This window comes from Globicephala melas, chromosome 3 (genome assembly GCF_963455315.2).
Source record: "Globicephala melas chromosome 3, mGloMel1.2, whole genome shotgun sequence".
In the NCBI taxonomy this organism is placed as follows: Eukaryota; Metazoa; Chordata; class Mammalia; order Artiodactyla; family Delphinidae; genus Globicephala; species Globicephala melas.
In genome coordinates this window covers 5,165,686-5,236,731 of record NC_083316.1, presented here as the reverse complement: position 1 = coordinate 5,236,731, position 71,046 = coordinate 5,165,686, and the positions used below count along the sequence as shown (strand labels likewise).

Genomic DNA, 71,046 nt, shown 5'->3' with positions numbered 1-71,046 from the left:
CAATCTAATATTCCATTCGTATTGTATTTGACAAAGGTGAGGATTTTATAAATGAAGGTGAACATTCTGAAATATTACCTTTGAGTTCCATTAGTCAGTGGCAATCTAAATATGATTTTCCAACCCCATTTTCTTCAGGGAAAAGTGGAGAATGTCATTTAAAAAAAACCTGCTTTCAGCAGTTTTTAAACTGGTTCGTAGTTGAATGATAGTGTTAATTAGATTCCATCATTCTGTGGACAAGGTCCTAGAAGTTCAGAAAGACTATTTTACTGACTTAGCAGTTCCATTTACTATCTTCTGACAAGTTGGGTTTTGAAATGACTTAAAGCAGGAAGGACATTTTGACCAAACCTGATGTTAGCACTGGGGTTAGAACAAGGCAGTTTTACAAAATGTTCTGGTTCTTTGTGAGGTTAAGAGGATGTCCTGATATGTGTATATTTGTCTTAGCTGCTCTGAAAAGTTTTCCATCCTCAGTCCATTGTGGTTTTCAAACAAAAAAGCAAACCATCATACTCTTTATAATTGTATTAGTTACCTATTGCTGCATAACAATTGTACCACAAACTTTAAGGTGTAAAACAACACACGTTTATGACCTCAGAGTTTCTGAGGGTTGGGACTCAGGGGCACAGCTTAGCAGGGTCCTCTGCACAGGGTCTCACCAAGCTGCAGTCAAGGTGTCAATTGGGTTGGGATCCCATCAGAGACTCTAATTGGAAAGAATCTGCTTCCTAGCTGGTGTGGTTGTTGACAGCCTTCAGTTCCTGTGGTTGTAGGACTGAGGGCTTCAGCATCTTGCTGTGAGTCATCTGGAGGCCATTTTTACCTCCTTGTCATGTGGACCTCTCCATGGGGCAGATTCCACCATGGCAGCTGGCTTCTTCAAAGCAGAGAGAGCATCTTACAAGATGGGTGTTACAGTCCTATATGTCATAATTACACATAAAAGAAATTGAATCAGTAATCAACACCTCACAAGAAACAAAAGCCCAGGGCTTCCCTAGTGGCGCAGTGGTTAAGAATCTGCCTGCCAGTGCAGGGGATGTGGGTTTGAGCCCTGGTCCGGGAAGATCCCACATGCCACAGAGCAACTAAACCCGTACGCCACAACTACTGAACCTGCACTCTAGAGCCCACGAGCCACAACTACTGAAGCCCACATGCCTAGAGTCTGTGCTCTGCAACAAGAGAAGCCACCACAATGAGAAGCCCGCACACCACAATGCACAGTAGCCCCCACCCGACACAACTAGAGAAAGCCCGCGCGCAGCAGTGAAGACCCTATGCAGCCAAAAATAAATAAAAATAAAATAAATAAATTTATAAGAAAAATAAAAAGTCCAGGACCAGACAACTTCACTGATGAATTCTACTAAACATTCAAAGAATTAATATTGATCCTTCCTAAACTCTTTAAAAAAACAGAAAAGGAAAGTAATCTTTCAAACTCATTTATGGGGCCAGAATTACTCTGATACCAAAACCAGGCAAAGCTGCCACAAGAAAAGAAAATTACAGGAAAATTTCCCTGATAAACACAGATGGAAAAATTCTCAACAAAATATTAAAAAACCAAATTCAACAATGCATTAAAAGGATCATACGTGGACTTCTCTGGTGGTGCAGTGGTTAAGAATCCGCCTGCCAATGCAGGGAGCACTGGTTCAAGCCCTGGTCTGGGAAGATTCCACATGCCACAGAGCAGCTAAGCCCATGCACCGCAACTACTGAGCCTGTATGCCACAACTACTGAAGCCCACGCACCTAGAGCCCATGCTCTGCAACAAGAGAAGCCACTGCAATGAGAAGACTGAGCACCGCAACAAAGAGTAGCCCTCGCTCACCGCAACTAGAGAAAAGCCAGCGCGCAACAATGAAGACCAAATGCAGCCGAAAATAAATAAATAAATTAAAAAATTTTAAAAAAAAAAGGATCATACACCATGAACAAGTGGGGTTTATTCCAGAGATGCAAAGATGGCTCAATATCTTCAAGTCAGTCAATGTGATATACCACATTAAACAAAATGAAGGATAAAAATCATACAATCATTTCAATAGATGCAGAGAAAGCATTTGACAAAAGTAAACATCCTTTATGGTAAAAACTTTCGACAAAGCAGGTATAGAGGGAACATACCTCAACATAATAAAAGCCGTATTTGACAAGCCTACAGCTAACATCATACTCAGTGGTGACAATCTTTTCCTCTAAGGTCAGGAACAAGACAAGAAATCCTACTCTCACCACTTTTATTCAACATATTATTGGAAGTCCTAGCCAGAGCAATTAGGCAAGAAAAAGAAATAAAAGGAATCCGAATTGGAAAGGAAGAAGTAAAACTGTCATTATTTGCAGATGACATAACATAAATATAGGAAACCGCTAAGACTCCACCAAAAAACTGTTGGAATTAATAAACAAATTCAGTAAAATTGCAGGATATAAAATCAATACACAAAAATCTGTTGTGTTTCTATACACTAATAACAAGCTATCAGGAAGAGAAATTTAGAAAATAATCCCATTTACAATTGCATCAAAAAGAATAAAAAACCTAGGAAGAAATTTAACCAAGGAGCTGAAAGCTCTGTATACTGAAAACTACAAAATATCAGTGAAAGAAATTGAGGAAGAACGCAAATAAATGGAAAGATATTTTGTGCTCATGGATTGGAAGAATCAATATTAAAATGTCCATACTACCCAAAGCAATCTACAAATAAATGCAATCCTTATGAAAATTTCAGTGGCATTTTCACAGAAATCGGACAAGTAATCTTAAAATTTGTATGGTACCCCAAATAGCCAAAGAAGCCTTGAGAAAGAGCAAAATTGGAGACATCATCCTCCCTGATTTTAAACTATATTACAAAGCTATAGGAATTATGGTATTGACATAAAACTATGGGTTCGACTCTAAATTTTGTGGAAGCTTGATTTGAATGAGGTTTTTAGAGCTGAAAGTCTTGTCTCCAACTCCCAGCAGTAACTGCAAATCTCAGAGTTTGTGTTGTAAGTATGTATTAGAAGTGGGCTTGATCTGCAGGCACTGTCCGCGATGCTGGGCTTACCAGGGGAAGGTGAGGTAGCCTGCTGGAGATGCCTTCTCCATGAGCTGACCCATTGGGTATCCATCCGCTTTGGCATTTCTCTTCTCACTGAGATGTAATATCAAGAGGGTCCTACCCCATAAGACAGAGGTTTCTAGAAATGGAATCAGTGGGCAGAGTGATTCAAACTGCTGTGCTGTGGAGCCCGGGACAGACATTCCCTCCTGGATCCAGCAGAAATGGAAGTCACAGGAGGAAGCCTGGCCCTGGAGAAGCAACCTCTGAGGAGGGCAGGTATAGTAAGCTCTCTGCCTTGTTGGATTTCAGATTTAGCCGAGACAGCCAGTGGATTGTTTTCCCATAAATAGCAGCAGACTGAGTGGGTAGCAGAGAGCAGATGACTGACGCCTTGCACAGTCATGGGAGGGAGGAGCCTGGGACTCAGGTGGTTTGGATGAGAAGCAGGTAAAAGGTAGAGAGAGAAGTCCCTGCCAGGCAGAGTGCCAACTGCTGCCAGGTCAAGTGAGGAGAAGCTTGGCACTGAGCCCTGGGGGTTGCTGGAGGGATTCTGAGTCAGTGAAGGAAAGGGACCGTCTGTTGGGGCTGAGGGAAAAATCACTTGGGGTTAAAACAAATAAGGCAGCTGGCAATTGTAAAAGATGACAGCTTCTGCAATACCGCTTGACTTCAGCCCCTTCATGCTAAACAAGTCCCGCATTCTGTCCTCCACCTTGTGCAGCAGCAAGGCTTAACCACAAAGTTGAAGGGCAGAAAGAAAGCCCAGTTAGGCAAGTGAGGACAGCGTGGGAAGCCTGCCTCTTCCAGACCTGGGCACAGTGAGGGGAGGAAGGAGGGGCTCTTTGAAACTGCCCCCGGCTTGGGCCCCTGCTCCAGCCCCAGGGCTGCCACAGCAGAGTGATTTTGGCAGAGGGAGGCCAGATATGGGAAAGCACGCTGCTTATAGGAGACTGCAGATGCTGAGAGGCAGCTCAGAAGGCAGCAGGTCTGTGGGCAGGGCGGCCAGCTCCTCTCCATGCTGAATGAAGAGCTGTGGGTTGGACCCCTGGATGCACCTGGTTCCCCAGGGATTCTGAACGATGAGGGAAGACTGCCCTGGCCACTAGAGAGAGGCTGGGACGCTGGTCCCCGAGGAGAGGCTATAGCCTCAGCAGTAGCAGGGCAGTTTCCCTGCAGACCAGCCTCCTGCCTGGGATGGGCGGACAGCACCGGAGTCCCACGTTGAATCTCAGCTAAGAGTTGGTCCCAGTGGGGGAGGGAGACACATGTTCCGATGGGCAAAACAAAGACAGCGGATTCTCCCCAGGGGCGTAGCGGAAGTCTGGAGGAACCGGGGCCCCTGAATCACGCTGGAGCTACAGGCTGTTAAGTCGCGACTTATTTGGCAATCTTGGACTTCATCATAGCGCAAGGATACCCCAAATCTCATCCTTAGTGATGCTAGTCAAGGCTGAGTCTGCGCTTTGAGAACAAGATCCAGGTAACAGAGCAAAGAGGCAGACGTAAGGGCCCCAAGCTGGCCCAGAGTGGGGTCTTAGCTTCTGGAAGTTGCTTCTGTGCAAGAGGGGTCACCAGGGGACACCCCCAAGAGCCATCAATCATGTGTACCCACTCACTCGCTTCCAAGCATACAGGATTCCAAGACGATTATGGGTCTAAAAACACACAGGCCAGCTGTGCTCGGCAATACACTTGAATGACCTCCAGCCAGAGGCAGCGACAGGCACACTTGTCCAGACTGTCTGTGTGAAAGCCACCAATTCCCCACAGGACACTTATTTCAGGATCCAGACCCTCGGCCCACGTTGGCCCGTCCTAGAGCATGGAGCTTTTCTACCTTGGTTTTCTTGTTGAGTGAGAAGCAGTGTGGGAGTCATTGTTTCATTTAACAAGTGTGTTTTGATCCCTGACTATGCCCCAGGTTCCCTACCAGGTCTTCAAGTGGACCTCGACGGACGGGCCCTGGGATAGTGCTGTCCAGGGCGGATAAAACGTAAGCGGCGGAGGCCACGCTGTGCTCATATCTAATCCTTGGAACCCAGCCTCCTGGGCACTGATCAGCCTGGGTGAATGGAACACTTGAGGTTGACGTCTCTGTGTATGATGGCTGCTAGCCTGCTGTCCAGACAATCACTTGGGAAAATGCCAGAGATCTCTATCATAGGAAGGCATAAAATGTCTATCAGAGGAGGATTTGCCTGCAGAAAGTGGGAAGAACAGCTAACCCTCTGCACATTAAAAGAAGTAGTCTCCTGGCAGCCGCTACCTATTTTTTATGCTGGTGAATCCATGTTCTATGTAAATAATTAGCATATAACCAACCATTTGATGTCTGAATAATTTTAACAGGTTAACAATCAGCATACTGGTTTCGTTGCCTACGTATCCAACAGGCTCATACACTGTCATCCCCATAACTCATTCTGCAAATGCTCTTCTGGTGTGTCCGAGAGTGATTTCGTGAGGAATTCTGAGGCATGTGGTAGAAAATGAAATAGAAAATGACTTACGTCTCTTTCACTGTGGTTTGGAAGAGATGCATCTTTACAGGAAAAGGCCATTTTTGGACTAGCTTTTTAAATTAAATTTTCAAAAAGAGGGTTAAAATGTTGTCAATAAAGATTATATTCTTAGGAAGGTTTGCTTTTCTCTGGTCAAACAAATTTGCATTGTACTTGGAGAACCTCCACTTTGAACAGACCTAGTTTTTAAATGATTTGAAGTAAATGTAACAGTATTTAATGGGGGGAAGTAAATAAGTTATGACTTATGAATCTTACTGAGGAAAATGTTCATTCTTATTCACTACTTGACCAGCTTCAAGTCTCTATAAAGAGCAGAGGGACACTGTGAAGTAAGGATTCTTACTGTGCACACCATCCTTTGTGGTGCCAAGGCTTTGAAAATGAAGTTATTTTTATTTATCCAAATTGAAAATTTATTTTCTTTTTAAATACAGCATTTTAAGTCTAAATTATATTTTGCCTGCCAACTTGAACTGGAGTCTCTTATGGTACTATGGTCTTTACTTCGTATGTGATAAACAGTTTCCAAATCCTCTAATGGCACATTTCCAGTTCAGTATGCCATGAAATCAATACTTCTGAGCTTTGATAATGAAGGAAAGCTTTCAGTAATTTTAAGTCCAGGCAAGATAAATATTAGGAATGTAACTCCTAAAGCTTCCAGCGGTGTGCTTATTAAATTCACACTGTCAATGGTCTTCAAAGAACAAGCAATACATTTAAAAAATTCAATCACTTTTACAGTTAACATTTCCTAAAATTCAATAGAAATTCAGCTTAACCTTCAAACTCAGAATTAAGAGCCTAAGAATATGTTACGGTGTTTTTGTATATAGATAGATGGTATGTTGTAGACCAACAATGTTCTACATTCATGATCAAATAGTGATAAAATGTAAGTGATAAAATGTAATAGTGATAAAAATGTAAGACCATTGGGTCTTTAATTAGCATTAAATATTTGACAATTCAAAACAAAATAAGGAAAAAAGGAAGGGAGAGAGAGAGAAAGAACGTAAGAATGAAAAGAAGAAAACAAGGAAGAAACGAAGAAAAGACAGGGAGGGAGAGAGAGAGAGAGAAAGAGAAAAAAAAGAGAGGAAGGAAATTTCTGGTTTTCCAAATCGGTCTTGCTATTTTCCATTCCCCCCAGCCAGGTGGGTGAGACTTTGAGTTGCTTCACATCCTCTCCAACACTTAGTATGCTCAGGCTTTTCATTTGAGCCATTCTATCACATGTGTGGTAGTATGTTTGTGGTATCAATTTGCATTTTCCTAATGACTAAAAATGTTGAACATCTTTTCATGTGCTTATTTGCCACAGGTGTATTTTCCTTAGTGAAGTTCAGATCTTTGGCTCATTTAAAACTACAGCCTTTCATGGGACTTCCCTGGTAGTCCAGTGGTTAGGACTCAGTGCTTCCACTACAGGGGGTCAGGGTTCGATCCCTGGTCGGGGAACTAAGATCCCACAGGCTGTGCGGTGAGGGAAAAAAAAAAAAAAAAAAAAAAATTAAAAAGAAATACAGACTTTCAACTTCTACTCCTCGGTATTTATCATGCCCACCCCTCCCCCAACACCTGTCTGTGCAGGTCTACCCCTCCCCCAACACCTGTCTGTGCAGGTCCACACCTGCTCTTCTCCTGACTCCTCACCCATCTCCCTGTCCTGCCTACTCCTCTGCATCACGCTCATGGCTACCAGAGAAACCTCCGGAGCCTCCAGGTCTGATGTCATAGCCCCTCTCAGGCATGCCTGTGGGCTCTGAACGACGGGACTTTCTGTCCTTTGCCGGCCACATGGTGTCTTCCTCACACGTGCCTCACCTGTTTTATCTTAGCCCCTCCAATTCCCCCTTTCTCACTTATTTTCACCAACATTGGACTAAATTCGGTCCCAGAAGCCTCCTGGCCTTCCACTCCTCTGGCCTCTACAGATATGGCCTCTGCCCAGACTGTTTTCCCCAAATTGTAAACATACAATAGCCACTGAGCAGACTGAGGGCCCTCTGTCCTTTTCATTTCCCATAATGCAGCATCCCATTGTATTTTCCTTCTACACTAGACCCCAGATCTACTGGGGACACAACTATATTGTGCCTTTTAGCCCCCTTGTCTAATTCCGTGACTGGCCACGGTGGACCACAGGTTTCTCCAGAAACGTACTGAGTAATCTAACCCTGCATTTCTCTTTTGGGATACAGGGATACAGTATCTGTCATCTGTTAAACTTCCTCATTCAGTGTGTAGGAACTGTCGTCAAATCTCAGTGGTGTTCACGAACTCCTTGTGCTGCTTCTGACGCCCCCAACAACAACAACGATAGCAAAGGAAGGTGTGAGACCCTCTGCCCTAAGAACAGGATGGCTGCCTGTGTGGAGCTCTCCAGAGTCCTGTGAGTTTCCATGTGTACGGCTGCTCCAACTCAAGGCACGCCTTGCTTACAGCCCGTTTTCTCCTTTCCTATTTACAGCATCCTGGCTTCACTTTCCTCACCATCCAGACTCCACTGTCCACTTCCGTATTCTTTTCTTTTTTTAATTAAAAAATAAAAACACATAGAACTGCAAAGTATAACATAGCCACCCAGCATAAATATTATTTGAAACATAGATTTGATATATTTGCTTTAGATCTTTAGAACAAACATGCCTGGAAGCCTGAAGTAGCCCAGATTCTCCTCCCCATTTCCAGTCTCCTCTCCTTGCTGCCGAAATGTTGGCTTCCCTGTGCACTTAGGCTGAACAGAAATACGGAGATAGGGATTTTGGAGGAAGAGAGAGATGGCTTTATTTTTCTGCCAGGCAGAAGGGAAGATGCAGCAGGCTAGCACCTCCAGAGCTGTGTCCTCCCTCCTTGGGAATCAGGGAAGATTTTATATGTGGGGCTTGCAGTCCAGGGTATATGATAAGGATCAAAGTAGTGAAGGTCTTGCATTCTTCCTTTCCTTTGCATTATTTCAAAACAGTCATAGCTGGCGTCAGGCCGCCCCGTAATTGGGGTCCCGCTGTCTGGTAATTGCAACCGTTTGCCTCTGGTTTATTGCCCGGTGACCTTGTTTCTGAAATGCAAAACCTATAGTGGGTGATTTGTTACGAGGGGCGTACAGATTGTAAGTGCTGGACATAATAAGATTAGGGAGTGAGAGGCAGGGGATGTAACTCACACAGAGTTAGGGGTGATGGGTACCGAATGTAAATTACACAGTGTCAGGGAGTGAGGGAGTGAGGTTAGCTTTGTAAAGTACAAATCTAGTTACTCCAAATTAGTGACAGTTAAAGTAAACCAAGGCGTGATTAACTCTTTCAGGCCAGGTTATGTTTCTTCTCTAGCCTGTTCGCTGTCCCTTTGTTTTCCTTGCTCTCAGGGGAGGGAGGACTTCATTTCTATTTTTTTTGCTGAAACATCCTCCTCAAAGACAACCATGATCAAGGACTTCTGTGTATCCAATCCCTGTTTTTATGCTTTTACTACATGTGCACGCACATTCTCCACAGATACAGCGTTTTGTTTCCCTCTCAACTTGCAAACACTGTATCATTCTCCAGTGATTGTCGTGCCGCTTGCTTGCTTCCTTCACCGGAAGGCCAACCAGGGCTTCCTGTCTAGTTTGAGTCCACCTTGTTTCACAGGTCACCTTGAAGCAATCCTCAGATCAGCTTATGTGGACGGAGGTTCTTGAAATCATCCCAGTTAGGGAAGAATTGGGGAGAAGGCTTTTCTGTTATGCCCATGAGTCAAATGTGGGACCGTCTACGTGGTGCTGTGTTTCCTTGTTCTTGGTCGTTATATTTTCTAGGACAGCCTTGATTTTGCCTTCTACCTCTTCTATCAAATTCTCATTTTCTAAGTTCCTAGATTCATTGTTCTCAGATAAGTTCGTTTTCATAGCATTCTATTGTTTTGCAAGTGTAATAACATGATTTTTTTTAAAAGCTCGAGGTATAAGGGACATACAATGAACTGCATATATTTAAAGTGTATCATTGGATGCACACAGCTTCACATAACCAAGATAACAAACATCAACCCCAAAGGTTTCCTCATGCCCCCTCCCCCTCGCCCTCATTCCCAGGCAAACGCTTATCTCCACACAATGCAGCAGGTACTCTTTTTTATCTGGCTTCTTTCAGCCAGCATGATTTTGAGACACATTCATGTTGTTGCTGAGATCCATAGTTTATTCCTTTTTATGCAGGGTAGTATTCCATTGTGTGGATACACAACAACTGGTGGACAACTGGATTGTTTCCAGGTTTGGGCTACTATAAATAAAACTGCGATGAACATTCATGTAGAAGTTTTTGTATAGATACGTGCTTTTATTTCTCTTGGGTAAATACATAGGAGTGAAAATTTGGGGTCATATATTAAATGTATGTTTAAGTGTTTAAGAAACTGTTAACGCGTTTTCCAAAGTGGTTAGCTCATTCCCCATTTCCTCTAGCAGTATGTGAGGGTTCCAGGGTCTCCACATCCTTGGCAAACCTTGGTTGGTCATTCTTTTTAAGTTTAGATATTCAAAGAGATGGGCAGTGGTATCTCGTTGTGGTTTGATGGGTGTTTCCCTAGTGACTCAAGATGGTAAACACCTTTGCACGTGCTTACTTGCCATTCGAATGTATTCTTTGATGAGTGTCTGTTCAAATCTTCTGCCCATTAAAATATATTTAAAACATCTATTACTGAAGCTTGAGAGGTCTTGACATATTTGGATACAAGACCTCTACCAGATGTGGTTTGTAAACCTCTGTCAGCAGGCGGAGGAAGTCAAAGTATAAGTTCAGCTCATCATATTTAACTGGGAGCTTCTAAGTGAACTCCTAAAAACCTAAAATCATTCCTAAGGTGCTAAAAAATAAAGGGAATTTTAACAATATAACTAACATGTTTGAATTAACTATAGAACAAACAGCACCAACTTTAAAAATGGTGTTGTTATTTTATAAAAAAGGTTTGAGGCTACAAAGGAAAACTCAAAATCCACAAAGGAGAAATCTCACAGAAAATGGTCTCTACTATATCCACACATGTGAAAAGAACAAAAAATGTTTAAATAAAATCCCCCCAAATGGTTGAAAAGTAAAAAGCACCATTTCAAACAAAAAAACTAGTTTCCTAACAATATTTGGATCAAAGCAAATCTAAGAAGTATAGCTGGGACTCTTCAGGATCATAATCATAGGAACTTGGTTAAACTTAAGGAAATGTGGTCAATGTTACTTAGCAGAAACACAGAGCCTTAATAAAAGCCAAAAAATACACATGCTCAGAAGAAAATAAATGAAGCACTCCTTCTCAACAGCTAGGAACACAATGGAAAAATCTCCCCCAAATTAGAGGAGTGAAATTAGAATCGTGAAAATAAGATCAAAGTGAATGTTAACAAATTAGGCAATACAGAGGAAATTACCATAAAAAACATAGAGTAAAACAGAAAAAGATAAACTCCAAGAATATCTAATGAATAACCTACAAGACCAGAATGTCCAAGTGGGCCTGTTCTTAGTTTGCCATCTCCTCTACGCCTGCTGGCCAACCCTTGTCTTCATTCCTGATTTGTATGACGTGCATTTGAAATTCTCAATAAAAAGATAAACAAAAAAAGCAAAGACAAGATCCCAACGGCTGAAGCTTAAACAGAGCCATAACCACACAAGAAAATGAGTGCTCAAAATAATCATTTCACATTAGGCATTCCTGTCAAAATTATGCAAGAATCCTAGCAATCACCTCTATTATTTAATATTGCTTTTGAATTTCTCGTTAATATAAGCAGCAAACGACAATAGCAATAGCTTCAAATACTGCAAAATAAGAACTACTTATTGAGAATGGTATGACTGTAAAGCTAGAGAACCTAAGAATAACAGCAACAAAGGGTGGGAATTCATAAAATAATCTTAGTAGCATGGCTGGATGTGACAAATATACAAACCTCAATAGGTTTGATTTATCCTGGTTATAAAATGTATTTGGGGACATATTCTCATTCACATATATCTAAAAATAACCTTAAGCTGGGACGAAGTGAGAGAGTGGCATGGACATATATACACTACCAAAAGCTAGTGGGAAGCAGCCGCATGGCACAGGGAGATCAGCTCGGTGCTTTGTGACCACCTGAGGGGTGGGATAGGGAGGGTGGGAGGGAGGGAGACGCAAGAGGGAGGGGCTATGGGGATATATGTACACATATAGCTGATTCACTTTGCTATACAGCAGAAACTAACACAACATTGTAAAGCAATTATACTCCAATAAAGATGTTAAAAAAATGAAATAAATAAAAATATCCTTAGCAGAAATGCACAAGATTTATACGAAGAATGTCACACAGCTCTACTGAGAGATAGAAGAGAATATTTAGCACTATGAAATATTAATATGGGTGGGAAAGAGATTTCAGGGCTGTCTGAACTTCTAGCGTGAAGAATTGTCCACACAGAAGGGTAACAAAACAACCGAACTTTTACCAGTAATTTTATTAATCTCCTTAATTATCATAACTAACACAATAACAAACTGTCATAATCTGCTAGTTACAGTTTTTAGCAAAGGGAAGACAGGCAGACAACATAGAACAAGATTTCGTCCTGTCAATCATCCACCCAGCACATGACAGTGAAGTAGCAACCATTCATCAAATCCCCACTTAACCCAAACTTTTGGTCACTCAAATAAAAAAGAAGCACCAACAGAATTAAAAGTCACAGTGAGCATCTCTAGCTCTCAGACAAGCATCGTTCTGGCCAGGTACACCTTCCAGAGCCCAGGGGCCCAGATCCGTCAAGACTTGCTCAGATTTCTGAGTTTTCTGGAGGAGATCCTAAATATTTATTGTTTTATGGTTTCAAGTAATTATTCAGTCAGAAAAAGGGCCAACGTTTATTTGATCGTAACATTTCCCCACAAAAGCATTCCATTTTTAGTTAAAAATGAAGCACGGCCACATCAGGAAAAGCTTTCTGTGTCATTCTAAAACCCTAAGGGACTCTAAAAACCACTAACACCAAGAACACAGTTTCTACGTGAAACCTCATGGGGAGGGAGCCCCTGGTTGGGAAGGTGAGCCAGGAGAAGGGGGGAGGGAACTGATGGGGTGCCCAGGGGCCCCGGGGTGCCGGGGGCAGGAGGGCCTGCTCCCTGCCCAAAGGTGGCAGTCGGTCGGAGAACATACAGGATGCAACGTCAGGCATGTCCCGGAGGCCTCTGCCACCCAGCATCGTTAGAGATAGTTAAGTGAACACGGACTCTCTCCACTTAACACCTTGCTCGGTTCCCACCCCTGCAAATGCGGGAGCAATAGAGGTAGTGCTGTCCCAGGTGAGGAGGGGTCCGTACCATGTGTTCATTGGATTTTCACAGAGCGGGCAAGAGACTCAGTAGGTAGCCTTCCAGTGGGGAGATTTCTTTCACATATCTGGCAATAAGTAGTACATTTTATTACTGTCATTCATCTCCGTGGAGGTTTTGAGTGCATCTAAAATAAGAAATTCTGCTTCAAATTATAGTTTTGCAATATTGAGAGGTATTTAAAAAGAAAAAGTGCCTTTAAAAAATGTTAATTCTACCTAGAAGGAGGAAGAAAAATTATCCCAAGACAGAGACTCCTAATGGCTCATGGCGAGTGACCCGAGATGGGAAGGCTGCCCCGCAGCACCTTCGTGCTCCCAGCTGAGGGCCTCCAGGGAGTAAGTCCCTTTCGTGGGGGACACAGCAGCTTGCTCCTTAGGAATGCCCCCAGTGCCCTGTCCTGCCAGTGAAGCCACCTGGTGGTCCAGGCTGGAGCAGGTGCCAGAGGCCTTTTGCATCGGCCTCCGCTGGGCCTCTCCTCTCTACGCCCAGCTTCTCTGCCTGCCCAACACCCAACAGTGAGAGGCTGTGGTGGGTACTCTGTGGGGACCCGGGCCTCTCCGACCTAGGGGGATGAGAGGGACATGAAGACAGAACACACCTCCATAGGGGGAGGGGACAACATCACCTTTGACCTTAAACCCATTGCTGTAGGGAGTTGTGCAAGGGGTAGAGAATGTTTTGGTCCAAAGAGGCAGACAAATGAGAGGAGGGTCAAGCTGCAATTAGAGTTCCAGATCCGTGACCTGGTATGCAGCGTCATACTTCCAGCTGCCATTTCAGTTTGATTAGACTGTTATTAGGTAGCTTACACATTGGCTACTGTTATTAGCTAGTTTACTCATTTACACAATCCTAGAGCAAATCTTGAAAAAGGTGAAGTAGCAGAAACATTACACAGACACACATTCATTTATATCATCCTGAGAGAAACATGATCGAAAAGCTTCAAGTTGAAGGTAACCCTATTGACAACGAACTTAAAACAAAAATGGAATCATAATTTTTCTGAATTTGGGATAGTCTTCAAATTTCTCATGGTACCACCTGAAATAAGACAAAAAAATACATTAAAAATTAATTTTCTCACTGAAACATTTAACAGTTGCTAACAAAACGGACAATATTTCTCATCATAAAGGGATACTGAGCTTTTTAAAAGTAGTAATAAAAATTCTGGCATCTCAGACACATAGCTTGACTTTGTCTGTATCATGAATGAACATATCAGACGGTACAGCACGATTCACGAAGATGTGACTCATATAATTCACCTTTATATTGGCAGGGAAAACTACAGGCATGTGATAAACACGCAGATCAGGATACCGGGGCGCCATCTTTGCAGATCTTGGGAAGCAGGCTGACTGGGGGAGGGGAGAGGAACCGAGTAGCTGTATCCTGAGTATCTCTTAGTTACCCCAAGAGTTTTCTCCAGTTCCCATAAGAGAACTACTGCTCCAGACCCAGGGTCTGTGGCAGGGGCACGCAGCTAAATGCCAGGTGACTCTCAAACAAACCTAGGAACACGTGACACGGGTCGTTCATAATTCGGCCCTGCACTCAAACAGGTATTTTCAGTTTTGATATAAATTAAATCAACAAAGGCACACTCATTCGTTGTGGGGTAATAGCCCGTTGGGAAGGGTGGCAGCTAAGTGGGTGGAGTAAAAGATTAAAAATAATTTGACAAAATGGAGAAATAGGCAGAAAAAGCCTTTCCATAAGTACAAAAGAGTGCTAAACAGACTAAAAACAACGATGAAAAATAATTAGCTATTGTAGAGAACAAACGTATGGACACCAAGGGGGGGGGGAAATGGCGGGGGCGTGGGGGTGGGATGAATTGGGAGGTTGGGATCGACATATACACACTAATATGTATAAAATGGATAACTAATAAGAACCTGCTGTATAAATAAATAAATAAAATTAAATTTTAAAAAAAATTAGCTAATTTGTTAAGACGGCAGAAACGTATGAAAACAACAACCTGAAAGTGAGTCAACAAAATCCTGTCGATTTTAGATCAACTAAACACTGTCATCCACAACTACAGAATTACAACATAGCAGATGCCATGGTGCTCTCATGCGCTGTTCTGTATTCCCCAAAAGACACAGGATGAGAAACACCCACAGAAGCTGGTCACTGGGCCTCAGATCAAGCAGCACCTCCCCTGACATGAGGCCACAGTAACAACGGACTTTTCCAGATCAGTGATGTGTGTGGAGACAAGCAGGGCTACGGGCAGCAGAGGTGCCAAGAATGTGTACAGTCCACATATTTACTCATGTCAGCCTGTGCTATGGTCTGAATGTGACCCCCGCAAAAGTCATGTGAAGGACCTAACGCCCGAGGCAATGATAGTATTAGGAGGTGAGGCCTTTGGGAGGCGAAGAGGTCATGAAGGTGGAGCCTCAAGGATGGAATTAGTGCCTTGATTAAAGAGGCCCCCCGGCTCTTTCTGTCCTTGAGGTTACAGCGAGAAAGCAACCCAGAAGAGGGCCTTTCCCGGAACTGCCTGTACTGGCACCCATATCTCCAATTTCCAACCTCCAGAACGCTGAGAAATAATCGTTTGTTGTTTTGTTTTTTTCTTTTTTCCACGCGGGCCTCTCACTGTTGTGGCCTCTCCCGTTGTGGAGCACAGGCTCCGGACGCACAGGCTCAGTGGCCATGGCTCACGGGCCCAGCCACTCCGCGGCATGTGGGATCTTCCCGGACCGGGGCACGAACCCGCGTCCCCTGCATTGGCAGGCGGACTCTCAAGCACTGCGCCACCAGGGAAGCCCTCGTTTGTTGTTTATAAGGCCCTGGGTTATGGCATGTTTGTGACAGCAGCCTGAACAGACTAAGACAGCCCGCTCGGGATCCAGGACACAGATCCGGCAGCCAGTTCCGAAGAGCCTCCCATGGGGCAGCAGTGTGGACAGCATGCTAGGAGAGCAGGAGGCAAGCCCCTGTCCTGAAACTGCCCGGGGACCTGGGACACTGGCCTCAGATGGGCAAGAGTGAAGGCGGTGGCCCAAAGACAGCAAGAACAGGACAGGCGCTCCCGCCCACGCCCTCGGGACGGCTCCAGGCGCTGTGCAGCCACCCAGGAAACTTCTCATTTGTTTGAACACTGAGACCACAAACCCACCTCAAGAAAACATACTTTAAAGGACTTCCCCGGTGGTCCAGTGGTTAGGACTCTGTGCTTCCACTGCAGGGGGCATGGGTTTGATCCCTGGTCAGGGAACTAATAAGATCCCACATGCCACGCAGCCAAAAAGAAAAAAGTACTTTAAGTATATGCGTATGTATAGATAATTTTAAAAGGACAAGCGGCATATTTCTATTACTTTTCTCATTCATTTTGCTACCCTTAGAACCAAAGTTTATGTGACACTGACCAGGGCTGGATACCAATTTTTTGTCTTGATTTTATTACTGTGGAGACTGAACTAACATCTCATTGCCTTTCTGTTGAATGCAAAATAATCCCTAACCGTTTGTGCGTTTCGGGCTCAGAAACAGCTTTGTGTTTGTGAACACAGGGACGGGCCACTGACAGCTGAGTAAACACTTTCCGAGCATTCACAAATCACGGTTATGCACCCACGTCTCATGAAACAGGCTGTGACAAGATGGCAGCATGTCATATTCACATGGGTCTTTTAAAAAAAAAAATAATTGTGTCATCAACGAGTGTCTTGAAGACTCATTGTGTTCATTTTTAAAAATGACATTAAAGTTAACAGATAAGCATGCAACAGAGTCTGCCCTCAAAGACTGTGCTTGAGGCCGGCCCCAACCTCCAGTGCCCGGGTGTGAATGAGCACACGTCTGAGCTCATTCTCACACAGCTGTGAAATCGTGTGCAGCCACACCCTGGCCCCATCCAACAAGCATGGCTGCTGGAGGCTGGCAGGGAAGAAAACGGTGAGAAAACGTGCCCCCCTTAACCATTCCTTGAAATGTGGCCCTCGAACCTGAATATCTGTTAGCTACTCGGAACAGGTGACCCTAAGTTTCTGATCTACAGATCTAATTATCAATATAACAATCATTTATGGATTTAAACACTTCACATCTAGCTGTTACAGAAAGAAGTTCATTGTAATAAAGTATGGCTTTAGGAACATTGTCAGTAAGTCAAATATAGTGCAAGGACTAGTCCCAGGGACTGTTTCCTTTGGAAGCAATTTATCTGATGGTTTCATTAGTTGGGTTGACTGGATTTAAAAAAAAAAAAAAAAAAAACAAAGATAGCCTTAATTTTGTCCTCAGCTTGTAAATCTAACATTTCTGAACATACTTCCCCTAAACCGAATTAAGTGTTCAGCAATTAAAATTGCTTTCACACTGACATCAATTTAAACAGCAAATGAACGAAAAAGAGCCCTTTCAACCCGTGAATCTGCAAAGAACACCTTTGGGTTTTCTTTACAGAGACTTTCATTTGGAAAATAGGATTATTTTCTATTTCTATCTGTGTCACACTGCAGCACTGAGAGGGATTTTCCTGTGCCCTGTTTTCATTTGAGAAAACATCTTTACAACTGACCTAGTGTGCTCTTGTTCAATCTTCCTCTGTTCCACTTTCTTAAAATGTCAGGATTATCTCTTTTGCTTTTATTATTAGAAACCAATCAATATTCACTTTTTAATATATAATATAACAAATGGACAGGAATAGCATCTCCCCCATGGCCATGAGAAGGTGGTCTTAGGCCCCTGCACTGGGCTGTGTGGGGTAGGTGCTGGTGCTGAGGTGGGGGAGGAGGGGGAGGGGAAGAGGGAGGGGAAGAAGGGGGAGGGAGAGAGGGAAGGGGGAGGGAAGGAGAGAGGAAGGGGAGAAGAAAGGGGGAGGGGAGGGAAGGGGGAGGGAAGGAAAGGGGAAGGGGAGAAGAAAGGGGGAGGGGGAGGGAAGGGGGAGGGGAGGAAAGGGGAAAGGGAGAAGAAGGGGAAGGGGAGGGAAGGAGAGGGGGAGGGGAGGAGGGAGGGGGAGGGGAGGGAAGGGGAGGGAAGAAAAGGGGAAGGGGAGAAGAAAGGGGGAGGGGGAGGGGAGGAAAGGGGAAGGGGAGAAGAAAGGGGGAGGAGGAGGGAAGGAGAGGGGAGGGGAGAAGAAAGGGGGAGGAGGAGGGAAGGAGAGGGGAGGGGAGAAGGGAGGGGGACACAAAGGGGAGGGGGAGGGGAAGGAAGAGGAGAAGGAGAGGAAGGTGGAGGAGGTGGAGGGGAAGGGATGCGGGGTGGGGGTGGGGAAGATAGTTTGCAGTTGTTGTCACTGCTGTTACATGAACCTAGTTTTGCTTTATTCATTTTCTAGGACGTTGTTAGATACTTTTATTCTAAAGTGATAATAACATATTATTTCAGCCAGGCCTGCTGAGAGTATGAATCTTTCTGGTTCTGAGAAAAGTGTTTCATAGGCATGAGATCTGGGGAAATCATCTAGCAGAGGAGAAAACTGAGGACCTCAGGCTCAATGCCTTTGCTTACAGCCCCATGGACTGTAAATCCTGGAAGGGCTGGTGTGCTGGTTTCTCAGGGCTGCTATAACGAAGAGCCACAAACCCGGGGCTTGAAACAACAGCATTTATGCCGGGCGGGCAGAAGCCTGCAGTCCGGGTGTGGTAGGGCCACTGCTCTCTCCCAGGCTCCAAGGGAGGGTCTTTCTGAAACAGGAGCGAAAGAGGCAGGGCACAACCTTTGAAAGAATGACACAGCCCGAGGACGTGACATAAACGGATTAGAACCAAATGGGTCCAAGATGGCGGACAAGTCGACTTTTTCCACTAGACCTTGAGCCTCGGTATCAGCAAGCTCACGTTAGCACGCTAAATGACACACCCGCAGGCGCCATGACAGTTCCAGGACAGGCCGTAACGATCAAAAAGTGGGCGGTGGCCCAAGTCCTGGAAATCCCCGCCCCTTCCTGAAACAACTGGAACACTCCTCCCCCTCATTAGCCTATGAAATTACCCGCTCCCATACCCTGGTGCCTCTCTCACCTTCTGAGATGGCCCACACTCTGTCTGTGGAGTGTGTTTCTCTCTACATAAATCCACTTCTTACCCATCACTTTGTCTCTCACTGAATTCTTTCTGCCATGAGACATCAAGAATCTGAGCTTCATTTAAGTCCTGAAACCTGGTGTGTGATCTCAGTTGGAAGACTGTGGGTTTTGGCCGGGTTCGAGTCCCGGCCGGCGTGGGTTTAAGTCCCAGTCTGAGGTGTACGGTTTCACTTCCAGCCTTTCCCAGCTTCCGGCAGCCTCTGGGGTTCCTCGGTTTGTGGCTGCATCACTGCCACACTCTTGGCCCTCAGCTTCCCTCTGTGTCTGTCTGCACGCAGCCGTCGCTTCTTTTGCGTGCATGTCTGTGTCCAAGCGTCTCCTCTTCGTAAGGACACCAGTCCTACTGGACTAGGGCCTGACTCCAGGGTGACCTCATCTGAACTAAGCCCGTCTACACGGACTCTGTTCCTGGGGTTAGGACTCAATCCAACCCTAGACGGCGAATCATTCCTGAACGTTTGTGTGTCTGAGCCACTTCTGACGCTGTAACCCCTTTCCTGAGCCCTCGCTGGTATGGGCTTCCTTCCCACCCCTGTCTTCACAGCAGCTCCGGGATACACACGGGACCTGGCTTTGTGGCCCTGCTCCCCTCACTGGCAGGAGGGAAGCTCAACAACTCACCAGCGCAGGGGGTACTTCAAAGAACAGAGGTGCTGCTCTCAGGATCTCAATAACTCTCACGCTTTTGCTGTAATGTCTTCAACTATTAGCTAAACAGATATTTTTAGCTCTTCCTTACTACCTCCGATAATAATCCTCTGTGTCTTCAAATACATGGTGAGCCTGGGAAATAAACCCAGGACTTCTGACTCTAAGAAGTCTGTGTTTCCCACTGCACCGAGATATCATCTATTCTTCTGCTGGCCTTCCAGCTCTGTCCTGTTCCCCAAAGAGATGGCAAAGTCCGTGAAGCAGGACAATGATATACATTTTTGGATGCCTCTGTGTCAGCAGCCCTGGAGGTCAGGATGGAATGTTTCCGAGTGCATGAAGCCAGGGAAGCAGAGCAGCGTCCCCTCGAGCTCAGAGGACACGAGCAGTCCATGTGGGCACTGGGGAACGAGCCGCGCCAAACTTCCAGCATTGCTGCGGCATCAAGGGACTGTCCCGGTGCTCAGATGGTCTGCGAGCTCTCCAGTCTCAGCGAGACGTGACTTCCACCCTGTCTGAGCCTGAGCCTCAGTTTCCCCACCTGTTAGATGGGGAAGATGCCCTCCAAGCTCACTTCAGCTTTAACATACTTTGTTTTCTATACTATTGGTCAAATGGATCACAGACCCTTTTGGGGATCTGATAAAGGCCTCACACTCTGGAAAACAATGTGACCTCGAGGTGTGGTATCCCAGGAGTCCATCAGGGACCCTGCACAGTGGGATGCCCTTGTGGGAAGGGGCTCTGCCAGGGCCAGACACTGATGCTTCCAACTGCAGCCGCCCGAGGGCCTGCTGCCCGGTCAGTGTCCCCTGTTATCATCGGCGAGTCCACGTCAGACCCTGAATCCCCCTGCCTGACATTCAACTTGACCACCGAGTCCAGCAGCAGACATTCAAAGAGGCTCAGAGCAGGGTGGAGCAAATGATGTGGCTGACGCGTACCTGACGATTACAGCTGGGCTATACTTCAGACATTGCGTGGTTCCATGCTCGTTTAGCTAAAGCCTGGTTTAAACTGGGATTTGGCAAATTGATACGAACATTTCAAAAATCTAACCTGCAAATTGCTCTACCAAGGTCGGAGGACAAATTAGAAATGCTAAAAGCATTTTCAAACGTACTGGTGATGCTGCTGAGCCCTGGTGAGCAGGACACAGAAGGTGAACACAGCAAAAGCCCAGCCTTGGATGGACCAGCTGGCGAGGGCGAAGCCACACCACTCGACGACCTCTCCGAAGTAGTTGGCCGCAGTGATGTATTCAAACAAGCCCCCTAGAAGAAAACAGAGACTCAGCAGTGCGTTTACTATGAAACAGTGCCTAATGAAATCCTGACTTAAGAGATACCAGTGGATACGTCCTCGGAGAACACACAAATCAACTCTGGGGAAATACAACCTTTACAGAATTTTCATCAATGAGACACATCTAACATGACCGGTTTTACTATTTCATATCACAACTTCTGGTAGGAAGTACATGCCTGTATCAATACCTATCTGTTTGTCTGACTATAAAATGCTACGGTTTTAACACACTTCAATATATCACCTCCCTGGTTAATGAATCACGCTGATAAAACTTAAACAAGGATGGGGAACACAGACTAACAGTAATGAACCAACTTGATAAAATGGACCTAAGGGACCCCTACACAAAGAGCTGGAGAAAATACAGATTTTCAAGGACAGACTCATTCATTCACTCCTCACATCTTCACAGATGCATCAAGTCTACATGACAGGCCAGACCTTTCTCGAAGCATGTGGGGTGCTGTGTGGACCAGACCCCTCCCCCAACATCTGGGCCATTACACCCCAGGGAGGGGGGGGCACCCAAGGGGCAGAGCAGGGCGCGGGGGCCTGGAAGTCATCGGGCCGGAGAGCAGAGCTGCACACTCCAAGGGGAACCCCAGGGCCACAGTTTAAGTCATTTGAGCTGTACAGGGTTTTTTGGTCATTTGTTCTGCTGTTGTTCCTGTATGGTTTCCAGGAAGATAGGCTGAAGGATTCCAAACTAAGTGCTGCTGTGTGCTTCTCACGTTCACTCTAGTTGTAGTCTTACCTACTGATATTTAAAGAAAATTTTCAGAAGCTCTGTTGGTTTCCAGCTTGTATCTATGTTGTCCTTTTAAGAGTATATTGCTCCTTTGCTCATAATTTCAATCCCTTTTTTATTTTTTATATATTTAAGTATTCACTTTACAACTTGTGTCTATGAACTCTAAGATCTGAGCTCGCTCACGTTCATGAAGCTCTTGTTCACGGTGCCCTTTTCCTCATGGGCTATGCAACTTTTGACTGCGGCCCTTATTCTGTGGCGTGTGGTCTGCTGGGCTCTCGGAGGCCTGAGTTGAAGGCAGGTTCCCTGGGGATCTGGGCTTGCGTTGGCCACAGGCATGAGCGCACCGCCCCCAGGAATACATGGATCCTAATTCACAGCTGGACGTTTTTCAGACCAGGCGAGTGGCACGAATTTGGGCCACAAAACCAGCATGAGGGTCAGCTAGTGGTTAAAACAAGCTGCACTCTGGACTCTAGCACTCACTTAGATTTTGCCTTCTGATGATTACTTGCTTTCTTGATACCACACTGAGGCATTTAAATTTTTCACCCAACATTTTAAATTGTTTTCGGAGGGAGGGTCAATCGAGCTATCGATTCTATTCTGTGGCTAGAAATGAAGTATCTGACACCCCTTGTAGACCACAAATTCCTACTAATCTCTCTTTCCAAACACAGATATAACTAGAGCTTCCTTTTTGCTTAATAAGCGTCCAGTTAGTCAGAATTGCTTCTTCATCATTTTAACAAAACAGTCATCAGTCACTGTTACGAACAATAATGGTGACTCACACTGAAAACCTGCAGCTAAAACATACTGCACTTTAGTTACGAGATCTGGCAAAACTAAAACAGCAAAGCATCATTCAGTAAGATTTTAGAATAAATTCCCCATCTTCGGTACATACCCCTTGGTATTTTATATCCAGTCTCCCCTGGTTTCCTGAGGTTCCTCAGGACATGGTCTGAATGGATGTTTATCAGCAGACCTAACAACCACAAGACAAAACCTAAAGAAAATGAGATATAAAGAAAATAAAATATTCAAGAGTATTACGGTTAATAAACTACACAGTTTACAAACCCAAGCCTGAATGAAGGGTATTATTGGTATAACACATTAGCCATGACGGATAGCAAAAGTCATTGTGTATAATAAATACTGTCCTTTATTTAGGAAGATGACTTAGAAGCACTGCTCTAGGCCTGCTAGATAGGGCTTTGCTTTTCTAATAATACTATTAAATTATCTAAACTATTTAAGATAGCTTGACCGGATGGCCACAATCTATGTTTGTAGGATGACTGGTATGATCAGAAATTTGACTTATGACTAAGGCACAAGGCTCTTTTCTAGGAAGAGGTATTACCATTGTCAGTGGGTCAGCCCACAACGTTTATTTGTCCTCTCAAACACTGTCTGAAGCACGATGCCCCCTCTGGCCCCTCTGTTTCGCAGAAGAGGAGACGGGAAATCCCAGCACGTGCCTTACCATGACTGGTTGCATTCAGGCCCCTTGAGGGGCGGTGCGGAGGAGCTAACCTCTGGTCCTCTTCTCTTCTTTCTCCATAACCTCATTTGAACAATTTAACGCACATCCACGGCCTCCCCCACCCGACTTCCTGCTTATTCATCAGTCGGTGTTCCTGGGTCTGTTCGTCCACCTCATCTCCCCCAACTAAATCTTCAACTGCCAGCCGCCCAGCTCTGCGTAGATATTCCACAGCATCTGAACATTTTCTCTCCAGTTCTCCAAAGCCTTCAGAGGTTTCTCATCACTTAAAGGAGACTTATCAGTATCATACCAATTAATTCCAACAAGAAAAGGCAAGATGTCAAAATAGTGCTTGATAAAAGGAATAACTTGATTTCATAAAAAGAGTTAATTTGATTATTCTGAGATACTTAAAACAATGTGAAAGGTAGATGGTGCTTAATGGTGGCATTCAATTCAATTTCAAGGGAACGTACACTTGGAGTAACATTATTAGTTACCCCCGTGGCATTAAATAGTTTTCCACAGTTAGAACAGGGACATGTGAATCATGTTCAGGTCTACAGTAAGACCTGCAAGATTTCTTCCTATTGATTTCACTAGACAGCTTCCTTTCTAAACAGTTTGTACCAAATTGTCTCATACGTTTTGTAAGTCACTTATTGGATCCATCAATTTATGGCTGACTCGCTACCTTGTTTGAATTTCAGTATGTCCCTTCTAGGTGATTTGGCCCCCAATGTGATGCTCCAGAAAGCATCACGTTCTCAAAATTCCATGCTTCCTTTATTTGTCTTCTAAGAGACAAGCTCCCTCTATTGCCTAGATTCGTAGGAAAACTAATATTTGTGCTTATCTGAACTAAACATTTAATTCCATGGTTAAGGATCTTAAAATCTCTGTATAAATTCTTTTAGCTTAACCACTCTTACTTCTCTGGGAAACTTTTTGTTAGGATTCTATTACTATTGATACTTGCTTAACCTTTTCATAATAACTATTGTAAGTATAATTAATTATGTGATTTCCAAAATTATTCATGTAATTACAAAATCTATAAACTTTATGAAATGAATATGAAAAAAGTAACCCAGTTTGTTTCTCAGTTGGCATATTTCCTCATTTTCAATTACTTCTGTTCAATCATAGAGAAGTCAAGAAGTCTGTATACAATTTATTGATGTCTTAAATTTTAGACCAATTTCAAAGGCACCTGCAGGTAACATGGTCTATCTATAGAGCTCCTTTAAATGACACTGAAATTCACAGACCAAAGAATTCTTTTGTTTTGTTGTTCATCAAAAGTTCAAACAATTCATCATAAACACGATTCCCATGAGAATCTCAAATAAACATTTAAAACCTTTATCTTTTAGTTTAAAAAACAATCCCCTTTCTCTGTTCCTCATTGCCTTTTGTGGGCCAGTGTGATGAGCTGGTTTAAACCACCACTCTGCTATTACTCGATTTAGATCTGGGGCCAGCTGCTTAACCATATGACCTTTCTTTCTCCTGTGAAAAGGACCTAACTTTTGCCCTTTTCTGAACCTCGGACAGGCAGAAGCATGGGTACAGCTCCTGGCAGATGGCCAAGCCTGTTCTGTCTCCTTCTGAGAGTTGGGGCAGAAGAAAATCAGACAGTCAGGGAGCAGATAAATCAAGATGATATTTGGGGGCAGGGTGCAAACGAAACAATTTAGTCTGGTGTTTCATGGAGGCACAGACTTGTGGAGCTAGAAAAGGCTCTTGAAAATTTTCGCATTCGTCCCCCCTCTGATAGATGAGGAAGCAGATCCCTTGTTGTCACAGTTCTCAGGTTCGATGAGGACTCTGCCCTGGGAGCAAAATTTTAATTCACAGAAAAAAATATGACCGAGAAATGTGAAACTGCTTCGTCAACAACAAAGTACTACTCAAATGTTCGTTTTCTCTATTATGACAAATTCATACACATGGAGAAAAAGCCAGATGAAACGTAAGATCACTTTATGTACTTTAGGGTGAAGGGCTCTGGGACAGTTTGAGAATTTGATGGACCAACTGCAGATTCTTAGCATGCTACCTTGGGGGTAAGCTATACCTGAATGTGCTAGAATGTCTAAATGTTAGGAGGGTAAACATATAGAAGAAACTTCCTTACAAACAAGAGCTCTCAAATAACGTAGTTTTAACATCCTTGCAAATATTTTTGATGGCTAATGTTCTATCATCATTTTTGTTCAGAACTTGTAAGGTTATACTTAGAACTTGAAAATGTACATTACATTCATTGATAAAAATTTTAAAAAAATTCAAAAACCTCACAAACCTCAAAGTTTAAAGTCAGTATAACCATAAAAGTCTAATTATCTTGTTGGAAGATGACCCAGTCTGACTTTCTCTCGCTTTCTGGAAGAAAGCGTAGGAGGTTTAACCTGTCTTAGATTACACAGTCAACTAGTGCCCAAATGAACTCACTCTCCGTCCACTGCTCACTCTGCTGGAACCGGTTGCTATTTTTAGGCTCACCTTAAGAACAGGTATTTGTGCTTTCAGTGCTTGAGTGGGCAAGGGTGACGGGCACCTGCGTCATCTCCTGCTACTGATGCGGCGCTGGGACAGCCTGACCCTCCCTCCCGCCAGTGCTTGGCCCCCTACTAGGTCATGGACCTACGCAGACTCTCTGTTCTCTCAAGAAGTGTGCGCTTTCTCACTGGACACTACTGGAAGGTGAGCACCGAAGTTATGATTAGGAGGATGGAGGGCATCACTAAGGACACTCACCTGTTAGAAATCGGGGGTCAGTGAGCCAGTTGTCAGCATACACCGCATACTGGCTCAAGTACCTGCTCTGCAAGTAGCCATTATAGGTGCAGAACATGAATGCCAGGATAAAGGTGTACAATGGCATGGGCTTTCCTCCTCGGATCAGAAATGGGAAAATCAAGGCCCTTCGGAAAAAAGAAACATATATATATATATATATATATATATATTTTTTTTTTTTTAAGAAAAGCAACAACGATAAAGAATCTAATTTCTGCAATTCTACTTTAAGTGTCTTGGGTTTTTAATCCTGCTTTTTGTACAAAAGTCATTCTTAGTAATACTTGCCCAGAGTACCACATCTGTTAAAAGCAGCATTTCTAGTTAAAGAATTAACCGTGTTTCAATAATGGACACCACTGTGCACAAACTCAGGATTCCAACTGTACAGAATGCGAAACAGACACACTGAATGAGAGAGACTGAAGGCTTCAAGAGACTCTCAAAATTCCCACCATCCTAAAACCAGTAACTCGTTCTAGTCTGAGCACTACGCGTTGGGGACCACGATCACGTTGTCCATCACCATCACAGTGGCTCTCATTCCCTGAGTGTCCATCACAGCAAGGCCTCCCAGCTACCTGCACAGGAGATAGCGTTACGCACATCTGACAGAGGACAAGATTAAGACTCAGAGCGGTTAAGTAATCTGCTCAAGGCCACAGGGCTAGAGAGTGGCTGAGTTTCCGTGTAAACCTGGGCAATTTGACATCACGTTCTTTGGTTATATCACGCTGGTGTAGGGGCACGTTACTAAAAATTTAAAGAGGGAAAATACAAGGACAAGAAACGTGAAATGTATGAAGAAAACAGGATGCAAAATTTTATTCTGTGTTTGAATTTTCTCTTTAGAATCAGTGTGTAATACATTTTAAAAAGGGGCATCACTATGTAACCTACAGCACTTAAGAGGATAATAAGAAACTATTTTCAACAGCTTTATGTCAATACATTTGACGTGGATGAAACAGACAAAATTCTTAAAAGACAAAGGTGACCAAAACTGACCCAAGAAGAAAGTGACAACTTGAATCCCTCTGTCGGTGAAAGGAATTGTTGTACACCAGTTCTGTATCCAGATTGTGGCCATGACATATACAACTTAATCCAATCACCAAGACTGATCAAACTATAGACTTAAAATGAGTGAATTTTATTTATGTAAATTATAGCTTAAAACAAGGAACAATGTAAACACTTATTGTTTCCATTTTGGCCATCTACTCTAGAGTAAAAACGTAATTGATTGTTAATAGTAATAGTAATAGCATGAGAATAGTACTATAATGTTGGCTATACATCCTCAAGGGATTCTCTCCCCAACAGTCTCACTCAGCATCTTGGGAGAACTTTCACACGAATCACAAGCAGCCTTCAAGGTTCTCATCTTGTTCACGACACGTCCCCCAAAGAAGACCTTATTCAAATTTAGGGCAAAGCATCCCTTTGGTTATGACATCATCAGTGAAGTAGAGATTTACCTGGAAACTATAGTGTTGACCAGCCCCTCAAAAAGAACAGGGAATCTCAACCACTTCTCTCTGCCTCGGGAAAACATGGTTCCTATCTGGCAGACAGTTGGTACAGTGGGCTGGCACTGGGGATGCAGGTTAACTGCGAACACTCACACTGCAAGATCAGGACTTGGTCTTGATTGGGGGTAAGTGTGCGTGTCTTGGACCTGCCTTAAAAACAGGCAGGGATTCTGACATGTTGTGATTGGGCACTGTTGTCAAGGTGCCTTTCTGCCTCTCCCTGTTTCTCAGCCAGGGTAGGGGCCCTTGTGTGAGACCCAGAGAAAACGGTAGATGGCAGAATACAAAATGGTTCTCACCCTGTCCCTGAGTGCCCAGACTTCAGAAGTACCAGGAGTGAGCAGCCTCATTTCCACAGTCAGCGTAGGGGATTCTCTAGCCGTGAGAAAGTAGAAAGGGGACAGTATGGTGAGAAAGTTAGGAAAAATCTCCTTGGGGAGTTATGGTCTCAAGGAAATGTCCAGGAGGCAAATTGCAGGACTGAACTGAGAAAGTGTTAGAATTTCAAGTTTGGAGAAACACGGAAAAAAAAGAAGAGAGAGCAGGATATAAGACTTGTGGTAGACGCAGGGGTTGGACTTGGTTTAGAAAGATGCCTGTTAAAATGTAGAATGCTCCGTTCCTGAAAGACTGGGACTGTTGACCTGAATGGAACATGCCGAGTTCAACACAGGCTAATAGAAACGCAGGGTCAGAGAGTGGAGGGAAAAACAGTAAGCTTGGAATAGGAAAAACAGGTACTAAAAAATGGTGGGAGGCAAACTTCTAGGCTAGATGTCACAAATTTCTAGATTATAGATGTATAAAGTGTTGTAGAAGCAACTCTGAGGAAACATTCTGCAAAGGTGGTAGATGTTTCTGTACAGCAAAGTTTTGATGGACTTCTCCCAATCCGGTTTCAAGTTCAGGGCTGAATTCTGAACTGGCAAACATTGGCTGGCACACTGTAAAGGTGAAACCCAAACCTCTCTTTTGTTTTGCCTTCACAAATGTTCCTCATCTGTCACTAATGTTCTATGCCTGTGATATCAAAACGTGAGTCTGGATCAGGTGTCAGCAAACACAGCCCCTGGGACAAATCCTGTCCACCGCCACTGTGTTTTACAGTCTGTGAGCTAAGAATGCTTTTTACATTTTTAAATATTGGGGATAGGGGAATCAAAAGAATATTTCATGACGTGTGAAAATTATATGAAATTCAAATCTCAGTGTCCATAAATGAAGCAGTACTGGAATGTGAGCACGGTCCTCTGTTTACACGTTGTCTGCGCAGAGTTCAGTAGCTGTGGCAGAAACTGTACATGACCATCTTATCGCTTTGCACTGCTGCTTGGTGTGCTCGCTGCCCATCACCGTGATGCAGTGACCTGAGTACCAAGCACAGCACTGGGCTGTGTGTGACCAGTGCATACCCATCCTGTCAGAACAAGAAAAGTTGACGGCCTCTTCGTGCTTTGAAGGTACAGTGGAGTGTGGGCTATTTTGTTACTGCATCAGAGGGCAAAGCATTCTTTGGGATGCAATGCCACTATAGCTGTGCCAGGAGAATATAACAGAGGTCCCAACTACCAGGCTGAGCCGTCATCACAATGTCCCCAACTCCCAGGAAAGCAACGATCAAAAAAATCAGAGAGTTTAAAACAGCACCCCATGACAGAATTTCTTTACAAAAGAAATGAAAATGAGGCTACGGACCCCCAGGAAGCTACCAAGCAGTTCATTTTGTTAGCCAAACAAGGAAAACCATATGCCAATGGTGAGGCAATTAATTGCAGCAGCCAAAGAAACATGTCCAGGGAATATAAACTTGTACATTATTATTAGTCTTTTGGGGAGAACAGCACTTGAGGAGTTAGGATACCAGGAGTGACGTCTATAGTTAAAAAGCGAGGCAGGGGGCTTCCCTGGTGGCACAGTGGTTGAGAGTCCGCCTGCCGATGCAGGGGACACAGGTTCGTGCCCCGGTCCGGGAAGATCCCACATGCCGCGGAGCGGCTGGGCCCGTGAGCCATGGCCGCTGAGCCTGCGTGTCCGGAGCCTGTGCTCCGCAACAGGAGAGGCTGCAACAATGAGAGGCCCGCGTACCGAAAAAAAAAAAAGCGAGGCAGAAGATGCAGCATGTGAGCATCCTTGGCTCTTGGTGTGTCCACGGAACTGGATGCTATCGCTCAGCTGTTCATTCTAGGGTTCAGTGCCGAGGCTGGAGCGACTGCAGGCTCAGGCTCTCTAAACAGTCTGCGTGGAACAGCTAAAGGTGAGGATACTTCCAAAGAGGTTGAGGAAACACTAGTTCAGTACAGCCTAAAGGGGAATCAGCTAGGATGTTATTACTCATGGTGGTAAAAATGTGTGGGACAGACACACAGATAAATTACAAATTTACAAAGCTTGTGAAAATGTAAGGTGTTTAAAGCTATCTCCTATACCATCAGGCACTCGGCAAAACAAACAAAATCTATTGTGTGTGACTGAATCAGCAGTGTCAACAGTGCATGTGACATTCCCTCCATGGACCTGACCACTATTTAGAGCTCAAGACAAATTTTCTCATTGAGAAAAATTGCTCTCAACCACTACTATTGAGTTTTTTTTTAATTAATTAATTTATTTTTGGCTGCGTTGGGTCTTTGTTGCTGCGCGTGGGCTTCTCCTTGCGGTGGCTTCTCTTATTGTGGAGCACGGGCTCTAGGCGTGTGGGCTTCAGTAGTTGTGGCTCGTGGGCTCTACAGTGCAGGCTCAGTAGTTGTGGCGCAGGGGCTTAGCTGCTCCGTGGCACATAGGATCCTCCCGGACCAGGGCTCGAACCCATGTCCCCTGCATTGGCAGGCAGACTCTTAACCACTGTGCCACGGGGGAAGCCCACTATTACTGAGTTTTAAAGGGTTTGGAAATTAGCTTTTGCTGCAGGTTCAATTCACCTTCTTAGTGAATCCACCTAAAACTGTAGGACAAAAATCACTCAGGTGCAAAATTTACACTGTGTTAGTTATTTCAATGACAACTGACACTGTTTGAATCACAAGTCATGTCAGACTGCTCTATATATTCATACTTTCCGTGCTGTTAAAATTAAAAGCAGCAGCAAGATCTACTTTCTCACATCAATGTGCAGTGGACAATTTCTAAGCCCAGACTAGTTCTAGCAGTGCTTCTCGAACTTTGGTTTCCATACTTCAAAATCCACTTAGCTGTGTAATCGAGGAGCTGCCACCTGATATTCAATCTCAAGATATTAATCTACAATGTCATGACCCACTAAAAGGCAGATATCAAGAGAGAAGAATGTAATAGAATTTCATGGGACTTCCTTGGTGACTCAGTGGTTAAGAATCCGCCTGCCAATGCAGGGGACACGGGTTCGAGCCCTGGTCCGGGAAGATCCCACATGCCATGGAGCAACTAAGCCCGTGCGCCACAACTACTGAGCCTGCGCTCTAGAGCCTGCGAGCCACGACTACTGAGCCTGCACTCTAGAGTCTGCGAGCCACAACTACTGAGCCTGCGTGCCACAACTACTGAAGCCCACATGCCTAGAGCCTGTGCTCCACAACAAGAGAAGCCACCGCAATGAGAAGCCCGTGCACCGCAATGAAGAGTAGCCCCCACTCGCCGCAACTAGAGAAAGCCCGCGCGCAGCAACGAAGACCCAATGCAGCCATAAATAAATAAATACATTTATAGAATAAAGTTTAAAAAAATTTCACAAAAGGGTTTCAAGCCAGGGTTGTGTTAAATTGCAATCATAAACTTGTGGACTGATACGAATATTTGGCAGGACATACATGCGCGAAAGGACATTTTCAAAGATAAAATGTCATCGCGGTAAGAGGTAGACACAAGAGATTTTCATAAGAAGGTGCCCTAACCCTGATGTCCAATTAAGTTACATGTTATTCCCCAACCAAAAAAAGAACCCCATTCTTCTCATTACACCTGTATTACCAAAATTGCACTAAGGTATCATATTTCAAATTTTGTCAATACAACTTTTGTGAAATTTTTTCTCTTTTGTTATAAATTCCTACACCATGTACTTTATTTTGTCCTTTGGCCCAGAAAGCTTAACATATGCACTATCTGGCCCTTTCCCAAAAAGTTCACAGCTCTTGGTCTAGATTAAAACAGGAGCTCTAACCTAGAACCATCACTTTGATTTTCTTAGAAAACACTCCTGCCTGTGGCCCCAGCATTTGGACTTCGGGCAGCCGCTGCGTCCCGGGGCTCACTGTGGCTTAGTGGCTGGCAGGGACTGCGCACCTGTGTCCTGTTACCTGACCAGGCAGGAGAGGTGCACTGACTTCTGCTCCTATGCATGCCCTGGGGGGAACTTGGGGAAGACAGTCATAAAGAACCTGGGGAGAGGATTTACCTCTCTGGTCTCACGTGAATGTCAGTAAAGGGGCAAGGACTGGAAACAGGGCCTTATAAAGGTTGACACAGGCCTCTTCCGTTGCTCTCTGCTCTCTGCCCTTGGAGGGGACAGCAGTGGCCCTGATGTCCACAGGCCTGGCCATAAAAACCATCAAAGTCAGAACAAGCTATGCTGAGCAATGCCACCTATGCCTGCAGACCTCTAGGACTGCCTCTGAGGACATGCCGGCCAGGGTCTTCAGGGGCCAGATGTCCAAATGCAACATGCCTTCCAGAGGGGAGTGCTCTGCCCCCTCTTGGCATCTTTTCGATTATTTTTCTCTTTTTGGGTTATTCCCTTTAGCTTTACATCTTTTCCTCGGAAATCCAGGCAGCTGTTGTCAGCAGTGTCTTCCTTTGACTTGGGCCATTTAGGAACCAGAATGGGACCAAGGAGTGGTGGCTTCTGGGCTTGGCTTTCATCTGAGCCTTCATCCAGACTTTGGAGGGGCAAGAGCAGCTCAGGGATTGCCGTGGACCCAGCCGCCTATCAGGGCGAAGGATCCAGGCTCAGACAGTAAGGCAGGCAGGCACACCTGCTGGATGGACACAGCACCAGTCATGCGCCAGGGTCTGGGACTCAGGCCACCTTGGTTACAACAGACACTCGTCTTCAAAAGCTCTTCTCAGACACTGCCTCACCCTCACACTCACCTATGGGAAATGAATACCACCCCTCTTTAAAATAACGGCATTAAGTCAGAGGTTGAAAATTCCTTAAAATAGAAATAATCTTTTGAGAAACTATGAAGCACTTGGACTTAAAAGTATTTTATTTAGGGCTTCCCTGGTGGCGCAGTGGTTGAGAGTCCGCCTGCCGATACAGCGGATACGGGTTCGTGCCCCGGTCCGGGAAGATCCCACATACCGCGGAGCGGCTGGGCCCGTGAGCCATGTCCGCTGAGCCTGCGCGTCTGGAGCCTGTGCTCCGCAACGGGAGAGGCCACAACAGTGAGAGGCCTGCGTATCACAAATAAATAAATAAATAAAGCCACAAATTCCACTTATTAAAAAAAAAAAGTATTTTATTTAGGTGCTGGGTTATAAAGCCATTTCCTCTTCTGGATACACAGTAGCCAGGTCCCAAGGAGCTAGGAAGGAATTCTTTTTCCTACATCATCAGAAGCAGATGTGGGATTGAATTTGATACTTTGTTCTTCATTGTGTTAGTTTCCTTATTTTATTTTCTTTCTGTTCCATGTAAAGAAAGAATATGTACTTTCCATCAAATTGTTTTGTTTTGTTTTGTTTTTTTTTGCGGTACGCGGGGCCTCTCACTGCCGTGGCCTCTCCTGTTGCGGAGCACAGGCTCCGGACGCGCAGGCTCAGCGGCCATGGCTCACGGGCCCAGCCGCTCCGTGGCACGTGGGATCTTCCCGGACCGGGGCACAAACCCACGTCCCCTACATCGGCAGGCGGACTCTCAACCACTGCGCCAACAGGGAAGCCCAATCATCAAATTGTTTTTAATTACCCAGGGAAACTTACAAAAGTTTGTGTTTGTAGGACCATCAGGAACGCAGGGAATGTTTGACGACTGGATGAACCAAAAGCCCTGAGATGCCGGAAACTCCGTGGGGCTTTGATGCTCAGGGCAGTCTGCCACCTGTTTACTTTTTGGGTGAGTTTCCATGCTTAGAAAGCATAAAGGTGCTTCTCGTAGTTCCTGATAAAAATGTTCCCAATAATTCCTAATCCTATACAACATGCTTTTTTTTTAAAAAATACTTTCAGAACTGTTACTATTTACCCTATTTAATAGATCAGGACCCAGAGGCTCAGAGGAATACGGTGCCCTGGGTGATGGAGAGAGACAGTAGGCTAGGAAGAGGCAGTCTCCGAGGCAATGACCCAGGTGTGCCATCCAACACATCGCAAGGTGGTGGCGAGAAGCAGGACCAAGCAGGGCTGGCTCTGTCTGTTCACTCTGTGGCACATTGGTCTTTAGAAGTCATCCTTAGTAAGTATTTCTACTAGGCCAGTATAATACTTACGTTAAGTGACAAAAGTGGGATATAAGGTTTTATGCGTGTTTATACGTGTTATCTTTACTGCTTGGAAAAAAAAGTGATCAAAAACTTATTAAAGACAGTGAAGGAGATGGGAAAGAGATATGCCAAAATATCGTCAGTGTTATCTCTGGGTGATGGAACTATAGGTGGTTTTTATCTTCTTCCTTCAATTCCTCCACATTTTCTAAGTTTTGTACAGGAGCATGTACCTCAGTTGTAGGTTCTTTTGCAGGCAATATGCACACATGTATTTTAAGTCCTGGAACCTAATACATTCAGAACAGACCTGATGAGTGAGAGGGAGAAATTTGATTTCTTGGGCTGAAGACTTGCAATTGCTTATTGGAAAAGGCTCAGAGAGAATCAGGCAAAATTAATAAAGCAAACCAAAAATTTTTCCTTAAATTTTTTCCTGAATTTTAAGGAAACAAGAAAGTATCCTATTAGCACCCACGAAGGAAAATGGATTACAGAAAAGAACAAAGTCCCCAGAGCTAGCCCGCATTTCTACTCTCACTGCAAAGTAGCGCCCAGAGACCCAAGCTTCTCATCCTCCCAAGCAGCTCTCACGTGGTTTCTTGAACCACTCAAGCCAGTAGGGTTAATGCCTACACAAAACCCAAGTTAACTGGCAAATAACCACTGTGCCCATCTGCTGGAAAGACTCAAGTGAAAGCATTCCTTTCAAAGGTCAACATGCCGGCAACCATGTGGAATGACAATTCTCTAATGGTTGAAAGTTAAGATTTCAATTTTTGGGCTCCCAGACACAAGCTCCATGACTGCTTAATTTGCATAGTGAAGTATAAGAATTCTCTCTTAAAATGTTTTCCCAATAAACTGCAATAACAACACTGCAGTTTTCTTGCAACGAGAAATAACGCAATCACTCAGCAAATGATTTGACTCTGGAAATGGAAGCAGTTGGACATCATCTCCTAGGACAGCCTATAATGTCGCCCACCCAAGTTTGGGAACACTAAGTAACCAACTTGGTGATCTGGCAGTAATTTAGGTAATGGTAGATTTAACCATTTTTAAATGTTTAAAACTGAGAGTGGCTGTTGATTTTAATATTTGACTGTATTACTTTTTTCCCAACAATTTGACATCGTTGAAACCTACAGCACTTCCTACATTTGGATCAGTGCCCTTTGCTTTTCTTTCCTTCTGTAAAAGACTCTTTCCCTGTAGTGATTAAACTGCAGTAAAGCTACACACCTAAATAAGCACTTTGCTCTTTCAAGGCAAGGTCACAGACACAATTAATACTTTACTTTCTGTCATTCTATACTTTGACATAAAAGTTTTCCTCTTCTCAAATTATTTGAATCCACAAGGCAAGGGCCAAGGATGTGGTGTGCCCTTCACCCTCTCCAGTCCTCTGCTGTGTTTTAATGTTATACATGCTTTATGACACAGTTAAAAGAGAGGCTGGGCCAGGCTCTCCCCAGACCATTAACAGGCCCCAGCTGGAGGAACGATGAACCTGAAGTAGGTGAGGGGCTTTGAGGCATTGCAGTCAAGGATGACCACAGAATCAAGATCCCACAAGGTCACAGATCTGGTTGAGCACAGACCTTGGGGTGGGTGTTTGAAAGTCTGCACACTTGGGAGGTGGGTGTTTGGCTCCCTTCCTCTGTGGCCTCAGGGTGACTGGGGCCCCAGCGGTAAATAAACAGCTCAGCGCTCAAGTGGGATTTTGGTTTATAACTACTGTTAGACAGAGGAGCTGTTAAGAAATAATCAGTGACTGACTCACTCACTCACTGCTGAAGGGAAAGGGAAAATCTGTGACACAGGTACCCAGGGTTCGGGTCATATCGAATCCCTGCTTGGCTGGACAGAAAGCAGCAGAACACGAGGTGGGACGGGGTTGAGGCAGCCACACCTGGGCTTCTGACAAAGGCAGAGCAGCTCTGAGTTGACTTGAGAACAGGCAACTGCCCATTTCCGGCATACACTTGCCTCAGGTGAGCAGGCGAGAGGTCGGATACGCTCCACACACACGAAACCAAGGGCGGTGTAAGAAGATGCGGTGGTGCCCTTGGGAACTCAGAAGCCCATGACCAACAGGAGGTGACCTCAGTGCAGACAGGATGCAAAGGCCACAGGCCGCTGGCGGGACAACCATGTGGTTTGCCATAGATTAAAAAAACCTTCCTACGGGGACTTCCCTGGTGGTCCAGTGGTTAAGACTCCACGCTTCCACTGCAGGGGGCATGGGTGCGATCCCTGGTCAGGGAACTAAGATCCCACATGTCACACAGTGTGGCCAAAAAGTTAAAATAAAAAAAAGTTACTACAAACATCCTTCACCGTCCTTGGGGGAGCTGGTCAGGGCCCTGGTGTGTTCTGTCCCACAGTTGTCCCCTCTTGCCCTCCTAGGCAGGCCTTCCCTCCCATCCCTGGCTCTTGTGCCCCAAAGATCCTGTTGATTCTCCAGAGTCTGTCCTGTATTCATTGACTCAAGAGAACATCTCAACTCTGTACGCCCAACGGTGAGTAGAATGCCAAATATATCAAACAATCCGTAGTCAGTGTGTGCCGAATGAAGAGCTAAAAACACAAGGCAAACACTCCTTCTCACAGACCGTGGGAAGCCTCCTTCTGGCTTCAGTCCTCAAGAGGCTCAAGCTCCCCTAGGCGGGGCCCCGCCTCCCTCCCGTGTCAGCCCACGTCTTAGCACAAGGGCCTCGGCACACGTCTGCCAAGTTCTGGAAGTTGCTGCCCACTCGGTCTCATGTCTCCCAAGCATGTCCCATGGTTTGTGTTTCTCCCGCCACTAGCCTGACTCAGGCTTGGATTCACCTGTCTGCCTTCTTACTGTCTTGTCTGGCCTACAGAGCCCTGACAAATGAGGGGCTGAAGAAACAGCTTCTGGGTCAAGGAGTTCAGTGGTTTGGAACAAGCGCTCAATGTGGTTTGCACTTCCGTTCTCGTCCAAGAGCTCACCGACTTAGGTCAAATGACCGTTTAATAAATTAGTTGCTTGGGTAGAATGGAAGATGTTTATCTTTTCTATTTGGAAAAACTTAAATGCCCCCAAACCACATGGGCTATGTGTATAGTAACATGAACGACTTGGGGGAAAAAAAATAGCCCAGCAGTTTAAAAAACTACACGTGACCCGTCCAATCCTTTGGAGCAGAGTTTTTGAAACCACTGGTCTAGAAACCGAGGAGGGGAGCAGGGTGTTAGTCCCGGCAATCGCTCATCCAACAAGCTTGGATAAAACACCTGAACTCTGGGGCTCTGTGGCCTCATCTGTATGAAAGGATCTATTCCAGTTCTATCTGTAGAAGCTACTTCGGCCCTCCGGGAGGCCACATCCAGTCTCCCACTAGAGTGAGCCCCGATGCAATTACACATGACACCTTACATCAAAAAGCTTCAACTCCAGGCTTTCAGACAAAGCTCTGTAAAGTGCTCCCTTCACATCTTTCCAATGCCTTCAATGTCTTCAGATTTTTTTCTTGGCACTGGAAGCTGGCTGCAGCGTGCACAAATGTCACGCAGAGTGTGTATGCGGATACGCCCATTTGCATGGTGATATCAAGTGGTGTTATTTGTCACCATTGAGCATTCAGATTTCCCAGAACCTCACAAGCATTTTATGGAGTTGCCTTTAGTATTTAATATGCATGCCAGTCCCACTGGTGGGTAGCTGGTACCATGGCTATGCCAGTTTCATTGATGGGGCAATCTGCTGCAGAGCAGCTTGATAACTTACCTCACCAGTCACCAGTGATGCGGTTGAGATAACACCTAGCAGTCTGACTCGAGAGCTTGCTTTTAGTTGTGACAGAAACAGACAGACACAGGTTCTGGCATACTTATGGAGAAATGTATGTAGTCATGAGAATTCTATTGATATGCAAATTGCAGTAATGCTCAATCACATTACAGAACCTCCATGAGTCTGGTAACAACTTTGCTTACTGGAATTCTCTAGGAATGTCAGAAACAGGGCACCCAGAAAGCCTTGTGGAACGCGGACTCTGCCCACTTCCCGTGCCTGCTTAAAAGCAGGTGGGGACACAGCTGTGCCAGGGGCTCAAGAGAGGCTTAGAGACACCCACACTTCTTTCCCGTCCCACTTTATGAAGCGGGCGTAGTGGGGTGGGACCCACGATCACAGAGGTCAAGTAACCTGCCCACGTTCACAGAGCAGGTGAGCCCAGGTCTCTCACATGCAGGGAACGCCCTTTTTAACTTGGCAGCCTTTTGAAGTCTGAATACACATTTTCAAATTCTGATTTTAAACTTTTGTCCAGCCATTTGGTTTAGCGGTGTAAAAGCCAAAACCTAAGAGCTGGAGAAAGTCCCAAATTATTACTAGACCTGAACAGTTCAGACACAGCCATTGAGCATTCTTCACAAAAACGAAACACTTGGAAGTCAGTGTAAAGACCTCATGTGTGTTTAAGGTTATTTCTTGGAAAGCCACTTCCACAGTCGCGGGGGCCCTTGCATAATGTGGAGGTGAAAGTCTCTGAGCGTGATCCATTCAAGCCCTTACAGTCCGTGCATCGTAAAGGGCAAGTCACAAGGAGTTTGAGGAAACCAGGCTCCCAAGTTGCAGGTACCCATTTGGCTGGAGGAAAAGAGCTCCTCCACCCACAGCAAAGAGCCCAAAGTGGAACTAGAAAAGTAGAAAGAGGATGCTGGGAGAAGAAGCAGAGGCGCAAGGAGAGGGCGCCAGGCCCTGCTGCACAGGTGGAGGGAGCCAGCCTGGGGTGGCAGGGAGGGGACAGGGCACCAGGGGTGGCAGGGAGAGGGCAGGGCACCAGAGGTGGCAGGGAGAAGGGAGCGCACCAGGGGTGGCAGGGAGAGGCACGGGGCCGCCCGCCCTCACCTTTGCGCGTAGTGGACGAGGAACATGGTCAGGAGGATGCAGTTGGGCCAGCGGTTGAGACGCTCGGCGGGCGCGCAGGCGCACGCGAGGAGCGGCACCGCCAGCGAGGGCAGCTCCTGCACCGCCCAAGCGGCCCGCGCCGGCAGCCGAAATGCGGAGCGCGGCGACGCGTAGCGCCCGTAGGGCGAGCCCACCAGCTTCAGCAGCACGTAGCACAGGAAGCCCAGGGCGCACTCCAGGTAGGCAAGTGCGTCCAGCAGGAACCGCTCGGCCAGCTCCATTGTGGGGGACAGCAGGCGTGCTCCATGGCCCGGCAGCCGCGACGCGCCACATATAGGGCGGCGGCGGGGGCGGCGGGAGGCGCGGTTACCTGAGGTAGGGGCCCGCTGTCAAAATCCGGGGCCGCGATCCACGCCGCCCTGGCGGCCAGGAAGCAGTGGGTACGCTGACTCCGCCTGTTTCACCAGTACAAGGGGCGCGCCGCGGACTGGGCGGGAGGCGGGTCTGCCACCCGCCCCGCCCACAAGCTAGAGCCACGCCCACTCCGGGCCCGCTCCGCCCCCCCGTCGCCTTGGTGCGCATGCGTGACCTCGGGCTGTCCGCATCGCCGCCTGAGCCCGCGCGGAAACCCAGGTCCTCGGCCAGTAGGCGTCTATCGGCCTGCTCTCTGGAGCCACTTTCCCACTCAGGACTGTCCCCGGCTCCTCCTGCTCGTCGTTTTCCGGGAGCACGGGTCGCGGCGCTCTGGCTTGTTTCCTGAAGGGTCCTGCAGGTCCGGGAGAGGCGCAGGCGCTGACCCACGGGGTCCTCGAGCTGCAGCCCGGAAGTGCTCGCGGCCGAGGGTGGCGGCTCGCTGTGTGCGGGCGGCGTGCGCTGCCGCGTGGGCCATGGGGCGGCGGTCGCGGAGCCGGCGGCTCCAGCAGCAGCAGCGACCCGGGAGCGCGGAGGACGGCGCCGAGGACGGCGGGAAGCGCAGTGGGGCGGTAGGAGCCGGGGACCCGCGGGGACCTCCCCGATCCCCAGGCCTGTGGGGCGGCGAAGGGGAGGCTCCCCGGCCCTGGGCACACGTCCCTCTTATTCCTCAGGGCTGGGAAGGCGGTTACCCCGAGATCGTCAAGGAGAACAAGCTGTTCGAGCACTACTATCAGGAGCTCAAGATCGTGCCCGAAGGCGAGTGGGACCAGTTCATGGAAGCGCTCAGGGAGCCTCTCCCGGCCACTTTAAGAATTACGGGTTACAAAAGGTAGGGGCTCATGCTTTTCGTATTTCCTGGAAAGTTGGGGTTAGAACGCCCAAGGTTTAAAACGCGGGTGTTATTTTTTCCTCTAAGAAGCGCATGTCAGCGGTGCGGATTCGAGATCCTGGAGGCCTTGAGGGGAGGGAGCTTAAGTGTCCTACGGCGTAGGGAAAGGAGGGATTGCAAGTTGGGAGGCCAGAATGAGAAAGGAAAATGCAGCCTGAGGAAGGGTTGACTCCTGGGAATTCGTGAGTTGAGGATGCCCACCCTTTGGAACACATGAGAATTTGTGACATTACCGAGTTTAAGTGAAACGTACAGTGTTCTCTTTCCTTAAAAAAAATGTTTTTTTGTAGTCTTGTAGGTGAGCAAGTGCGCGCCCATTGCCCGCTGCACAAAGACCAAATACCGAGGCAAGGGGCTTTTGCAGAAAGTGAAAAGGCTTTATTGCAGGGCCACCAAGCAAGGAGACAGGAGGCAGAGCTCAGCTCTCCCCGTCAGCTGTTGACTGGGGTATTTATCTTGGAGGTGGCCAGTAAGAGGAGGAGGGGGCTCGGAAATGATGGGTGGAAAGTTGGGGTGAGTTTCAAGAGTTCCCTACAGGTTCTCTGTCCTTCATGCCTGTTTATGGGTCCCATGTGCAAATTCGGGGTGAGGCGTTCTGTCTGTTACATGTGGTGGATTTTCAGCCTGTGATGTCTAAAGTTTACCGTGCGTTATTTTAGTCCCTAAACGCGCCTGTGCCACGCGAAGGGGCCTTTAGCATGTTGTTTCCATGTCTGCACATCCCTGGTCTTTTGCAAAACAAGCTTAGAGGTCTCAGTTAATCACTGTGTTTTGCCTATGGGCCTTGAGTGTGTAAGTTACAGGGTATGGTTTCAGTTATACCTTTTGAAGATGACCTGCAAGTGAAATTGGAACTCGAGGAATATTTAGGAGGGAAGGAACGCAGTAGTATTGTATTTAGTTTATCACCTTTTAGTGGTCAGACAATGAGGATTGTTAAGCTTTGAAAGAATAGAGTAAAAAGGCAGTAATTAAAGAATGTGTTCTCTCCACACAACGATGGTTTTAGTTTTAAAACATAATCTTGAATTTACAGAGAGATAAAATTTATTAAATTAGCTTTCCAGATGGATTTGAAACTTGCTTACTTTTTAATAGCCACGCAAAAGAGATTCTCCATTGCTTAAAGAACAAGTATTTCAAGGAACTGGAGGACCTGGAGGTGGACGGGCAGAAAGTTGAAGTTCCACAGCCTCTGAGTTGGTAGGTATAACGAGGCTTCATCCTGCTGGATATTTCTCTGGAGTTTTAATCTTTCTCACTTGAATGTATTTCTTGGTAGTGCGTTTGCTGTTGGCCTGAAAGAACCTGAATATACTTTCCGGGCATTCTCCTGTTCTTCCCAGTGCTTTTTTTTATCGCTATTAGTTCACGCTGGTGTGCAAGTTTTCCTATGTGATTTGCAGCCGTAGTGTGTTGAAGTCTTGATCTCAGTTAATTTTTCCAAGTCAGTCCAGCCTCTTACCTTCCTTGACATTACCATTTCCACCATTTCCATTTACACCCCTTGTCTTCATGTCAGAAGCGTTGCAAACTTAATGTTTTGTTGCAGGGCCCAGCCGTTAGGCCAGGTAAGAATCGTGGCACGGGAGGTAACATGGAGGGTAGCCGATGTTCAGTTTGTGAATCGCTCGGTTTATTGTACACACCACAGGACATAAGAGAAGGTAATCATGCACCTGAGGGAAGGAAGGGGGTGATGAAGGGGGCGTCTCAGCATGAATGTTGGTCCCCTTTCCTGGGATGTGAGCAGGCGGGAAGTCCCCATCTGATCTGACAGTGCCTCCAGCAGCGTCTCTGTCTGAAGCAGCTCCTCGGCCTTGGAGCATAAGGTCCTGGGATGATGAGCCTTCCAGCCACTGTCTCAGTGTTTCAAAGAGTTATGCACCTGGGGTTCTCTTCTCTATCTGTCACCCTTCTGTTCCCATGCCGTCTTTCTGAGGACGTTACCAAACACCAGACGTTTCCGAACAGTCACCACAGAGATTCACACTGGTCACTGTGACTCCATTTCGGACTACTCAACGCTGCCAAAAGTCATACAAGAGAGTAGGAATCGGGGCTTCCCTGGTGGCGCAGTGGTTAAGAATCCGCCTGCCAATGCAGGGGACACGGGTTCGAGCCCTGGTCCGGGAAGATCCCACATGCCGTGGAGCAACTAAGCCCGTGCGCCACAACTACTAAGCCTGCACTCTAGAGCCCGCGAGCCACAGCTACTGAGCCTGCGTGCCACAACTGCTGAAGCCCGTGCACCTAGAGCCCATGCTCCGCAACGAGAAGCCACCGCAGTGAGAAGCCTGCACACCGCATCGAAGAATAGCCCCGCTCGCCACAACTAGAGAAAGCCCACACGCAGCAATGAAGACCCAACGCAGCCAAAAATAAAATAAATAAATTTATTTTAAACAAAAGAGATAGTAGGAATCACATGACTAGAAATCACAACATAGCCCTTCACCTGGCAAAGGCTCAGCAAGGCTGCTTCAGCCGTCCTGTGTGTCGGCTGTCTCCAGTGTCTCCCAAGCACACTCCTGCCCTCTCTGCTCACTGCCCTTTAATCTTACTGTCCCGTAGGTGTCCTGTGGCTTACTTGTTTCTCAGGGTCCAGTTCAGGGCTCAGATGTGTGAAGGCAGACCCTTCTGTCTCGTAAAATGTCTGGAGTACTCGAGCACAAACCATAGCAATGCCGAGCCCTGGACTAATTTATAAACAGAAAAGTCGTTAAATTGCTGTAGCTCCACATTTCCGATGATCAACTTTGCGGTATTGAGAGTTCTCACAAAACAACAACACATTTTAAATGATTGCTATAAAAAGCTGAATTTAATCAGCATTTCCTGGCAACTTCTGAAGCTTTGACTCCTCATGTATTTGATGTTACCTTTCATTTTTACCCTTGTGATACCCTTTAGTGATCACAGACCAAGGTCAAGTTCTCATTAATCATGGGCTGTGGATTTGCTTCCTTTTCATTCTTTTGTTGGCCGTTTGGATTTTCAGTGTCTGTATCACAGATGTGCACATCATCCACCTTTAGAATGAATGCTGAATGGCCAGATGCTAAAATCAGATCAAAACCAAATGTCAGCATTATAGAATGCATTTCTGGGACACAGGACTAAACCTTCAGTATTAAGCCAGAACATTTCATGGTGTTTTTTTTCGTTAAAACGATTTTAGTCAGAGTTTAAAAGCTTGACTGTTAGAGGACAGGAAAAGGACTCAGGTGCTCGGTGGCTGTTGGTGGTCACTCACTGCATGTCCGCGGTCCTGAGGCCAGTGGACAAGGAAGATGTATTTCCAATTGCTGTACCTACAGTGTTGCCGAGTGAGGTAGCCTTCACGTGGTGAGCTGCTCTTCCTCTCAGAGGACTTGGGTTGTAGACTTAACTCTTCCGTGCCGAGGTTTGGAGATGTGATTGATGTCCTGGCGCTTAAGCAGGGGTCATCTGATGTTTTCAGAAGCAGGTTTAAGGTTGTCTTTGTGCACGTTTCTATTTCTAATAATCTTGCCTGCATTTGCTGCCTCTCACAATCACCTGAAAACATTTTTATTCCTTCAGCCTTATGTTCAGAGGTGCAGCTTTTCGGATGCGAAGGTCTCTGAGTGTCCTCTGGGTCTGGGCAGTAAGAGGAGGTGAAAATTCAGCACGTGCTCCTGTGGGAAAGAGGCGCCTTTTCTCTGGGCCTGTTCTCGTGGGATTTTCCTCCACAGCTCCAACAAATACGGGAATTAGTCTCGCTATTATTTTTTATTTATTTCTTTCTTTTGCGGTACGTGGGCTTCTAATTGCTGTGGTCTCTCCCGTTGCGGAGCACAGGCTCCGGACGCGCAGGCTCAGCGGCCATGGCTCACGGGCCCAGCCGCTCCGCGGCACGTGGGATCTTCCCGGACCGGAGCACGAACCCGCGTCCCCCGCATCGGCAGGTGGACTCTCAACCACCGCGCCACCAGGGAAGCCCTAGTCTCGCTATTTTTATTGTTTTCTGCAAACTGTGGTCATACTTTTGTTTAATCAGCTCATTGAACATTTAACGGCTATTTTTCGCTCTCGATTTTTGAATTTGGGGTATGGGTACAGGACCAGTCAGTTCCCAGACTTGTTGGAAAGGCTCTGCAGGTGTTCTGTGGGTGAAGAACACAAGCGAGTCACTCCAGTAACAGCCAGGCATTCTCTACACGTTACTGTTTGCTTTAATTTTCTGAACATGGCTGAAGGGTGTGAGCAGCATGTTGTAAGATTTGGGTTCCTGATAGTCAACCTTCTTCCATTATCGGTGAAGTTGTGTGATAGTTTTATTGTATAAACATTTAATCAATCAAATTCACTTGTCAAGTGTGGGAAACCCATAAATCAGTAAGCAAGTAAAGCAGAAGCTTAAACTACTTCTGGTGGTTTTCTATATTGTTCAAAATGCAGAAATAGGTCATGTATTCTTCTAACCTTTTGCTACATCGTGGGATATAATATAGGAGAAATGTTTTTGGGAACCAGGTTTTCTAGAAGGTATAGGACTTATCATGTATAGGACTTATAGCTTGGGCAGATTTCATTTTTATCCTTACTTTTCATAGACTAGGAACTGTAAGGAATTATCCTAAAGCAATTTTTAAGAGACCTTGTTTTGACAATCAGTTGTTGAGAACACACCTTATTGTCATGCTGTTTGTGTTCTTTTTAAATGTCTGGGTTGAAGATGATTTATCGTAGGTGTTGTATATATTTAGAGACTGTTTCTCTTAAGAATTTTTTAGGGACAAAGGGGACAGTGGTGCTTTTAATTTATCCTTAAAAGATACGACAAGTTTGCAAAATAGGACTTTAGAAACTCAGGAGCTAAATTTGAATTACATAACTATAAATTAAATACAGTTTTTTAAGATTGTTTGATGTTGAAATCTGTGAAGATTTTCATAAACATCTGTTAGCTCAAAAGAGTTGTTCCTAAAGCTATATAAGAAACATACTTTTTCATTTTAATTGTCTGTGTTTAACTGTCTAAAAGTTCTTAAATATTTTTCCCATATGAGTAAGAGCTTTCACAATCATAATAACGTACAATAACTTACAATCGAATTTTATTCTTATAATAGTAAATTTACATTTTAACTACTAGAAATTCAACCTGTAAGGCACATAAGGAAATATTCCCTCAAATTATATCTAGAGACTGCTGTCTCTATTTGAAAATGAAACTTCAGCAATGTACAATGAATAGTGGCAGGCAGCATTCAAATTCGTGGTGTTCGGTGGCTTGGTAAAGTAGTAACTGGCATGTGTGCTGTCATTAGTCACGGACAATTTGGGGTTGCCAGTAGACGTTTGGATATCAGCAAAGGTAGCAGTGGGTCAGCAGGTTTTCTTCAGTTCTACAGCTGGAGCCAACCTGAGTGAATCCCTGCCATTCACCTCTAGTGAGGCCAAAGGGAGTATTTAAAGCTAAACTTTTTGAAATTGTCTGATAAGTATGATTGCATTTTGCTTCTGTATTTTTGAAACAGGTTAAATATTGAAGAGAGAAGCAGGCATAAGAGATAGAAACAAAGCACCGGGACATTTGGAGGGTGGCCGTGAACAGATTTAGCCAGTTTAATCTTCATTGTTTGGTGGAAAGTATTTTTCACATGTATCTCATGATAACATGACAGTTGAGCAGTGTCTTCAGATCTTAAGCCTGAGTTTGTGTCTGTCAAATAATCAGAGTCTCAAAGCAGTCAGATGTGTTGTTTTTCAGATGTTCCAGCTTCATTTTCTTGGCTGTCGCCTTAGCTGCAGTTTGACACATGGAAACATTGTGACCCTGCATTGTTAAGTTGAGCTCATTATTGTACCTCAGAGTTAACAATGAGTTTGGTATGATTTGTCACCGAGTGCCACGTTATGCTGAGCGTGGCCCCATGTGTCCTATCCGTGTACTGACCTGTGCAGTTGGAGCTCAGTGGGTGGGCAGGTGCAAGCTGCGATGAAAAAGCACACACTTCCTAATCAGTGGTGGTGTGATTTATAGACAGTTCAAATGTATTCCCAGAAATGGCAGGAGAAGCTTCATTCTTAGGTCTGTATAAGTAGCAGCCTAGGAGCTCAAATTAATGCATTGGTGATTTCCAAGGATTTCGGTATGTAAAACATTTCAGTACATTATTGGACTGATTTGTTTTGGAAATAGTGAAAAATATAGTAAAAAGGATTGTAATCAAACGTCTGGCAAACATTCTAATACCTGCCCTACGGCATCACTTTGATTCTGTGTGATCTGCATTTTAAGTAATTCGTCACCTTATGTCCTCTGTTGGCCTCCGTGCCGTCACGTTAGCTCACCACAGTGGAGAGCAGCGGGGTGGGAGGCTCCCGTTTCATCAGATCGTGGACATGCATCACCATAACTTCTCAGTGGTGTCATGTGCGTGTGTCTCTCAGAGCGCCCAGGCCGCCTGTGCCGGGGCCACGGGGCGCAGTGAGAGTGCACCCGTGTGTCCCAGAGCTCTCACGGTGCTGCTGGCCGTCACGCGAGGACGGGACTGAGCGGCCGGAACACAGTCGGGTGTCTTGTTTGGCTTATGACCTGTATAAGCAAGAAATTGTGAAGAGGCCGCTTTAACATAACCCATAAATGTTTTGCTTTCTTTTCGGTCAGGTATCCTGAAGAACTTGCCTGGCACACAAACTTAAGTCGAAAAATCTTGAGAAAGTCTCCACAATTGGAAAAGTTTCACCAGTTTCTGGTTAGCGAAACTGAATCTGTGAGTAGATGCCTCTACGTTTGTTGGTTTCCTTGAAACTTTAACTGGGCCTTAGTATCAGTCCGGTAGTTTTATTTTAACCATACGTGCCTCTGGGAGTGCCGAGGTGGATGAGGCAGGCAGAAAAACCCGCTGAAGTGTGTGCGCGCCCCCTGAATTTCTGCTAAGTTACGTGGCTGCTGTCTCGTTTGGCGCCTCTGATCGTGAAACGTCCGGCGGGCACCGTCACACATGCCGGCGTGGCTCCTTGTTTCTGGCCGCTCCGGGTTGGGGTGGCCGCAGCCGGGGGCGGGGCACAGCGCCCTGCTCCATGGGCCTCGCTCAGGAGCAGCTGCCCTGTCCGCTCTCATGTCCTTCCGAGGTGCGCGTGCCACGCGCCTTTCCCACGGAGAAAGCGATATGCTCTCGCGGCCATGTGTATTTTATTAAAGTGTTTTACCCCGCCTTTGCCAGGCAGACAAACAAGACCTAAATGCGACAACTTTGGTTCTCGTAGAACGACCTCGCCTTCGCCCTGTCAGCCCCTCCGCCTCCCCAGGTTCCCTGATGGCGGTTCAGTCACTTGAACTTCTAACCTTTAGCCTCACATCTTCCCCGACAAAATAGCTGTTCCCGCGTGTAATGCATGATTGAGTGAATGCCCATAAAATTTGGATGTTGTGAGCTTTGCAGTTTACTTTCAGTTTTTTGGGCATTCTTAATAGTCTCACGTTTAAAATCAGAAGCTGCCCCTTCTTATTTTCTAATCTCCTTTTTCTAGCCAAGGAAACCTCTGTGTCACCAGATGGTTTTTATTTCTTCTTCACTCGGAGCGTCTGTGTCCAGCTGACAGGATTATCGTGCTTCCCATGTTTCTTGCCTTGAAGCCATAACCAATTTAGAAACCTTTCACCTCGCTCCGTTCTAGTAGCTACTCAGTCCAGGGTAGAGCTGTTCCCTCTTGTGGCTCTGTGTCCAGCTTGGTAACCCGGTAACCTGGGCTCCGCTTGCCTTGTTTCCCACCCCCATCCCTACCCTGGTAAGGAGTAAATAGAGCTGAGCACCACCACGGGCCCAGTTCTGTGCTCGGGCTCATACAAGAAGGGGTTCTCTGGCTCAGCTCTTAATCTACTTGGATGCGTTAGAGAGCAATTTAGGTTTAAACTTCAACAGAGCAGAGGGTTTGTGGGGAATGGAGGGATACACAGTCCGGTAGGTCGTGAAGAGCTGGGTTTTGGCAGCTTTGAAAGGTAGAGGACACTGGAGTTTAGTGTTGGCGGCGTGTATGGTAGGGAACCAGTCCAGATTTTTGATCAGGAGTCAGCAGGGTGCAATACTCCCTGGGTTGTTCAAAGTTGACTGTAGAGTGTCCATGAATCCAGGGACCACCTGCTGGGGTGTCTAGCCACGGGCCTGACATCCTCGTCCTACATGAATGCTCTGAGTGACAACTCGGGTGAAAACAGAAGGCAGGCTCTTCAGAATCACAGGTGTAACCCAGAACTTGGGATCCGTGCCCCTGGCGAGGCAGTCATGGTTCAGTCCTCACAGATGCAGTGCTGGCCGGAAACCCATGAGGTGAAAGGAACAGGTGTGAGTGGAGGCCTGTGTTTAGGTTCTGACAGTCAGGTGCGCAGGTGTAAGATGAGTGATGGCTGCTTGGGTGGCCTTTCCAGGACAGGGGCTCCAGGTTGTAAAGAAGCAGAAGCCTCCTGGTAGCTGATGCTCTTTTGGCTTTTTGTTAAGTGTTTAGTCCTAAGCTGTTACAATAGAGTTGTGATTGGCACAAGTGCTGGATTTCACTAAGGAACTTTGTCTGAATCTGAACAGCTGTACATTTTAACAGATGTCCTGACCCACGAGTGAAGATCTAGAGGATGGTTGGTTTAGTGAGGAGTTTTAATTATTCTCTCTCTTCCACAGGAAACATGGGGGCAGTGGTTGATGGGGACAGTTCTCAGGAATACAGAGCAGGCGTGGGCTGTTCTGGAAACAGGAGAACTAAGAGATAGAACTTACAGTTTCAGCTATGAAACGTCTAACGGGGACTTTCTGTCCTGTCCTGTGCTCGTGTTATACTTGAATTTCTAATATTCTAATGTTGTTTTGATATTTATGGTCATCCTTACTTAGTCTTTTGGTAGCAACCATTTATCCACTAGTATAAAAATCTGTCTTACTTACTGTCTATGTAATAGTACTAACTTTTGTGTTCTGGTATAATTATATGGTATTTTCCTGTTGCATTGGAAATAACACCCAGTATTAATTTTTTTCTGCCTTTCTTAATGCCATTGCTGATTTTTAAAAAATTTTATTTTCTAAGGGAAACATCAGTCGTCAAGAAGCCGTTAGCATGATTCCACCACTGTTGCTTAATGCTCACCCTCACCATAAGGTATCGTGCATTGAATAGAAAATTCTGGTGGGTAGACCACCCTCAGTGTTTGTGTCTCTCTGTTCTGTTGAGACCTTTTTTTCTTTATATAGTTAATCATTTCTGTTTTCCTTTTCACTTTGGGTAAAGTGGAGAATGACATTTATTTTAGGTTCTTTTTGCAATTTTTACAACTCAGTTTCTTTACTTACTACTCAGATAATCTTCAGTGTTCTTGATTGACTAAATCGGTTGAAAATCATAGTGAACATGTATTGAGGACTTGTTGAATGCTGAGGATTGTTCTATGTTCTTTTTGTGAATTGATTCACTTTATTATCCGCATACCCCTGTGAGGGTAGATGCTATCACTGTCCCCCTTTTTCCAGATGAGGGGAAGGAGGCAAAGGAAAGTGGAGCCTGAAGTCACCAACTAGTCACCAGTGACTGAGCTGAGACTTGAACCCAGCTAGCTCTGCCTTTTAGCATTTTGTTATACTGCTTCTCGCACTTAGCATCTTTACTCATCATCCCTAAATGTATTGCTTTCACTGGTGTCTAGTGCCATTTTGTTCCTATCCCCTGTGGGGTAAGTATCTTTATCCTTCTGTGGTTTGGGGACATCATATAATATTAGGCCCCTGGAAGTTCAGTATAATATGCTATAGATTCATTCTATAAATAAATGTATTTGGGTTGTGAAATAGAAATGAGAAACTAGTTTTAAGTCGTTCTAAATTAAATGTAGGATGATTGATTTATTAAAAGAAGAACATCAGACATTTTCTTGCTTTTCAGTAGATTTTAGATATGTGCGCAGCACCTGGATCAAAGACCACACAGCTAATCGAAATGCTGCATGCCGACATGAGCGTGCCTTTCCCAGGTATGCACTGGGCTGGTTTTTGAAGGGTAGGGGTGCTACTTTGGTGGGTTGTAGACAAGGAAAAGAGCATAACACAGGAGGCATCAGGCAGATGGGTTTTGTGTCTCTGGAAGTAGAGCTGGACGCTGTGCACACCTGTCACTTGTCCTCAGACCCACACGTGCATTGTGGGTAGGGCCTTTACTTTAGAATTACGTGTATTTTCTTTCTCTTTTCTTTTTTTTTTTTTGCGGCACGCGGGCCTGTCACTGCTGTGGCCTCTCCCGTTGTGGAGCACAGGCTCCGGATGCGCAGGCTCAGCGGCCATGGCTCACGGGCCCAGCCGCTCCGCGGCACGTGGGATCCTCCCGGACCAGGGCACGAACCCGCGTCCCCTGCATCAGGTGGACTCCCAACCACTGCGCCACCAGGGAAGCCCCCTACGTGTATTTTCTATAAAAGCAAGTGGTGGTTCTTTTTAAAGCCATAGTAGGTAGATTGCCCTTTGAGTTTTCAGTAGTAACAGTCTCACATTGGGGTTTTTGTTTCCTTTTGACTCTTTACTACCTATGTGAGAGGCAGGAGAATGTAGTTGTCCAGAGCTGCTGTCAGACTCCCCAGGTTCAAATCCCACCGCCATTTAATAGGTGAGTTCTGTGACATTACCAGACATCACATACGAAATGGGACATCTGTCTTGAACTTGGAGGACATTATGTAAGATTGCAAAGGTCAGAGCCTCCCAGGGAGCGGGTTGACTTGACCCTGAGGAGCCTCGGCCCCTCCCCAGGAAGCAGATTCGCAGGGTCCAGAATGGAGGCCCGGCACATGTGCACTATTTTAAACACTTGTTGGGGGATTTCGTTGTTTTCTACATCTTTCTTCCCTCACCCTCCTTTTTAGTTAATCGTTAATAATGGAAATGTTACTTTTGGCACAGTAATTGGTACAAAGTGAATAATTGTTGAACAGACGAATTTTGAAGTTTTGACATTTTAATTGACTGTGAAATCCATGCCGAGCCAGCTGGTTCCTTTTTCTGGACCACTTCCCTAGTTCTAGCAAATCTGAAGCTCGGTCTTACGTTTGCTCAGTTGTCCGTCTCACCTGCCAACCTAGAGGTTACACATTTCAGGAAATTGCTCCACTTACGCCACCTTTCACCTGACGCAGTTTTATGTTCCCAGAGGGGTTTGTCATCGCGAATGACGTGGACAACAAGCGCTGTTACCTGCTTGTGCATCAGGCCAAGCGGCTGAGCAGTCCCTGCATCATGGTGGTCAACCACGATGCTTCCTGCATCCCTCGGCTCCAGATGGATGTGAACGGGAAGAAGGAGATTCTCTTCTATGACCGCATCTTATGTGACGTCCCTTGCAGGTATGATTAAGAGTCCGGAAAGCCCAGAGTCCACTCAAAATCAAATCAGATATAGTCTAAAGTGAATCTGCACACGGTGTGCATGCAATTGCAGGTGTCAATCTTGTGGCAACTGGTTTGAAGAGAGAGACACTGAGCGTAAATCAGAAGCCAGAAACTCAATTTTAGTGATAAAACAGAACGAAGAGATCAGAAAGGGGGTGGTTTTGATCGTCTTGAAAAGGGACACGAAGAAGATACCTGAGAGGCAAGCAGTGTCGTCATAAAGCCTCGTTAACAGGCATTTCAGGATGTTAGTGCCGCGAGCGATTTGCTTGTGCTTATTTCCGGTGAGTATGTAGGATACTTGTCATAGGATAATACGTGATCACATTGGGCTTCTGTGGTGAATCTTATGTAGCACAGTGAAACTCAGGGGTTCCAACCTTTGGGAAACTCAAGTGTATTTGTACACGTGCCTTCAAGTTTTACAAATAAATTATAGAGTTTTAGAGTTTACCTATAAAAGAATTTCATGGCATAACTGAATAACTTAGTTTTTCTAAAAAGAAGAGAATCAAACTTAAAACGTCTGTTAATTTCCTGGAGGCAGTGACACAGGCAGTGGTGTCACACATGTTTAATACCTTCTGAACACACGACTTTGTTGAGACAAAGTACAAACTTTGTTGAGACAAAGTTTAGTACAGACGCTGCCACAGAACTTTGTTAGCACTAAACACAGTGTTTAGATATGACACATCGGAATTAAATCCTGTCTTATTTAAACAAGGGGCAGATTACTGCTGGTGGCAGAACTCATTAGCACTGAGTGTGACTGCCTGTCAAATTCCGAAAGAATTCTCCTTCACAGAATTGAAATAGGTCATGAGCTACGTTCCTTTCTTTCTAGATTGCAGCTTTTTAGTTTTCCTTTGGATCAGAAAAACTGATTTTTCCCACCCCTGTGTTTTTGCGATCACAAATATCATACTGTGAGAAAGACGTGACCTCATGAGCTCTGAGTTGTAAGCTGAGGGAATTAGAATTTAAGCCACCACCATACATGCAAGGGATGTCATTTGAAAGCAGTTATATCGTATAGGACATTTCCATCCTGCAGACCCTTCACCTCAAGGACATGTGACTAGACCATCAAGGAAAATTAAATTTTACAGAGAAAGCCAGCAGACACAGGAATTACTCAAATTCTGAGTAGATAAAATTCGACATGGACAGAAAGATTAATTGATCAACTCTGTATTATGGAATTTACATGTAAATGATTTCCATTAAGTAAAAGCAGAAATTAAAAAATGTTTAAGTGTGATATATAGAAAAATTTTGGTAAAGAAATTAAATTGGCTTAATTGAATTTGCTGTGGAAATCCTTTATAAGTTTATCATTATTCTTGTAATTCTGATTAAAATGTTACTGTTGATTAGCCAAGTTTCTTTTCTAAGTAGCAGGATCAAAAGGTTCTGTGTCCTAGGTCTGAAGATTAGTTTTTTGTTTTGTTTTGTTTTGCGGTACGCGGGGCTCTCACTGTTGTGGCCTCTCCCGTTGCGGAGCACAGGCTCCGGATGCGCAGGCTCAGTGGCCATGGCTCACGGGCCCAGCCGCTCCGCGGCATGTGGGATCTTCCCGGACCGGGGCACGAACCCGTGTGCCCTGCATCGGCAGGCGGACTCTCAACCACTGCACCACCAGGGAAGCCCTGAAGATTAGTTTTGCTATAGTATTTTTTCTCAAATGAAAACAAATTACTGTCTCTTTGTTGAGAGAGGTGTTCTTTTCAAATCTTTATTTCCTTATTGCATTGAAATGGAAGTGCAATTGGTTTACTGTACTAGAGTGTCCCCAAAACAAAAATAGAAAGTTTATTGTAGCTTGTGAGAATTTAGATTGTTTTCTAATTGGTGTTTATAGTAATAATAATGATACCTGTTTTGTAATTTAACTCGAATATGACATATTTGTTAAGCTGTGATCATCTAACTGGTACAGAGTTTTAAGTTTTTAAATATCTTTCTTTGCAGTGGAGATGGCACTATGAGGAAAAACATTGACGTCTGGAAAAAGTGGAGCACCTTAAACAGCTTGCAGCTGCATGGGTAAATAAACTGTGTAATTGGTAGCCCTGTGTGACTAAGAGATTAGTGAAGGTTTCTGGTTGAATTACCTGGGCATCCAGAGCTTCAGCTGACTGACTGTAATCCTCAGAATGTTAATGGCCACCTTCATGCGAGTTTGCTTATTTGTCAGAAGTAGTTGTTTTTAAAACCTCCCAAGAGTAGGAAACTGAAGATTGTATACATTTCGGGTATACATTTATTGAGAACGCCTTTTATAAAAGTTTCCTGTCACATTTCAGACATGTGTTTTCCATGAAATGACCATTTCTTACTAATATTTCTCCTCTCTGTTTTCAGTTCTTTTGTGTTGAATTATTTTGCTTAACATTTTGACCTCTCAGAAATGTATTTTGGTTGTCTTTAAAGAAAATTTGGAAAGTTCTTAGAAGTGAAAGGGAAGAGAAACTCTTATAACTCAAAGATAATTTCTGTCATGCCTGGTATATTGTAGTGTTTTTCTGTGCAGAGGGATTTTTAAAATAGCTGTTTTGATTTTACTGTCTACAGAGCTTTGCTTTCTTTTTTTCACTTAACATTAAAATTATACAAATGTAGAACTATGGGTGATCTGGAGGGTACTAATGAATATTTACCATAAATAACTTCAGGAAATTTTGTTTCTCTGTTAAAAACTTACTACTGTTTTTGTGAAACAGGCAATTGGGAATATAATGTACTAAGAGATACAAACTGCTCATGGAAAGAAAAAGCAAATATTTGTATAAGTATGGAGACTTTTTAATAGTGAAATTTAGCTAATATATTGAATTCATTTGTTAATCAGCTTTATGCTTTGCTTGTTGGCATGTTGGGAAAGGTTAACAACAGTAACAACATTGTAGTAACAACATATAGTAACAACATCTATAAATAGGTGCTTTTTAGATAAACAGGGAACATCTTATATAGGGTTAATCTAACTTCGCTTAAAAATCTTAAAATTTTTGTTGTTATTTTTTTCTTTATATGGGAGTTGCTCATCTTACATAGAGTATTTTATATTTTATTATGTCTGTCATAAAATTTGTAATGAATATGTGCTACAGTCAGTGCCTCTGATGTATGTGCCATGCGGATGTGCTCGGCACATGGGGTAACCTAGTCTCCGGCCCTTAGTTTACAGCTGCGGATTGCAACTCGGGGCGCTGAACAGCTAGTGGAAGGCGGCAGGATGGTGTATTCTACGTGTTCACTAAACCCCATTGAAGATGAAGCAGTCATAGCATCTTTACTGGAAAAGAGTGAAGGTAAGTGCATGATGATCTTTCAGTAAGAGTATGTACTTTTCAAAACCTTTATTGCTATAGTGTATTTTTCTGTAGGCTTTTTCTACGTTTGCTTGTGTGATTAGCCTATAAATCCTAAAATGAGGTATCCCTGATTAAAAACATGCTTATATAATGGGTTTGTTGTGTTTCGTGAGTTCTGCAGTTTGCCCATTTTGTTTCTCTAGGTTTGAAAGGTTATGTCAGATCCTTACCACACTGTTGCATTTTTTAAAAAATTGTGGTAAAACTTACATAACTTAAAAATGTACCATCTTAACTATTTAAAAATATATAGTTTGATAGTGTTAACTACATTCACATTGTTGTGTAGCCAATTTCCAGAGCTCTTCACCTTGCTAAACTGAAATTCTGGACCCATTAAACAACTCCCCAGTATCCCCTCTGCCCGCCCCCCCATTATTTTTCTGCCTCTGTGACTTTGACCACTCTAGATATCTCCTTTGAGTGAAATCATTACAGTATTGTTGTTTTGTGACTGACTGGCTTACCTCTTTTCAGATAATGTCCTCAGAGTTTACCCATGTTATATAATATATCAGAATTTCCTTCCTTTTTAAGGCTGAAAATATTCCGTTGTATGTTTAGACCATGTTTTGTTTATCCATTAATCTGTTGATGGACACTTGGTTTTGCTTCTGCATTTTAGCTGTTGTGAATAAACGCTGCTTTGAACATGGCCGTACCAATAACTCTTTTAGACCCTGCCTTCAGTTCTTATGTGCGTACACACAAGTGGAATTGCTGCACCAGATGGTTATTCTGTGTTTATCTTTAAGGACCCACCATACTGTTCTCCACAGCAGCTGCGCCGTTTTACATTCCCACCAACAGCACACAAGGGTTCCAATTTCTCCACAGCCTCGCCAGCACTTGTTATTTTCTGGGTTTTTTTGTTGTTGTTGTGGTTGTTTTTTTGTTTTGTTTTTTGATACTAACCATCCTAATGGGTGTGAGGTCTTATCACACTGTTTTATACTGAGGGACCAGCATAGGTTGTAAGAACATTTCATAATGTTTTCATGTTTTTGCTGAAATGTTAACCTTTCCGTCAGTTTCTCCTTAACAGAAATAATTGGAGATTTCAAACTAACTACATTTCCAGAATAGAATGCTACCGAGTTTTCTACTTATGTATGAAGCAAGTTGAAATGCAGATGTTGAAACAGGTGTGCATTTCCTGAGGCAGTATCTGAGACCGTCTAGGCTTCCGTTACATTCTTAGTGGCCGAGTGATCTCTGTGCTGTGTGGTCAGCCCTCTGATTGTTCGCACCTTTGGGGTCTTTTCGACCTGAATTTACTATGTTGTGTTTATTTTGTTTTGCTATACTTACCTAAAGATGTGATTTCCGAACAGTGTTTCTTGCATGGTTATGAGCTCTACATTTTTGATGGTACTTTATTTCGAAAGGCATGTGAAGAGGAGAGCTGTGGGTGATGTAATTTGATAGTAAATTTAACTCTTAGTGTCCTATTCTGTAATTACTTTCTAACCAGGCAGGTGGGTTTCCAGTCTCGGTTTTGCTCTCACAGCCATCTCTGCACGTGGTTGCTCCAGACCACACTGTACATGTCTCATCTCTGTCCTCCGTCACGTGTAGACGTCCTGTAGAGGCGTCATGCGTGGACGTGGCTTCATCAGACAGTAGGCCTTGGCTGGGCCTTGTACTCTGCAGTTGCTGGGGCTTTCGACTGGGGAGGCTGTGGTCCCCGCCCTGAAGTCCTCAGACTCAGCTGGGGGAAGGGTGGCCGATACGCATTCAGTCTACACGCGCTGGGCCAGCGTTGGCAGCTTCTGACCCGAATGCTGGCAGAAAGTCACTGCTGAGCCCAGGGCAGTGTTTGATTGAGAAAACCAGTTTTCGTACACTTGCCCTATTATTTAGTGTTTGCTTTTAAAAGCCAGAATATTTGGATGTACTAGTGGAGGTCAGTATGATGCTTTTGTCAAAGGTTTCTTACTGTTGGACCTCCACCTCGGGGATTCTTTCGCTCTGTTTTCATGATTGCCTGCATTTTTCATAGCTTCCATGGAGCTTATGTTGGATTTTCCTCTTCCTGAGACCGTCTGCTCTGTCTGTGTTCTGTGGATGGCAGTTCATTTGAGAGGTTTCCTGTAATGGCCCTAACTTACAGCTTCTTGTAGCAGTGCTACTGTAGACACAGTGTTCTTTTTTTTCTTTTTATAAATTTATTTATTTATCTTTGGCTGCGTTGGGTCTTTGTTGCTGCGCGCGGGCTTTCTCTAGTTGTGGCGATCGGGGGCTACTCTTCGTTGTGGTGCGCAGGCTTATCACTGCGGTGGCTTCTCTTGTTGCTGTGGACTTTGTCTCGGACGTGGTGTGGACTCTGCAGCTCCTTACTGCAGCAGCTTTACTGTGCTGTCATTTATGCACGTAACATTCACTTGTTCTAAGTGTGCAGTTCAGTGACCTGTAGTGACTTCACTGCATTTTCGAGAAGAGCTCATTTGCAGTCTCCCTGTTCCCACCCCGCCCGCCGCAGGAACCACTAATTTGCTCTCTGCCTGTGTGGATCTGCCCTCCCTGGACATTCCCTGTAAATGGGACCATACAATATGTGATCTTTTCTAATTAGTTTCTTTCACTGGGCGTAATGTGAATTTTTGTTTTGTTTTTTGTTTGATACATAGGTGCCTTGGAACTTGCTGATGTGTCCTCTGAGTTGCCAGGACTAAAGTGGATGCCTGGACTCACACAGTGGAAGGTAGTCTTTCTGCAAGGACTCTGACTCCGAAGGGCAGCTCAACTTGATAGACCTGTTAGACTTGTGGTGTTTTAGAGCACCCACAGTTGGGTAACTTGAATAAATAGTACATTTGGTTATGCAGCTCAGAATCAATTTCAAAATTATGTTTGATGACAAATGGTATGATTACACAAATATTTCTCTCTGGCACTGGAAAAGTTTTCCTGTCTTTATTCTGCAGTTAGAAGTCAGCTTTGTTTATTCTCATCCCCATAAGTATAGTTTTGCTTTTTTTCTTTTAACTGGCTGGAATTCAAGCCTTGTTTCCAATATGAAACAATTCAGTTTTCAGTTTTAAACGAGGAACAATCTGAGGCTTGTTTTAAAAAAGAAAAAAAAAACCCACATGGAAAATGAAAATGCTGCTTTATAGAACGATTGTCCTGTTTCATGGAGTAAAAGGTTGTCGCATTTTTATCTTTGCAAACAGTCCTCGCTTTGGAGAGAAATGAGAATTGCCCACTCTGACTTCTCCTGTTATTAGGTGGGGCTGGTAATCTAGAATCCCACCCTCTCGTTCTGCAGGTGATGACGAAGGATGGGCAGTGGTTTGCAGCGTGGGATGATGTTCCGCACAGCAGACACACCCAAATTCGGCCTACCATGTTCCCCCCAAAGGACCCCGAGAAGTCACAGGCGATGCACCTAGAGCGGTGGTGAGCTTGTGGGGAGGTGGGACCTCTAGCGTGTCCTGCGTGGTCTGGGCTGCGCCCATGGCCGACCCCTCATGTGTGAACTTTTCAGCAAGTAAGGTTCTCAGGGCCTGAGCTGCAGGTGTTGAGCATTTGTAAATAACAAAAATAAATGGCTTGAACTTAATTAGGTAATACTTTGGCCACTACGTTAACTTTTTACACATTACACATTGATGATTCTGTCAGTGAGGGTTGGGTGAATATTCACAGCAAAAGAATGTACTTAGGATCAGTTAAAAAGGGTAAATTGTGTGGGTTTTTTTTTTTTTTCAGTCTTAGGATATTACCACATCATCAAAACACTGGAGGGTTCTTCGTAGCAGTATTAGTGAAAAAGTCTTCAATGCCATGGAATAAACGTCCCCCAAAGGTAAACATCTTCCGAAACAATGTAGCATACCGTGTGGTCTTTTTGTGCAGTTGAGGCAGAAGCTGGCCGAGGTCAGTGGAGCGTTTTTGTGTGTGAGGCGGTGATGGTGGTGTTCTTAAATTTAAATTTTGAGTTTTCCAGAAAGCAGCCGTGTCTTATAAGGGAGGTGGAAAAGGCGGAGTTGGGAAATGCATTTCTTCTATATCTTAAATCCAGTTCTTTAATAAAAATTGGAAAGTCATAAAGACGGCTGCTCTGTGGTTTAGGATCAGAAGGAACCCCTGCAGGCCAGTGTCTGTGTCTGCCTTCCTGTGGGTAGTTTTCAGTTGGAACAACTCTGCCAACCTCAGGCCAGCCAGTCTTTGCCTTGGCCATAAGAGGTAATGACAAGCTGTCCAGGCCTGGCTGAAGTGGACATAGATAGAGCCTGACCTGTTGAACGAACCTCAGCCGCCCGCTGGGTTATGTAAGGGAGGCCATGAAGCCGAGGGGTTCGGAGAGGGCAGCCTTGAGTCTTGACACAAAGTTGCCGTGTGATGCGCTCTCTTCCCCTTTATCAGTGTATCAACGTGGGGAACTTTGTTAGCGTGTCCATCAGCCTTCCTTCCGTTGCCGTGGAACATGGCCTGGAGTCACAGTCCATGTTGGAAAACGAGGACAAATAATGCTTGGCCTTTGGAGAAACAGAAAGGAAACTGTTCTCTGGAGTATGGCTAATCCAGACGAATGCTTGGGGCACAGCCTCACACTGAAGCAACGTGGCATTTGCGGGCTGTCGCCACGGCGCTTGTGAGGTTGGAGAGGTTTTCCCAGAAGCGGAGCCCCTGGCTGTCACAGCCCCTCACTCCCGGTCAGGAATGGGGCCACGGGGCTCGGAGCAGCACTCCCTGACACATAAACACCAGCCACATGGTAACTTAAATTTTCTTGCAGCCGCATTATAAAAAGTGAACGAAAAAGTGAGATTAATGACATTTTATTTATCGCAGTATAATAAAATGTGATTTTCATGCAATTAAAGTAAGTTATTAGTGAAATATTTTTCATGCTTGCATTCCGAGATTTAAAAACAGTGTGAACTTTCACTCTAAGAAGCATCTTACATAGCACCGGGCACATCTGACATGGTCAGAGTGCACGACTGTGCTGTACTACAAGGGTACTGGTCAGAGCCTGTCACGTACGTGTACTTCAGGTTCACTTGCACTTGAGGCTGTGTTGACATTTTTGTCACATAAGTGGTTTTGAGCTTTTTCTTCAGTGTGCCACCTCTGATGGGGCATCTTACCTTTTAGAACAACTTGGTATCATTTGCTCATTTAAATCTTACTACTACTTCTGTCTCCTGTGAGTATGTCAGTTCCTCATTCATTTAGCTTTGAAAACCTGTTTTGGCGGCCTGCCCTGTGAGCTCGCCCAGCGTGACTCTGCTGGGGCCACATTGATAACTCAGATTCTCAGTCTTCAGGACGCCGTTGTCTAGTTGAAGTGATGGAGCTTGTAAAAACAGTCAGAATTGGAGCCGGGGAGAGCCATGCTGACAAAGTGCTGTTGGTATCCTTGTGAGGGGGCAGGATTAGATCTGGGTCATTGCAATGGCACAGAAAAAGCCTCCTGCACAGAGGGCCGTGGGAGACGGGCTCCGAACAGCAGGCACAGGTGGGCATAGAAAGGATGCGTACCATTGCTAGCCTTGGCAAAGGGTTTGTTCTTTTTTGCCTTTTTTTTTTTTTAAAACAAATAGAGTACATTTTCTGGGAGGCAGTGTTGCCTAGTGTTAATAGCTTTAGAACCTTACCAACTTGTCCACTTAATAGCTTTGTGAACTGAGGGACATGTTGAACTTTTCTGTGTTCAAGTGTCCTAATTTGTAAACTCACTTCATAGGGGTTGAGAATTATCACTTTTACCAATCTTGTGACCTGTTAGAAAGGACGTGTAGCTTTAAAGAATTTTATTAAGTTGAGGTGTAATTGACATAAAACATTATATTACTACAGGTGGACGACATAATGATTCTGTTTGTATATACATAGGTACAGAATGTATTTCCTCATGGTGAGAACTTTTGAGATCTGCTCTCTTAGAAAGTTTGAAATATGCAACAGTGTTGTTACCTGTAGTCGCTGTACTGTGTTATGTAATAGTTTTTTTATATAAGATCGTATATAAAATATACATAAAAAATTAATGTAAGTGAAACATTTTGCACATTCTTAAAGCCAAAATTATACTGTTATCCCAGATCAGAAGTTCATTTTTCTACAGGTAGTTTCTCAGTCCCTAGAGGTCCACTTTATCTTTCTACTATCTTTTTTCTAGCTTCCACAGCGGTTTACCCAGGGCTCCTGGGAGAGTTTCCACTGTCCTTTATGTATGTCCTTGTCTTCTCGGCCCCGGATAGTATGTTTGGGGCAGCATGCGACTCATCACGCAGAGCAGATGCATGGCAGCATTTCTGAGTGAAGACAAGCTGGCGTTGTTGGCCTTTGCTAGGAAACAGGAAGTTAAAACTAGAATCAGTGCCCATGAATTCTGCTTATAATAGCAGATAGATTTAAGACACTTGTTTTAAAAAAATTCTGTTGTCTCTCTTTTATACATGAAATGCTGTATTCATTTGGATGGATTTTGCGACATTCTGAGTTCCTTCTTTTCCTGTATCAGGGCAGAGGAGGTTGTTGTCTGAGTTTAAACAAGCTTTTACCCCCTGTTCCAGCTGCAGGGTGAGTCTGCAGAGCCGCGGGGGCCTGTGCAGCCGGGCCCCGCAGATCCCATGGGAAGGAGCGTTTCCCACCCCTTGGAGCTGGAGAGTAAACCGGCCGCTGGTATTAGTGACACAGAAGCAACTGAAAGAGCTGAGAATTTAGAGAATAATGAAAATAAGAAAGATGGTGTGTGTGGGTAAGAAACGGTTGTGTCTTTTTATTTTATTTATTTTCTTTTTGGCTGCGTTGGGTCTTTGCTGCTGCACGCAGGCTTTCTCTAGTTGTGGCGAGCGGGGGCTACTCTTTGTTGTGGTGCGCGGGCTTCTCATTGTGGTGGCTTCTCTTGTTGCGGAGCACAGGCTCTAGGCGTGCGGGCTTCAGTAGTTGCAGCACATGGGCTCAGTAGTTGTGGCTCGCGGGCTCTACAGTGCAGGCTCAGTAGTTGTGGCACACGGGCTTAGTTGCTCCGTGGCATGTGGGATCTTCCCAGACCAGGGCTCAAACCCGTGTCCCCTGCATTGGCAGGTGGATTCTTAACCACTGCACACCAGGGAAGCCCAACGGTTGTGTCTTGATCCTCACGTCCTTTGTCTCCCCAGCCCTTGTAGATTAAACAGGAACCCAGATCTCTCTCGGGGGTGGTTTTGCAGGGGTGAGAAGGTCCTTGCTGTATAGGACACGGTTCAGTGCTGATGACCCCCGGAGGGAAGAGACCTACTTCCCTCCAGAGCCTGGGCAGCATGGAGCTGGGATGAGGGCTGGGCGGGAGGAGGGATGTGCTGTTGGGATTTAGCGGTATTCCTCGGATGACAGATTACCTCGTCTCCATTCCCTTCTCAGTCCTCCTCCATCTAAGAAAATGAAGTTATTTGGATTTAAAGAAGATCCGTTTGTATTTATTCCTGAAGACGACCCATTATTTCCACCTATCCAGTAAGGATGAATTCAACGTTTTAAATTCTTCTTTTAAATTTACTGTAGGGTGAAATGCACATGTGGTCACATTTAACTGTAGTTTTTCATTTAGCCCCTTTTTAACAACGCATGTCAGAGCTGGATGAAAGTTTAGAGGGTGTTTACTGAACCCTTCAATTTAAGGTGAGCAGTAATCAGAGAACCTAAGCCACCCAAAGGTATAGAAGATAGAGAGATGGAAAACTCTGGACTGCGGCCAGGGCTCCCCGCCTTGCTCCCGGTTAGGAAATGAAGAGTAGTGCGTCTGGGTGGGATTTCCAGGTAGAACAAGGTGCTCAGGATAACAGTCTTGGGTTCATCTCTTCCTTGTTTGTTGAACTTAGTATCTTTAAACCAGAGTGGTCACTTACATTCATCGTCTTGTAGATAACTGGTCCTTTGCCTGTGTTTGTAAAATTCCCTCCTAAAATGCCCATGGAGCAGGTGGGTCCTCTCAGGTGTGGTGTTGGAGCAGCAGTTGAGGGGAGGAGTTACACCTGTTAATGCAGGTCCCAGATCTAGCTGTGCTCAGGCGAAGCTCCTGGAGGCCCAGGTGAAGCAGGTGAAGGTGGGTGTCCACGGCAGAGTGCCAGCACCCTTAACCACAGCAGCTTTGAGAAATGGGATCTGTCGGGGAGAGCAGGCCGCCAAGAGGCATTCGTCACATTCTGAACGGAGCTCTTATAAGCAGCCCTGTCTTTTTCACAGGAAATTTTATGCTTTGGGCCCTTCCTTCCCAAAGATGAATTTGTTAACTCGAACCGTGGAGGGGAAGAGAAGGCAGCTCTACATGGTGTCCAAGGAGCTGAGAAACGTGCTGCTGAACAACAGTGAGAGAGTGAAGGTACAGCTCACAGCCCCGGGGCCCGCGTGCGCTCAGCGCGCGGTGCTTTCGTGTCTGCTCAGACTCGGCTGGGAGGGGCTGGCCCTGACGCGGCCCTGCCAGTCTGTCCATAGTGGGCAGAGGGGAGCCGAGCTGCCCGGGGGCCTCAGCCACTGCCAGGCACAGGCTGCCCGGCCGTGTCCCGTCCGCCCCTCTGGGCTCACACCGTCTGCGTCCCGGGGGACCGACGTCTGCCTGCTGCTCCTGTGGGCACTTGGCTTTGTTTTTTTCCATTTTCCTTAGATTTTTTCCACTTCTGGGCCCTCTTTTCATTTGCTTTACAGTTTTCCCAGCTCATTTCTCTCTTGCCTGCTTGTTTAACGCAGCTCATCTCTGTGGTCTGGAGGCCCCCGAGGTCAGAGTGTTCTCAGCACAGTGCTAGGCCATTAGGTGCCGTCTTTCCTGTCCTCTCTTGGGTGTCCGCTGGGGCTTCCAGGCTGACGGCATCCTTGCTCCCGATGGCCCGTGGAATGTGTGCTGACCTATTCTTGTGTTCTCAGAGTTTCCTGGTTTTAACGTCTATTGTAATTATCAGTCCGTATAAGCCACAGAAACCAAAGCCGTGTGAGAGTATCGGTCGGGGCAAGAGAACGTCTATTTTAGTCAGATGACTCTTGAAGTGTTTTCCACTCCTTTTTTCCTTCTTTTCAGCAGCTACTTAGAGCTCTGTCTCCTTGTGCTAGAAAGGAGTATTTTAGTCGATTATCCTGACTTTCACTTACGTGCGTTTCACCTGATATTTTCCATTCCAGGTTATTAACACTGGGGTTAAAGTCTGGTGTCGAAATAACAGCGGTGAAGAGTTCGACTGTGCTTTCCGGTTGGCGCAGGAGGTAAGCACAGCTGGTGGGGCGGCACGAGCCGTGAAGGCGTGGATGGGTGATTCTGAGCCGGCCCGGCGGGTCAGGACCATTGAGCACCGGGCCGGCTGCTGCCAGGGGGGCTCTCGAAGACACTGAGCTTTCCCGGGGCGCCAGGGTGGGGCTGTGCTTGCTGACGTGTGTCCCGTGTGTCACCAGCGTCCCGCCTGCCTGGGGCTGTGGTGAGGGGTGGGGCTGACGTGAGGGGAGGGCCCGCCAACGCCCGCGGACTTGGGCAGACTTGGGCGGGCGGCTCACCTCACGTGCATGGGCGGTGTGCTGCCATTCGTAATGGCCACCTCTCTTTATTCCCACAGGGAATATATACATTGTATCCATTTATTAATTCAAGAATTGTCACCGTCTCGATGGAAGATGTTAAAATTCTGTTAACCCAGGAAAATCCATTCTTTAGAAAACTCAGCAGTGAGGCATACGGCCAAGTCAAGGACATGGGTAAGCAGTTTGACTGGCGCAGAGGCGCTGCTTGTCCTCGCACACATAGTGAAGATGCAGGTGTTCCTGCCTGACGGAGCTTTTCACTTTCATGTACGTTGTGACTTTGTTCTTAGTGCCTGTGTCGATTTTCGGAGGGATTTCTGGAGACATGCCTGATAATCCTTTTCATTGAGGGTCAAGGGCATTTCTGGGGTTGCTCTCCTTCCCCGAGCCAGCCTTCCACGGTCACCTGTGCAGGTGTCGGGGCCCGGCCGGCCCACCTGCCAGAGCCCCAAGCCGCCCGCTGTCACTCAGGCAGCCAGGACCGGGCCCCGCGTGGAAGCAGAGGGCAGGTCCCAGCGCTCGGGTGTGTCTGCGTCTCGAGGCCCGGGAGAGACGAGCACAGGCTGTCGGCTTGGTTTGGCACCTTGACCAGCCCCCCGCGGTAGAATGTGCATCCTTGCCCAAGGTTCCTGCTGCTCTGTGGGTAGCGGTCACATCCTTGCTTTTCTGTTTCATAAACTTCCACCTCGAATCACTGAGTGACGTTTCCTCCTATGAATACAAATAATTCCACCTGGGACTCTAGTTCTGTTTTTCTTTTCATTCTTGCTTGCTTTTTTATAACTTATTCCTTATTTCCGGCTCGATTGGATGAAAAGGGCACAAATCAGTCATTGAAGTTACATGGTCTCATGCCTTACGTTCCGGCCTGAAGCCTGAGCAGTAGGAGCTCGCCGTGCCGAGGCGTCCTCGTCTCCCCAGGCAGGGCTGCGTTCAAAGTAAGGATTGCTTTAAAGGATATGGGGACGTGTGTTCTCTTTCTCTTTTAATCCTACATTTGGACGACCGCAGCATAATTTTTGACGGTTTTTAATGTGTTGTTCCATGCTCTTTCTGGGAGTTGGAGCAGTTATTTACTTAGTCTTGAGTTCTGAGAATTAAGCAGTAGTTAATCCCCACCTCCCTGCTCCTGGGAGAGGCTTGCTGAGTGTTTTCCGTCTCTCAGTGGTCTGACGTGAGCCTCTCCTACACTGTCCCCTGGCACTTGGTGCCTGGCTTACGGACGGCATTGTGAATTTAGACGGAAAGGCCTCTTTTCTGCCTCAAGACCCCTGAGATCAAGAGTCCAGATTACTGTTCTCTGGGCACATAAACGTGCACCGCAGAGGTGTCCCTGCTGGCAGAGCTCGACCAGTGTGTGTCTGTTTCTCTTCTAGCCAAGGGCAGCGTCGTCCTGAAGTACGAACCGGACCCCACGTAAGTGAGACGCTCCTGCCATCGGAGCCTCCGTGTTCTTGGAGGTGGGAGGATGGTGGGTGGTCTTAGAAGCCTTTTATGATGTTCCCCTCAAATAGTACTGTGCAAATTTTAGAAATGGAATATTTTCGTATATCATGAAGATACTCTTGATAAAACAAGCCATGTGTATTTTTATTTAGAAGATAAAATGCAGAGTCCTATTCTCTGTGCCCCAGAAATCTAATTCTGATTTTTATCTTAAACAGAGGAAGTGTACAGATAGGACAGTCAAGAGAGGTTGAGTTCTTCCACCTCTGCTGTTGGTTTGGCTGGTGTTTGTGGATCACCTGTTAGGTATCAGGCAGTGTTGCTCTGGGCCGGGGCATGGGGGGCCGGCCCCCGTAGCTAGACTGACAGCCACCTCGGGAGCACAGAACCACTGTTCTGCGACACCCCTCACAGGGGGAGCAGGTCCCACGTGGTCAGCACTTGCCAGAAACAAGACAGAGGACTTGGGTGTCAGGCCCAGGGGTCCTCAGCAAGGGGATGGCAGAGTCAGCGTTTTCATCCCCAGACTGGTTTACATTTAACAGCTGCCTCTGTCAAATAAAGCACCATTTCCAAAGGAGATAGAACAGGGTCTGGGCTGGAGAGGGGTTTGGGCAGCTTCTCTGGAAGGCAGGACCCAGCTGGACAGCAGCCTGGGTGGAGTCTGCACAGGAGGCCAGGTCCCAGCATCCAGCATCGTCTGCGGGGAGCAGCCTTGGGGGGGGGGTGGGACCAGGAGTAAGATGGCAGGTGGGTTTTAAGGTAACAGTGCTTGTGTGGCCCACGTAGAAAACTGTAGGCTGTTTTAAGATGTGGGTCCGCTTTTCCACATACACTGGTTTCTACCAGTTGAAGTACACAGGTGAAAAGACAGGTGAAAAGACAGCTTCAGGAATTAGATTTTTTAAAGAGGAAGACAATGGGAGTATGGGAATTTTCTGGTATTTTCCTGTCATCGTTTTTTACCAAACCACTAAGAAAAGGAGATGTGTTTCCATCTTCTTTTCTTAGTGGTTTCTCTCTTCCTGGTTCAGGCCTTTCTCTTCTCTTTTTCTGTTTGTTTTTTAAGAAATATGATTGAAACGCTTGTTTGTTCCGTGCACAGCCTGTGTCACTGATGCCTGGCATCAGGTAGGCTTGGGACACATGTTTACTTAAATGAGGGCTTTAGGAGCCTAAAAACTAGACCAGAGTCACATTTGAAAGAAAGTAAATAACAGTATGCATGGTACACGCTGATACGCACAGTGCTTGATGAGGGACACATGCGCAATACAGACAGTAGCCGCCCTCCCAGTTAGGAAAGGGGAGTCGGTGCCGCCTAGGAAGCCGGTTGCGCAGCCAGGGTGTTTGGGCCCGGATGGCACTGCTTGCTGGACACAGGCAGCTTGGTGTGCTGGGCATTGTACCGTTGTGGGGGTGGGTGACCAGACCCAATTCTGGGAAGCATTGAGTCTGCAAAGACTGGTGGTCCTGGCACCCCACGCGGCTGGCGCTGTTGCTCTGGGCCCAGTTACCCGGCCTCTGCGGGGCCTCAGTTTGCTCACCTGTAGACGTGGGCAGGAGCTGCAAGGAGCCATGAGGGACAGGACAGATTCCTGTTGGTGGGTAGGGTGGGCATACAGATAGGTCTTCACATTGGCGAAGACGCAAGTATTTGGAGATTCTAACACTGAAAGTGTTTGAAATCTGCAGATTTGGGGGTTATTCCACTGTGAGTTTTTAGAAGGAAAGACTGGCCAACCTGAGGGTGTTGATGCTCTTCAGGACAGGAAGAAGGAAGCTGGTTTTCTTTGAGAGAAGCCTCCATAGAATCACAGACTAAAATGCCTTCCCCGTGGCTTGGGGGTATTTTTGGGGGAGCAGTTCTATGTTAGTACTGCCTACGGTGCAGTTAGGAGGATGTTTAACGCTTACCCGGAGCCGTTCTGTTCACAGGAAACCGGACACACTCCAGTGCCCCATCGTGTTGTGTGGATGGCGGGGAAAGGCCTCGATTCGAACTTTTGTGCCAAAGAACGAACGGCTTCACTATCTCAGGATGATGGGGCTGGAAGTGTTGGCAGAAAAGAAGAAAGAGGGGGCTGTTCCAACAAGCGAGAGTGCAGCCAGCCCTGAGGCTCCGGAGGACAAGGCGGGTGCCGAGCAAGGGGCAGAGTAGCCGGCCGGCCGGATGCCGCCACAGGCAGTGACCCGGCAGCCGGCCCGCCCTGGTGCGCTGGCTGCAGGGGCCTCCACCTCGGCGTCGCCGCTGAGATGAAACCCAGGCCTACTTCTGACTGGTGAGGCACACATCTGTAAAGACTGGGAAGTGACGGAAGGTTAGGTCTTTGAATGACCCCCGGACTCCTTTCACATGGAGCGTATGGAAGGTATTTTTTTAGCTTGTTAGAATTTCCCCATTTCTTTGGCAAAGATGGGTCCAGTATGCCTGTTGCCGGTAATAGACTTTCATTGTTAAAGTCTTATTCTACCAAGACATATAACTGCCCTGGCAGAAAATTTCAGGTCCCTTTTGTTATGCCTATATTGGTCTTAAGGCCTAGTGCTTCTTTTAGGCATTTTTTTAGGGAGAATCTGTAACTACGCGTGGATTGTTGGAAAACTGTACTATCAGCTTTAATAATTGTATTAAGTTGCCCATTAGTGCGGCATTAATACGCAGTGGGGTTAATATCTGAGGTCTCAGATGACTTCTGTGCCTTTGTAATAAAAGGTAAAGTAAACTTTCTCACAGTAAGAGCTGTATTGTGAATGTGATACTAGTCATGAGGGGCTTATGTGCTTTTATTGGAGTACCCTGCAATTTTAATTTTTAAATGGGGTTTGGGATCCTTGCAAAGTTTAAATAAAGAGTCATTAATGAAAATGGGTATGTGTACGACTCTAGTGTTTACTCCGGTTCATGAGGCAGAAGGAACTAACTTATTTTGGGGTAAATGGAAACATTAGGATTAAAGCCTTAGCTGGTGGAAGGAATTTTAATGTGAAGACAGCTCTTGAATAAAGTCAGTAGTTAGGCCTGAAAGCGCTTGAAGGACTTTCTTGTGGGTTTACCTTTTATCCTCCAGAGGGCGGTATTGACCCTTCAACTACAGCGAGCCCGATTTGGGTGGGTAAAGGGTTGCTCAGCAGCTTGGGAACCATCTCCAGTGCTGAATGGGCTCCCTCGGGCACTGTGCTGACCAGGCAGGAGCTGCGCGGTCATTTCAGTTAATCACTTACCAGGTCCCTGCTATGTGTCAGGTGGGGTTCTGGGTGACACATCTTATCATGACAATCAAAATTTCAGAAGAGAAGAGTATGGTGTGGTGAACCTTCATGGCCCTGTCATCTGGCTTTCACAGTGAATACAGTCTTATTAATACCCACCTTTTTATATTATTTTGAAGTAAATCGTGTCTAACATTTCAAAAGATAAGGACCCTTTTTCTTTTTAAAAAATAACCTCGGGACTTCCCTGGCGGTCCAGTGGTTAAGACTTCGCCTTCCAGTGCAGGGGGCGTGGATTCAATCCCTGGTCTGGGAACTAAGATCCCACATGCCTCATGGCCAAAAAACCAAAACATAAAATAGAAGCAACATTGTAACAAATTCAATAGAGACTTTAAAAATGACCCACATCAAAAAAATCTTTTAAAAAATAAAAATAAAAAATAACCTCAGGGGCTTCCCTGGTGGCGCAGTGGTTGGGAGTCCGCCTGCCGATGCAGGGGACACGGGTTCATGCCCCAGTCCGGGATGATCCCACATGCCGCGGAGCAGCTGGGCCCGTGAGCCACGGCCGCTGAGCCTGCGCGTCTGGAGCCTGTGCTCCACAACGGGAGAGGCCACAACAGTGAGAGGCCCGCATACCGCAAAAAAAAAATAAAAATAAAAAAATAACCTCAATAACTTCATACCAAAAGCAGTAACAATTCCTTAACGTCAAATAACTTACATGAAAATTCTGTACACCGAAAATTATTAAGACATGGATGAAAAAATTGAAGACACAAATAAATGGGAAGATACTCCATGCTCATGGATTGGAAGAATTAATACTGTTGAAATGTCCATACTGCCCAAAGTGATCTTACAGATTTGACGCAAGCCCTAAAAAATTCCAATGGCATTCTTCACAGAGAAAAGAATCCTAAAATTTATATGGAGCCACAAGAGACCCTGAATAGCCAAGGCAATCTTGAGAAAAAGGATAAAGCTATAGGCATCATATTCCTGATTTCAAACTGTATTAAAAAGCTATAGCAAAACAGTATGCTATTGGTAGGAAAACAGGCATGTAGATCAGAATAGAAAGCCCAGGAATAAACTCATGCATATATGGTCAATTTTTGGCAAAGGAACTGGGACTATACAATGAGAACAGGACAGTCTCTTCAATAAATAGTGCTGGGAAAAGAGGATTGCCACATGCACAGAGCATCAAACTGGACCCCTATCTTACACATATACAAAAGTCAGCTCAAAGTGGATTAAAGACTTAAATGTAGACTGAAACTCTGAAGTTTCTAGAAGAAAACATAAGGGGTAAGCTCCATGACATGGCTTCTGGCAATGACTCTTTTGGGTATGACAACAAAAGCAAAAATAAACAGGTGGAACTACAAAGGAAACCAACAAAATGAAAAGGTAATCTATGGGATGAAAGAAAATGTTTGCAAACCATATGTCTGATAAGGGGTTAATACTAAAATTTAACCTGTTAATACTAAAAATACAGGGAACCCATACAACTGAATTTAAAAAAAAATCCAATTAAAAAAGGGGCAAAGAACTTAAGTAGGCATTTTCCCAAAGAAGACAAATGGCCACAGATACATGAAAAAGTGCTCAACATCAGCAGTCATCAGGGAAATGCAAATCAAAACCACGAGATGTCACCTCACAATTTGTTAGGATGACTGTTACCTAAAAGAAGAAAGGCTGGTGAGGACATGGGGAAGAGAGAACCCTGGTACACTGATGGTGGGAGTGGAAAACGGTCTGGAGGTTCTTCGAGAAATTAAAAATAGAGCTACCAGATGATTCAGCAGTCTTCTGGGTATTGATCCAAAGGGAATGAAACTTATCTCCAAGAGATATCTGCACCCCCATGTTAGTCATAATGTTATTTACAATAGCCAGGGTACGGAGACGGGTAAACCTAAGTGTTCATCAACAGGTGAAAGGGTAA

The 71,046-nt window shown here is 45.5% G+C and overlaps 2 protein-coding genes across 2 annotated transcripts; one reads left to right on the top strand and one right to left on the bottom strand.

The window, feature by feature from the left end:
* Positions 1-12,070: 12,070 nt before the first annotated feature.
* Positions 12,071-39,365, bottom strand: SRD5A1 (steroid 5 alpha-reductase 1). The gene is made up of 5 exons (XM_030856548.2): positions 38,855-39,365; positions 25,998-26,164; positions 22,647-22,748; positions 20,798-20,948; positions 12,071-14,006 (listed from the first exon to the last, which is right to left on the bottom strand). Exons 1-5 carry the CDS (start codon positions 39,133-39,135, stop codon positions 13,940-13,942), a joined length of 768 nt encoding a protein of 255 aa, XP_030712408.1. The 5' UTR covers positions 39,136-39,365; the 3' UTR covers positions 12,071-13,939.
* A 209-nt stretch (positions 39,366-39,574) lies between these two features.
* Positions 39,575-68,742, top strand: NSUN2 (NOP2/Sun RNA methyltransferase 2). Its single transcript, XM_030856547.3, has 19 exons — positions 39,575-39,837; positions 39,940-40,097; positions 41,256-41,360; positions 46,795-46,900; positions 49,206-49,277; positions 50,058-50,142; positions 51,309-51,501; positions 53,521-53,595; positions 54,733-54,863; positions 57,557-57,630; positions 58,198-58,328; positions 58,641-58,737; positions 61,457-61,641; positions 62,286-62,378; positions 63,108-63,243; positions 64,035-64,115; positions 64,460-64,598; positions 65,801-65,840; positions 67,809-68,742. The coding sequence occupies exons 1-19, from the start codon at positions 39,742-39,744 to the stop codon at positions 68,029-68,031; spliced, it is 2,220 nt and encodes a 739-aa protein (XP_030712407.1). The 5' UTR covers positions 39,575-39,741; the 3' UTR covers positions 68,032-68,742.
* Positions 68,743-71,046: the final 2,304 nt, after the last annotated feature.

Bases quoted from the DNA above. Each gene is read 5' to 3' on its own strand.
- NSUN2 (XM_030856547.3), top strand. From the start codon at position 39,742: ATGGGGCGGCGGTCGCGGAGCCGGCGGCTCCAGCAGCAGCAGCGACCC. The intron at 39,838-39,939 runs GTAGGAGCCGGG...CTTATTCCTCAG, and splicing joins GCGGGAAGCGCAGTGGGGCG to GGCTGGGAAGGCGGTTACCC. The intron at 64,116-64,459 runs GTAAGCACAGCT...TTATTCCCACAG, and splicing joins CTTTCCGGTTGGCGCAGGAG to GGAATATATACATTGTATCC.
- SRD5A1 (XM_030856548.2), bottom strand. From the start codon at position 39,135: ATGGAGCTGGCCGAGCGGTTCCTGCTGGACGCACTTGCCTACCTGGAG. The intron at 20,949-22,646 runs GTATGTACCGAA...GTTTTCTTCTAG, and splicing joins TGGATATAAAATACCAAGGG to GGGGCTTGTTTGAATACATC. The intron at 14,007-20,797 runs GTACGTTTGAAA...GTCTTATTTCAG, and splicing joins AGGGCTCAGCAGCATCACCA to GTGGTACCATGAGAAATTTG.